The sequence below is a fragment of the Mirounga leonina genome, unplaced genomic scaffold (assembly GCF_011800145.1).
Source record: "Mirounga leonina isolate KUSES-001 unplaced genomic scaffold, KU_Mleo_1.0 Mir_101609, whole genome shotgun sequence".
In the NCBI taxonomy this organism is placed as follows: domain Eukaryota; kingdom Metazoa; phylum Chordata; class Mammalia; order Carnivora; family Phocidae; genus Mirounga; species Mirounga leonina.
The window spans coordinates 9098726-9170814 of NW_023270164.1; the positions used below are offsets into that span (position 1 = coordinate 9098726).

Sequence of the window (72089 nt, forward strand, 5' to 3'; positions counted from 1 at the left end):
CACAGAAGAGGAAGCTCAAAGGCCAAAGGATATATGAAAAGACACCCGATATGACTGTTCATCAGAGAAGTACAAATTAAAACAGTAAGGGAATGCAATTTTACCACCATTGGACAACCAACAAAAATTAAAAATTCAGATACTACTGAGTTTTGGTGAAAAGGTAGAATAACAGAAAATCTCACATCCTGCTGATGGGAGTATAACTTGGTACAGGCATTTCGGAGAGCCATGTGATAATATCTAGTAAAATTAAAGATGTATACACCCTTTGACCCAGCAGTTCTACTTATGGGAATATATTCTAGAGGAAATCTTATACAGCTGTGAGTACCATGCAGCATTATTTGTAATATTGCCAAGTGGCAGACAACCTAAAATGTCCATCGGCAGGAGAATGAAGTTAATTAAGTTCTCATTTTTTTTTCAGTCCTCCATATGCTGCTTTAATCTTGACTGCCAACCCGTCTGCTAATCTATGAGGGAACCACACCAACTGAAAATCCACTATTTATTTCAGTGGTTCTAAGAGTTACCCAGAATTCTCCCAATTGTTGTCATCCACAGAAAAATGTTTTTCCTGACTGTGATCTTCAAAGAAGGCCTCGGAGCCAGCAGGGATCAAAAGTGCCCAATATATCTGGAAATGCACTTCCGCCCAAGGATGAAATGACTTTCTAAAGTGAGCTGGAAATTGCTGAGCCAAAAGAGAATATGGGTAATCCAAGGGAGGCAAATGAATGCTTCTAAGCTACTACAAAGGGGATATTCTTTTGAAAGGCGCTCCCCCAGACCAGGTGAGAATTAATTTCTTTTAATGAGGAAAGCATAAGCGAAGCTTAGTGTCTAAAAGTCAATCTGTGGATTCCCTCCAAACATACTACCCCTGGGTGTCATGTTCTGTGATTTAGGATACATCCAGCTTTTTAAATTACCTTCAAACTTGCCATCTTCATTCTGGTGTTATTTATACCTTCCTGTCTCAGATGGCAAATGTCTGAATAAGATCCTGGCTAGTAGAAGCATTAGATACCTTCCAGAAGTATTTATGTATGGATTTAACAAAATAAAATAGAGAAAGGATCTTTGTGTCTTTATCTGTCCATGGCAAACCCTGACTTTTAAAGGGTTTTTTTTTTAATATCCATTCTGGACCAAATGTATATTTCTTTATTTACATTGGATGTCTATCAGGGAGTACGCATTAGAAACAAGCATACATTGTATTATTCATAATTGTATGTCTTGAATACTACCTAACACCTTTCACTGCAGTAACTGACTAAACAGAACTAGCCAAGAGACATTTTTCCATTTTGCTGATAAATGGTTACAATGGAGTGATATTTTTAGATTCAAATAATGTATTTTCCTAAAAGATTCCAATTGCAGAATTATGTATGAGACTCTACAAAATATATGTGAGTTTGATTAACAGTTTTATGAATAACCTTATCACATAATTACCCAGATTTATCACCTTAAGTTAAATGAAAATTCTTTGTGGCAGAAGTTTTGTATGAATATGAAAGTGTTGATTTTTGTTCTCATTTGCTCAGTTTAAACTGTGCCACACTGTGACTTGCAAAGCCATTTTCTCTTTGTGCTAATTATCCAAAAGTGAGTTCAAAGTGCTCTTCCATTTACCTAAGTGTGCAAAACCAAAAACTTAATTGTGACGTCAAAGTGCTAAGCTAAGGCTCTAGATTTCTCCATTTGCAACCCTAATGACACTTAACATGATGACTCTTTTATCAGACTAAAGAAGACTCCACTGCTTAAAGCAATTACGGAGCTCAAGGCGATAGAGTGTGTCATTAGAATAAACTGATGAGAGATTAAAATAATATATAAGATCCTATCTTAGTCTGTTCAGGCTGCTGTGACAGACTACCATAGACTGGGGGGCTTATAAGCAAAGGACATTTATTTCTCATAGTTCTGGAGGCTGGGAAGTCCAAGATCAAGTGGTAAAAATCCACTTCCCAGTTCACAGGCGGCCATCTTCTTGCCAGTCTTCACGTGGTAGAAAACGCCAGGAAGCTCTCTGGGGCCTCCTTTATGAGGGCACTAATCCCATTCTTGACAATTCCCCTCTGATGACCTCACCACTTCCTAAAAGCTGCACCTCCTAGTACCATCACCTTGGGGATTAGGTTTCAACATGTGAATTTGGAGAGGACACAAACATTCAGTCTACAGCAGACCCTTTACACAATATTCGGGGGAAAATGGGTAACAGCATAGCCTCATATATCAGTACAAGAATGGGTGGGGTTGCCCGTCATAGCCCCACTTCCTGGGCCAGAGCCTTGTCCCAGTGAATCTGAGCCCTCCTTTTCCCCATCATGTGGCCACGATGTTGGCAGTCCCTTCCCTTTTGGCAGCCTTCATGCAGGGTTTATACGAATTTCTGTTCTCTGAAGAGAATTCAGCTGGGCCAAAGCATTCAGAAGCAACTTTGATTTTCTGAAGTAGATGTAGGAAGGGATTACATCACGCCTGGCAGAACAAATTCAATTCCTCTATTTTTCTCTCCCATGCCCCACTTGCTCTTCTGGCCACAAAATTGCCTCTTCTTGACAACCCCCCCCACCCCAACACACACATCCGGGCTCTGCCACCTCTTCTTCTTCTCCCACCCCTGCTCCAGGTACTTACCTTGTCTTCAGTGTCTCAGCTGATTCTATCTTATATAACACAGTTTAGCCCTCTGGCAAGTCCAAATCTGTCCCCTGTCACCTGTTGAGCAAACAAAGGATTCTCCATTTATGGGACCCACCCTCCTCCTTAGGGTCCAGTCAGGGATTATAATTAACAACAAATACAAAAAGGTTTTGTGTTCTTTTGCTTCTACTGACCTGCCCTGGCTGCCTCACAAGATTCAAAGATAATACAAGTAAAAGAGAAAAAATTTTTTAAAGTAGGCTCCACACCCAGCATGGAGCCCAGCGCAGGGCTTGAACTCACGACCCTGAGATCAAGACCTGAGCTGAGGATCAAGTGTCAGACACTTAACTGACTAAGCCACCCAGGTGCCCTGTAAAAAAATTTCTTTAACCATAAAGATCTATACACTTTTTTTAGTGATTATTTATTCCAACCTCTTCATTTTACAGATACGACTGAAGCCCAGAGATGTTAAATAACTTGCCCAGTTAGTGGTAAAGATTGACTTTGAACCTGGTCTGTAGCCCACTGTCCTATCATTCCTTCCATTAATCTGAACTGCCGTAGGTAATTTGTAGATTTCTGGAGGTTCTGTTTCCCCACACTCCATTAATTTGGGATTAAATGTGACCTTTTTCTTAGGGCCCTCCACCACACTCATGCACATACATGCAATCATTCACACAGATCTCATGGTTGAAGAAATGGGAGGGAAGACACTATTTACTCTTTTACTAATTCACTTATGCAACAGATATTTATTGACTACCTATTAGGTTCCAGGCACCATTCTAAACTTTGAGGATATAGCAGTAAACAAAATAGATGGAAAACCCATGCCCTCATGGACTTTGCATTCTCGTGGGAAAAAAATAGGATAAACAAATACATAAAATATTTAACACAGAAGGCAGAGGAAAATGCTACAGTGAAAAACAAACCAGGAAAGGGGCATAAGGAGTGTGATGGGGGAGAGAGAGAAAGTTGAAATTTGAAATAGAATGATCAGAGGGGCACCTGGGTGGCTCAGTGGGTTAAGGGTCTGCCTTCGGCTCAGGTCGTGATCTCAGGGTCCTGGGATGAAGTCCCACATCGGGCTCCTTGCTCAGCAGGGAGTCTGCTACTCCTTCTCCCTCTGCCCCTCCTCCCGCCCCCCACTTGTGCACTCACTCTCTCTCTCTCTAATAAATAAATAAAATCTTTTAAATAAAGAAATAAATAAATAGAATGATCAGAAAAGTCTTCCCGGAGGAGATGACATTTGAGCAAAGACCTAAAAGAGATGAAGTGTCAAATGACTACTGGGAGAAGAGTATTCCTGGCAGAAAAACCAGCCGGTAAAAAACGAGAAGCCAGCCTGGCCCATTCAAGGAGCAGCAAGGAGCCAGAGTGATGAGAACAGAATGAGCCAGGGGAAGATCAGCAGAGTAGGGCAGAGTAGAGGAAGAATGACAGGAATATCATTCTGTAGGCCCTTATGGGCCACAGTAAAAAATCTGGCTTTTAATCTGAATGACAGGACCGGCTATGGGAGGGGTTGCCTGAGGACGGACTGCCATTTCCCCATCACTCCTACTGTCTTCTCCCTCCAACACCCCCCTGACTCAGATTCAAGATGAGGGTGTCAAGTCAGTAGGTCCTAGTGGGAAGCTCAGGAACCCCTTCTTCTTTCACTGGGATACTGCCCTTTAAATCTGGCTTTCTTGGTGGGGGAAAAAAAAAGAATTAGAGAATGTTTGAGAATCTAGGGGAAGTGTTTTTCAAGATCTCTGTGGGTTGCCTCAAAATCACTTTGCAGAACAGGAAGTGAAGAAAAGTAGGAAATAGGTTAGGAGAGAGAGCTGACCCAGGGGGCTTTGAGGAAGTTAAGAAACAGAGGGCTATCACACAGGGAGAGGAAGAAGGAGAGCTAGAACGCAAGTAGAGGCTCCTTACCCAGTGCTCCCAGTGCCATTGTTTACTGTTTATATAGCAGTACGTAAAATATTTAGAAAATCCAAAATAGATAAGTGGGACTACATCAAACTAAAAAGTTTCTGTGTCACCAGGGAAACCATGAACAAAATGAAAAGCAACCTACCAAATGGGAGAAAATATTTGCAAATCATATATCTGACAGAGGGTTAATATCCAAAATATACAAAGAACTCATACAACGCAATAGTGAAAAAAACAAAAATAAAAACAAAAAACCCCAAACAATCCAACTGAAAAATGAGCAGAGGAACTGAATAGACATTTTTCCAAAGAAGACATACAGACGACCCAATAGGTGCATGAAAGGTGCTCAACATGATTAGTCACCAGGGAGAGGCAAATCAAAACCACAATGAAATATCACCTCACACCTGTCAGAATGGCTGCCATTGGAAAGATAAGAAATAACAAGTATTGGCGAGGCTGTGTAGAAAAGGGAACCCTCATGCACTGTTGGTGGGAAAGTAAATTAGTGCAGCCTCTGTGGCAAAGAGTCTGGAGGTTCCTTCAAAAATTAAAGGTAGAGCTATTATATGATCCAGCAATTCCTCTTCTGGGTATATATCTGAAGGAAATAAAATTGGAAGAGATATCCACACCCCAATGCTCATTGCAGCATTATTTACAATAGCCAAGACCTAGAAACAACCTAAGTGTCCAGCGATGGACAAATGGATAAAGACAATGTGGTATATATGGATACAACAGGAGAGAATTCAGCCATAAAGAAACAAGGAAGTCTCTCTATTTGTGACAACATGGATAAAACTTGAGGACATTATGCTAAGTGCAATAAGTCAGAGAAAGTCAAATACTGTCTGATCTCACTGATACATGAAATCTAAAAAAAACCAAACTTACAGATGCAGAGAACAGATTGAGGATTGCCAGAAGCATGGGAGTCAGGGGTGGGGGAAATGGGTGCAGGTGGTCCGAAGGTACAAACTTCCAATTAAGATAAATAAGTTCTAGGGATGTAATATACAGCATGGTGACTATAGTTAAAGATATTGTATATTTGAGAGTTATTAAGAGAGTAAATCTTAGAAGTTCTCATCATAACAAAAAATATAACTATATGAGGTGATGGATGCTAACTGAATTTATTGTGGTGATCATTTCACAATATATACAAAGATCAAATTATGTGGCACACCTGAAACTAAAACATATTATATGTCACTTATATCTCAATTAAACAGGGAAAATTAAAATTTTCAGTTTATGGAAAGGAAGAAGAAGAGAAAGAAAGGAAGAGAGAAAGAAAGAAAGAAAGAAAGAAAGAAAGAAAGAAAGAAAGAAAGAAAGAAAAAGAAAGGAAGGAGAGAGAAAGAAAGAAAAGAAAGAAAAAGAAAGAAAGAAAGAAAGAAGGAAAGAAAAAGGAAGGAAAGAAGGAAGGAGAGAGAAAGAAAGAAAAGAAAGAAAGGAAGGAAGGGAGGAAGGAAGGAGACAGAAAGAGAGAAAGAAAAGAAGGAGAAAAAAGAAAGAAAGAAATGAGAAAGAGAGGGAAAACTCATGCCGTTGTGGACTTTACATCCTAATGGGGAAAAGATATGCTAAACAAATACTTAGACTATTTAGCAAGCCTACAAGACAAGAAGATTCTGAAAGGGGAAATAAAGGCAGCCCTCCTCAGTAGGAAAGATGTGGCTCTGAAGAGGAAGCTGTTTATGTTGTCACACACACATTTTTTCGAATAGGAATTAGCAAAAACAGAGACGAGTCTGGAGAGGTGTTGAGTGGTGACTGGGAGAGCAGGTCCCTTGCCCTTCTCAGCACTGCCTGATTCCTCAAGTGCTCACAGGAAACTCCTTGAGTTCTGGACATTGTACCTGTTCCATAATTTTCTCCGGACTATGGGCAGGACTTATTCAATGAGATGCGCCCTGAGCACCTCTCTTGATGGAAGCTGAGGTGATTTCTCTCCAGGGGAGGACCACGCTGGCTGGTCCAGGGTAGCCTCCATCTAAACAGAGTTGATATTGGAGCCTGGGACTCTGGTGCATCCTTCCCTTGTATCCTTCCTAACATATTGAACTTCGAGAAATCCCTCTTGCATTGAGGCTCCTGTGTCCCACACATGCCCTTATTTCCTTCCCAAGTCCTAGACGTCAGAAAACAGAGTCAGAGGGAGAAGCTGTCGCTTGGGGCCGGAGGAGCTGAGTTTCTTTTTCTTTCTTTAAGATTTTATTTATTCATTTGAGAGAGAGAGAGAGAGTGCAAGTGCAGGAGAAGAGGGAGAGGCAGAGGTGGGAGGGAGTAGCAAACTCCCTGCCAAGCAGGGAGCCCGATGTGGGGCTCGATCCCAGGACCCCAGGATCATGACCTGAGCCGAAGGCAGACGCTTAACGACTGAGCCACCCAGGCGCCCCGACAAAGGTCACGTTATTATCACTAACAGTAGCAGTAGCCAGAGTATCATCATTTATCCCAGTTTCCTGAGCTCCAGTTCCCAAAAGGTGATGCAGTGAAGATCATGTGAAGGCCAACACACACAGTGGGTTGTATTCCGGGAGAGGAACTCCAGCCTTAAGGAACCCAAATCTCTTCTAAAGGGCAGTAAGCCTGCCTGAACTTTGTTCCGGAAAGAGACATGATCTTTATCATACAGGACAGCAAACAAATCGGCCCTCCGCTTTGGAGGCAGATACTATCTCTATCTTCTGAAGTGGTTTGCTACACAAACACCCTTGAACACACAGTCTGGAACAAAAGCTCTCTGTTTTTGTGAGCAGTATCTCTGCTCATAAGACCTGCAGACATACAAGAGACCCATGGAGTATTGTCTCCCGACAATGTTAGCTGGTTTAAGCTGAAATAGGCATTGTTGCCCCCATTCTTCAGATGAGGAAAAGTGAGGCCCCGAAGCTAATTTGTCTAGGAGGTTAGGAGGCAAGGTGGGTGTGAGCCCAAAGCCTGGGTCACATCCGTAAGTACACAGAGCAGGTAACAGGCACTCCCTGTGTTACACACAGAAGGTACAAACACGGGAAAGGCGCGACCCTGCCTCTGAAGGACTGACAATCGGGGAGACAGAACGTGCCCTCGACGTGCCTGAGAAGTACATGGGGACCTGGGCGGGGGGCCCAGGGTCCTAACCAACTCCAACAGGGAGGGTCTTTCCTCACTTCTCTGTCTCTGTCTCTGTGTCTTTCTGTCTCTCTCCTGGGCAAGCACACACACAAGTGAACAGAAAAAATTTCTTAGAAATTGTTCTCTCTTTGATGCTTGCTACTGCCTATCTGCTAGAAGTCATGTAAAATAAATGAAATAGTAAGGGTAAACACTGTCTTTTTCCAGGGACGTGTTTGCTCCTGGCTGTTTTTCTTTTTTTTTTTTTTAAATATTGCATACTTACAACATAGTCTTATTTCTGGTAAATGTAATCATTCCGGGTTGCTGTGAGGTACACATCCCCATATTCTATATCTTTCCATAAAAAATGCCCTGATTCTAGGGACTCCTCCACCTCAGCCAGCCACAGAATCTCTGGTAGGAGCTCAGGCTGAAATGTAGCTCGTCACTTTTGGGGTTTTAAAACCCAAGAACTGGGGCGCCTGGGTGGCTCAGTTGGTTAAGCGACTGCCTTCGGCTCAGGTCATGATCCTGGAGTCCCGGGATCGAGTCCCGCATCGGGCTCCCTGCTCGGCGGGGAGTCTGCTTCTCCCTCTGACCCTCCCCCCTCTCATGTGCTCTCTCTCTCTCATTCTCTCTGTCTCAAATAAATAAATAAAATCTTTTTTAAAAAATAAATAAATAAAAAAATAAAACCCAAGAACTAAACCAGTGTGGCTGAGGCGAGGCAGCCATGGAAGGGGAAAGATGGCGACCCAGAAGACAGCTCTGAAATGGGGAGCCAGTCCCAGGAAGCTTTCCATGCCAGAACAGATTTTGCTCTGAACAAACAGACAACTAACTAGTGACCATTTAGGAGCTGGGGATAATGACTTGATAAAACTAATGTGTCAGGAAGCCAGCCATGCCTGCAAACATACAGGCGATGGACTACAGCGGATGTGACCCAGACACGGTGCTTTTCCGCCCTCACTGCACATGAGAATCGCCGAGGGAGCTTTTTAAAAATACCAATGCCCCAGCCTCACCACAGACTGTTTAAATCTAAATCTCTGGGAGGGTGGCCCAGACACTAATACTTTTTTAGAGCTCCCCAGGAGAATGACGGACTGCTAACAGGGATGGGATTTCTTTGGGGGGGGGGGGTGATGGAAATATTCTGGAATTAGATATGGGTGATGGTTGAGTAATTTTGTGAATACACTAAAAACCAGTGTGTTGTACACCTTAAGGGGTGGATTTTATGCTATGTGACTTATATCTTGCAAGCAAGAAAGCAAGGAAGAAAGCAAGAAAGCAAGCAAGCAAGAAAGAAAGAAAGGAAGAAAGAAAAAGAGGGGGCAGAGGGAGGGAGGGAGAGAGAAAGGAAGGGGAGAGGAGGGGGGCGGAGAATAAGATAGAAGGAGAAAGAGAGAAAGAAGACTCCCCAGCAGATCCCAACATGCAGCCAGAGTGGAGAGCCATTAGTCTAGAGAAAAGGAGACTTCTACTATGACTCAGACCCGGAGTACAGGGGCTGCGGTGGGGTGTGGCAGTGGGACAAGTCCCAGGGTAAGGGGGAGCTGGGAGGAACAGCATAGAGGAAAACTGGCCAGCAGTCGAGTTGGGTTGGTTACAGAAGGTGAGGAAAAGAGAAAAGAAGGTAAAGACATAAGCCAATGTTTTGAGCCTTGGTGACTGAAGAGACACAGATTCGGTACGGGGAAGGGGAAGAAGCCAGAGGTGAGTTCCATCTGGACGTGTAGAATTCATGCTGTTGCGAAGAATTCAGATGTTCAGCAAGCAAGTGGAGATTGAAGTAAGAGCCCTACACCGTGAACCATGAGATGGGAAGCAGAATATACAGCGATGAGGACTGGGTGGCCCCTCAGAAGCTATATCTTATCCTGTCTGCCCCTAATAGCTGTGTGAGTTTAAACAAGCCACGTAACCTCTGTGCATCTGTTTCCATATATGTGAAATGTGGTTAATGATACCTGCCCTACCTACCTCACAAATTTGTATGAACAAAACAAACGTTCAAGAGCTTTGAAAACTATAAAGTGTTGGACAAGTGTAAGGTGTAGGACATACATAGGCACGTGATTTTCAACAGAGGCACAAAAGCAATCCAACAGGGGAAAAAAGTACTGTCAATAAATTGTGATAGAGCAACTGGATATCCATATGAAAAGAAATTAACCCTGACCCCCCTACCTCACACCATACAAAGGTGAGATGTGAACTTTTTCACATGTTCTCACCTGTGGAAACATCAAACACTCTTTAATAAATGAATGTAGTCATTCATCATTAAATATTATTATTGTTGTGCTTTGATTTTGCTGAGCTAAGTCAACTATAAACCACTGGCTCCATAAATCACTGCAATTACTATCATTCTCTATTATAAAGAGGCTCATTCAAACGATGTCTTACATTGTCACCAAGGATCTTAAACATTGATTCCTTTACCTGACTCATCAGGTTAACCAAGTATGAAATAGCAGATCAAAGGGTTAGCTATTTCTTATCAAGCAGGTAAGATTAGTTTTCTGTACCTTAGCTAGGTGGGGCAGGGGTAGGGGTAAGGGGAAGAGAAATTTTCTTACAGGTGGAGCCACTAAAGTGGATTACATTAACTGTGGATTAACATCTTGACAGAGGGCGCCTGGGTGGCTCAGTCGGTTAAGCGACTGCCTTCGGCTCAGGTCATGACCCTGGAGTCCCGGGATCGAGTCCCGCATCGGGCTCCCTGCTTGGCGGGGAGTCTGCTTCTCCCTCTGACCCTCCCCCCTCTCATGTACTCTCTCTTTCATTCTCGCTCTCTCAAATAAATAAATAAATCTTTAAAAAAAAAAAAAAAAACATCTTGACAGAACCAGAGAAGAAAAATCTGCCAGTGGTTTGGCTGCAGTTGACACTGTTCTGAAGCCCAGCTTTAGAAATGCACTGGGATTTTGAGGAGAGCAGCCATCAGCCCCTGTGAGGTCTATAGCTCCTTATCAGGAACAGAAAGAAGTATCTTTCCCTATTACTTCTCCAGGATGGCAGCCAGGCCTCTAGGTGGGCTTCCAAGACTGCACTTGTCCACCCCAGAGAGTTCTAGAAATTCCCTACATACCAGAGACTAGTGAGAGTGGATCATCAGAGTCACCGCTTTAGCCATTCTCCTCACTTCTGGGTAAGATTCCTCTCTCAGAGAGGGCAAGGTAGGAGAAGGGGCAGAAAAAGGAAGACTCAACTCAACAAGTAACTTGTTAGGCTGTCAGAGAAAGTGGATTGCTAACCAATGGCAAACACTAAACACTTGCGTTATGTAAGGTTTTCACTGTTACATTTTTATATCCTCACTGCACAGGCGGTAGGGAATCCATCCCACGAAATTTGGTCTTTACTTACTACGGTAGTTTCCTAGGGCTGCCATAACAAAGTACTGCAAATTGGGTGGCTTCGAACAGCCCGTATTTATCACCTCACAGTTCTGGAGATTAGAAGCCTAAAACCGACGTGTCACTAGGGCCCTGCTCCCCGTGGAACCTATAGTGAATCCTCCCTCGCCTCTTCCTAGTCAGGTTCCCTGCTCAGCGGGGAGCCTGCTTCTCCCTCTGCCCCTCCCCCCCCCACATTTGTGCTCTCTCTCTCTCTCAAATAGATAAATGAATTCTTTTTAAAAAATTAAAAATATAAATAAGGTCACATTCTGAAGTACTGAGAGTTGGGACTTCCAAAATATTTTTTTTTTCCTATTTTGAGGGGAAAGTGCTGGGGGGGGGGGGCAGGGGCGCGAGCGTGGGGAGGGGAAAGAATTCAGTCTGTAACACAATCAAAGAACATCGATTCATGTCAGGAATTGCACATAGGATCCACGATATATTTCCCTGCCTGGAAGGAGAAACCAAAACTCAAAATATTGTAAGCTGTTGTAAGATCCCCAATTTCCTAAATTCTGGTTTTTACAGAAATAATTGAAAGGCAGACTGGATATCCCATCCAGGTTGATGGCAGGGAGCATGCAGATGAAAAAGCTGACAGAGTGACATGAAAAATTAAAGGTAGCCTATTAGCAAAATAGAAAATGAAGCAATAGGTGGTATTGTCTGGTTTAAAGCAGTGCACCATGTGGGCAATGCCGTAATCAAAACCGTTTACTTCATTTATGGAGAGAACAGCATCCGAGCACCTCCGAGAGCCAATCACAAAATCCTAACATTGTCGTAAATCCACATAATCTGATTCAACATAAAATAAGATGTGGAGTTCATTTAGCCAGCACTACATTCAGCTGCCATCCCTAGAAACGGACAGATGTTGCTGGAGAAGGACTATTTATTTAGGCTCTTTGCTAATGTGAAAATTTAATCTTCAACCAATAAAATGTACCCCAATTAAATTCTTTGGGGACCGTGCAACTGAATAAAACCCAACTGGATCCCATATCAAATACTCTGTGGATAATTGAATTTTTGAAAATCTAATCATAATATAAACCAAGAGTCAGCAAGCTCTATTTGTAATGGGCCAGATAGCAAATGTTTTAGGCTTTGCAGGCCAGATGCTCTCTGGTAACTCTTCAGCTCTGCTGTTGTTGCACAAAAGCGGCCACAGACAATATGTAAACAAATGGGTGGTGTGGCTTTGTTCCAATGAAACTTTATTTACAAAACCAGACTGCAGGACAGAAAGAAGACCACGTGAAAACACAGATAGAAGACAGCCGTCTATAAGCCAAGGAGAGAGGCCTCAGAAGGAACCAAACCTGCTGACACTTGATCTTGGATTTCTAGCCTCCAGAACCGTAAGAAAATAAATTTTTGTCGTGTAAAACACACACACACACATACACACACACACACAACCAGACAGCAGGTCAGATTTGTTCCATGGGTTGTAGTTTACTCACCCCTGGTTTAAACATACTAGAAGGACCCTTATTACATAAACGAAATTTGTAAGGAGTTATTTATTACATTAAAAAGTCCTTTTGGGATGCCTGGGTGGCTCAGTCGGTTAAGTGTCTGCCTTTGGCTCAAGTCATGATCCCGGGGTCCCATGTGGAGCTCCTTGCTCAAGGGGGAGCCTGCTTCTCCCTCTACCTGCCGTTTCCCTTACTTGTACTCTCTCTCTCTCAATCTCTCTCTTTCTCTGACAAATAAATAAATAAAATCTTTAAAAAAATAAAAAATTAAAGTCCTTTTTCCCCCTTTTCCCTACCTCACGCACTTTTTTTCCTTTTTAAATAAATTGAGTGTAGATGATTGGATTTGCTCCAGACAAGGTAAGCCCATACTGAATGTCATTTCCACTGGAAGGAATCTTGAGCAGTGATTTTCTTAGTCTCCTAATATGAAATAAGCCTGTGTCTAAATTGCCTCAGAAAGATGAGAATGTGATGATCCACTAAGAGCTACAAGAAAGACCCATAATTGCCTTAATAGTCCATGCTCTCAACTTAAAATTGTTTTCCTTGCTATCTAACCCCAATTTCTTGCTGCTACTTAAAACCATTTCTTTTTGACTTATCTTCACCAAGAGAGAATGAACATTCAGCCTGTCACTCCCTGTAATGTTACCCACCTCTGGATGATAATTCATAAAGTCTGCCAGGGATAATTAAGGTTTGCTTGGCCATAGGTAGCCTGTCCCCTCGGGCAGCTCCTTAAAGCCACAGGCATTTTCACAGAGCATAGCATCTATAATCTCTTTTTTTTTTTTTTAAAGATTTTATTTATTTATTTGAGAGAGAGAGAATGAGAAACAGAGAGCATGAGAGGGGGGAGGGTCAGAGGGAGAAGCAGACTCCCTGCCGAGCAGGGAGCCCGATGCGGGACTTGATCCTGGGACTCCAGGATCATGACCTGAGCCGAAGGCAGTCGCTTAACCAACTGAGCCACCCAGGCGCCCAGCATCTATAATCTCTTATGCCTCTTTTAGAGAGCCCGTATCCCCATCCTCCCTTCCTCCCTGCAACACTCCTACCAGGTACAGCAAGTATTAAAAACAACAACAACAACAACAAACACCCCAAAAAACAAAAAATGGAAAAGAGGGAGAAAGACTAAACGGTCATTGGACTGGTTAAAGTATAGATTTAAAATAGTCCATTATTTAGCCAACACATTTGGCTTCTTCTGTAGCACTCATGTGGGGAGCCTTGAAAATACAATTGACCTCTGAGAGAGAGCCGGCAGAATCCACGCAGAAATGCGATAGGCCACCTGTGGGAGGAATGTGACACGATTGTCACAGATGGGACTCTTCCGACCTGGCAGACATAGTTTTCGTGGGAAGCTTCAGGGCCCCTCATTGCAGGGGCATTTTCCACAGCCCAGGAGGGGAGTCCCAGCTACGTGTTCATATAGTCAGATATTTCTATAAAATTTGCAAGTCCGGGTCTTAGTTCGGGCTGCTGAGCAAAATAGCATAGACTGGGTGGCATAGACAAACATTTATTTCTCACAGTTCTGGAGGCTGGGAAGCCCACGATCATGGTGCTGGCAGATTCGGGTTGATGGGAGCCCACTGCCTGGTTTGCAGACAGCTGTCTTCTCTTCTGCTCACGTGGCAGACAGCAGAGAGAGGGAGCTCTTTGAGTTTTGGGTTTGTTTTTTTTTTTTAAAGATTTTATTTATTTGACAGAGAGAGACACAGAGAGAGAGGGAACACAAGCAGGGGGAGTGGGAGAAGGAGAAGCAGGCTTCCCGCGGAGCAGGGAGCCCGATGAGGGGCTCCATCCCAGGACGCTGGGATCATGACCTGAGCCAAAGGCAGAAGCTTAACGACTGAGCCACCCAGGCGCCCCGAGTTTTGGGTTTTTTAAAAGATTTTATTTACTTATTTATTTATTTGAGAGAGAGAGTGAGCGAGAGAGAGAGAACACAAGTGGGGGGGTGGCAGGCAGAGGGAGAAGCAGACTCCCCACTGAGCAGGGAGCCCAATGTGGGGCTCGATCCCAGGACCCTGGTATCATGACCTGAGCTGAAGGCAGATGCTTAACTGTCTGAGCCACCCAGGCGCCCCTGGTTTTTTTTTTTTTTTAAATAAGGGCACTAATCCCATCATGAGAGCTCCAGTCTCATAACCAACTCACATCCCACAGGCCCCACCTCCTAATACCATCACATTGGAGGTCAGGATTTCAAAATATGAATTTGGCGGAGACATGAACAACCCACAGCAGTCAGAGAGTATCATTACAAACAACTAAGACCACTGTCCTTTTCCACTCCAATGCACTCCCCATCACCCTTCCCCTCCTCTAGGGTGGTGGTGGAGTGGCTGTGGACGTTCCTAATAAATATATATTCACTTCAGATTGGATTTACTTCTAAATAAATATCCTCACTTAAATCTAATTTTCTTTTTCTTTTTTTAATTTTCTTTTTCTTAATAAGAGCCTCTGTTCACCCCCAAACACACACACACACACACACACACAAACACTACCCCCCCCACACACACACACACCAAGACTTGTCTCTGTATCCTGGTTACAATCTCAGAAAGGAAAAAGACCGAATGTATTCATCAATCCCTGGAGTCCCTTTTAGGAACCTGGCACGGTTTTAGGTGGTAGGGTAACAGTGAGCAGTGAAAACTCCCTATTCTTCTGAAGCTTACATTCTGGCTAGACAGGGACTGATGGAAAAGATCAAGTAGTGATAAATATCCTGGTGGAAACAAAACTGGGTGGGGAGTGACTGGAGTGTAATGGTCCAGGAAGTCCTGTTAATAGCAGTTACAATTAAGCTGAAAGTACTCCACGTAGAGGCACTAGTGAGCACAAAGGTGCCACTTGAGAATGAACTTAATGTATCTCAGGAACAACAACAACAAAAAGGAGATGAAATCTATTGAATTGCACCTGTTTGGAAAAAGCGTGACCCCAAAAGAGTCAGGTTCCAGACTAGAAAAGGAAGCCCAGGAACCCAGAAGCGGGCCGTGTTTTTTCCAACACTGACTAAGAAGAAACACACACAGCTGGGATAAACAAGCCATTGGGATTAGTCACCACACCTCTCCTGATCCCGTCCTTACCCCCTCTTTTTATAACAAGTCCCTCATCCCCCCAAATTCCTTCAATGAGAAGATAGTTACTCTGGCTAAGAGACATGAGTCTTACGGCAAATGAAGCAGGTTGTCCCCCCACCAGGCTGAAAAATTAAGACATTGGCATTCTGTCTCTTTTCAAACATGGGTCAGCTCCCTCAGAGTACAATCAACACTGCGACCACTAACAAAGTTCAGGTTCTGGATCCTCAAGGCTGAAACCAACCTGGGCAGCCTGATCTGGGCAGCCAGTCAAGCCCTCAAGAGACAATCCTTCATTTTGATGTCGCCACCCTCAAACTATGGCACTTTAGGAGGAAGGGAATATGTGGAGAACAGGATGGACCCTAAATGATTTTTGAATTAGAGCACCACAACCATGCCACCTCCAGGCAGATTTCCCGCAAAGAGATTAGTAAGTTCCCCAAATGTATTCATACTGCTTTGTTGATAAAAGAGAATCTTGAACTCTGTACAAGAAAATAAGTTTTCGGGATGCCTGGGTGGCTCAGTTGGTGAAGCGTCTGCCTTCGGCTCAGGTCATGATGGGATTGAGCCCTGCATCGGGCTCCCTGCTCATGGACAGCGTGCTTCTCCCTCTCCCTCTGCCCCTCCTCCCTGCTTGTACTCTCTCTCTTTGTGTCAAATAAATAAATAAATAAATAAATAAATAAATAAAATCTTTAAAAAAAAGAAAGGAAGTTTGCTAGTTGGTTATCATTGAAGCAAAATCCCCTCTGCTATAGTCCTAAAGACATTCTCTTTCCAATGTTCTACCCCTTGATCAACACTACAACCCTCTCTTCTGATCGCGACTACCATGTGCCAGGTACTGAGCACTTATTATTTACAGTTCTCCCACCTGCCTTGCCAAGTAAACATTACTGCTTACAGAGAGGAGGAAACTGAGTCTTACAGAGGTTGAGAACTTGCCCATAATGACAAAGACATTAGGTAGGCGGTAGAGCCAAAATTAGAATGTACTTTTCAAAGAACTCTGCCTCTCTCAAAATTGCCAGCATTTTCTAGACTCCCTTGAATCCAGAGTAAATAGTGGGATTTCAGTCCTACCATTTATACCTAAAAAAAAAAAAAATTTAAGACCGTATCTACAGTAGATGTTAAACACCCAGGAATTCACGTCTGACTGGCTTGGCAAAGGGGCAAAAGCGCCACATAGAAATTTCTTACTTTGAAAAAATCTTGAAAATTATTACCACTCCACAGCTTCAAGGGAGGAGGTCTCATTTAGATGGAAGATTCTTGGTTTCTCTCAATATCATGGAACATCTCGGATGCCGCTAACATTCTCTACCTTGACTGGTTTCACAGATGTAAACTTATATAAAAATTCATTGAGTTGTATACTTAAGACTTGTGCTCTTTACTGTATATACGTTATACCTCACTTGAAATAAAAACAGTGTGTAAAGAAACTTCTGTTTGAATAAAATGGAGTATGGAGAGTCTCTAAGTGGATGCTTGGAGAGGCATATAATGTGTCTGGAATGATGCACAAAAATCCAGTGACAATGGTTGTTTGGGCACGGCGGGAAGATGCAGGGTGGATAGAGACCCATTTGCACTGTAGATCCTCCTGCATCCGGTAAATTCTTACTATATAAGAATTTTTATTCTATTAAAAATTATTTAAAATTCTATTTTTTAAATTAGTAAATAAATACTTTCCAGGAAAAAGAAACACACAAACCCACCAAGTTCCAAGAAATGTACCAAAATCAATCTGGCGAGGCAGTCTGCATTTACAATGCTTGGAGGGAGCGCAGTTTGAAGGTGGAGATTTTCAAATACAGTATTCTGTTTTTCCAGCATGAGGAGAAATGAGGATTTGCATTCCTTCTCTCCACAGTGGTTGTTATGACGTCCAGCTAATGATGGGGGATGAGGGTGAGGTTGGTGGGTACATGGAAAAGGAACATCTAACTTGTTCAGAAGCAAACATGCATTGATAATTACCATGAATGAATAATTGCTACTGGGTAGGATTTTTACATTTTTGCTTTTGTCTTTCAACCCTTTGTTTTCCTTCCATTTTTGTTCTTCTCGAGTATGTGTTTATCATAGAAAGTAGACATGAGGAATTCAGAGCAAACTCTATTCAGATGACCTAAACTGAGATGCCATTGGGGTTAAGGAGACAATGACGTACATGCAAACTACAAAAACAGATCAATCCATGTGTCTCATTTAGACCCCTGTTCCTATACCACTTGTCCCTTTCCTCCCTAATCCCTCAGATGGCTTGTTCATTCTGGAGGGGGTGTTTGTGTGTCTGGAAAGCGTTGAGTTCTTTTTTTTTTTTTAAGATTTTATTTATTTATTCATGAGAGATAGAGAGAGAGAGAGAGAGGCAGAGGGAGAAGCAGGCTCCCCGTGGAGCCGGGAGCCCGATGCGGGACTCGATCCCAGGACCCTGGGATCATGACCTGAGCTGAAGGCAGACGCTTAACCGACTGAGCCACCCAGGCGTCCCAAGCGTTGAGTTCTTTGTCCCTTGTTATCTGCAGATTTCAGACCACTTTGCAAGAAAAATGCATGATTATTCTAAACTAAATGAGAAAAATGAGTTACAGAAAAAATGAAATGATGAGCACAAGATACTTCAGTAAAATAATTGCACAAGCAGAACAAGGACAGCTAAAACAAACGAAAACTTACCTCAAGACCTCGTTTACTCTTAGTTCTACTGAGCTCTCTCTTACAGTATATTGAAAGAATTTTATATTCTGGTTTGTTTCTGGGTAACAGAAACAAGTTACCCAGAATAGAGATAAGTTTACCATTTCCTAACACAGGGTTTCTCAACCTCAGCGCTACTGACATGTTGGGCTGGATGATTCTTTGTTGTGGGGGGTCACCCCGTGTATGTGAGGATATTTAGCAGCATCCCTGGCCTCTACCCACTAGATGCCAGTAACACACGCTGGTCACAACAACCAAAAATGTCTCGAGACATTGCCAAACAGCCCCTGTAGGGCAAAATGACCCTGGGTTGAGAGCCACTGTCCTAAAGGCAGATAGCTAGAGATATTTATTCCAGGAAATAACACTGGCATCTCTTATTTCCAGAAAACGGGCATGTGTATGCCCAGAGACTCCATCCTTAAAAAAATAATTTTATAAGCTTTTAAGAGGAAGTGTACTGGTATCTGTCATTTATTTTGAAATATGTTAACAAAATATGATGGATAGACATGTGATAAAAGAAGCATAACAAAATCTTAATTATAGAATCTAGATAATAAGTATCTGAGTGTCCATCCTAACATTGTCTCAACTTTTCTGTACGTACAAAACATTTTCATAAGAAAATATTGGGGGGAAAGATTTCGTGCATATTTGACTATCACAGTTAGAAAATCAAGAGGCTCATTTCACATTATTATCTTCAATAGAGATACAAGGAACATATCTCACTGTCAGTACTGACAGGGATATTCTTTTTCCTCCAAAACCATGTTGTTACAGCTAAGTAATCTAATCACATGAACAACCTACCCAATAGTCATGGGAAGTTCAAAATAGTGAGAATTGACTCAGCTGAAAGAGGACTCAGATTCACTAATTGTCCCATTTTGTAACTGAAGAATCTACATCCAGGAGAGAGTATTCCCTGTATTTTTAAAGAACTGCTTTACACAGGAGTCTTTTTTCTAATCTTTGAGTTTCAAGGATTCTGTCATTATTAGGAACATTTATTCAAAAGTCTTAAACACTAGTTTCCCCTCAGGAGTTTCACCACCAATAAAGTGGGAGATATTGAAAGATTCAAGTTAAATCAGATACATCTCCTTCTGAAAAACGCTTCTTACCCTTACTTATGGTAACAGGTGCCTTTAAGCATTTCCTTAGACCACAACTCAGCCAATGTTTATTGAAACTATCGTATGTCGGGAACCATGGGCATAATACTGATCCTAAGAGCATTGTGATTTGTAGAGATGTATGCCAACATGAAATGTGCACTTATTGTGTCATCCTAAGACTCTTGGAATCAGATGCCTCCACAGGTACGGGCTAGGGTCTTTGAGTTTAGTATTGTACTTTTTTAAAAAGCAGACACAGAATGAAAGATGCTCAAAATCATAAGTCATCAGAGAAATGCAAATTAAAACCACCGTAAGGTACTACTATACCCCCACTAGAATGCCTAAAATTCAAACAGCTGATAATTTGAGGTGTTGGCAAGGATGGAACACAACTGGAACACTCATGCATTGCTGACGGGTTGCACAGTAGGGTAGCGACTTTGGAAAACAGTGCAGCAGTTTCATACAGAGTCAAACGTAACCTACTATAGGACGCAGAAATTCTCCTCCTTGATGTTTTTTCAAGATAAATGAAAATATGTCTAAGGGTGCCTGGGTGGCTCAGTTGGTTAAGCGTCTGCCTTCGGCTCAGGTCATGATCCCGGGGTCCTGGGATCGAGCCCCACATCGGGCTCCCTGCTCAGCAGGAAGCCAGCTTCTCCCTCTCCCAGCCCCCTGCTTGTGTTCCTGCTCTCATTCTCTCTCTGTGTCAAATAAATAAATAAAATCTTAAAAAAAAAAAGATAAATGAAAATATGTCTAAACAAAGAACTGTACAGAAATGCATCATTTAACACATCAGCCAAAAGCCTGAAATATTCCATATCAACAGGCAAACAGATAAACTGGAGGTATATTCATACAATAGAATACTACTGGCCAACAACAATGAACAAACTACTAAACACACAACATTGATTCATCTCAAAAACATGATGTTGAAAAGATTCACATTTTGAGAACCACTGTTTTACTCCAATACTTATAAATTAGTCAATCCCACATAGCTACTAGGTTCTCATGATAGACTATCTCACTGATGCAACAGAAGTGCCACTTCATTCTACTATGGTCAGCTGCTGCAACTTCCCAACCCTTTTCAGAAATTTCCCTAAAGTGCACCAGAGTTCTGCTTTCTTCCCTGTTAAACCCAGAAAATCCTGAAAAACAGAATTTTCATTGATTTAGGATCTTGTAGTTCCTCCAGTTCTTTATCCAAAAATACCATTTTTTATTTTATAACATGGCCCATGTAGACAGCAGATTTACAGATTTATCCGAATATTTTGTGGTTGCTTTTTATTTCTACTCCTGCAGTTTCCCATCTCTAACAGTTCTTTAAGATCTGGTTCCCCTCCCCCCCCCCCCCCCCCCCCCCCTTTGGTCAGTTTATCCTCAAATTAAGAGCTCTTCTTTCTTCGATTTTTTTTTTTTTTGCCACTTCTCAATCAACAAATGAACGATACTACAGGGTTTTTGCTTATTTGGTTGTTTTCAGTTTTGTTTAATATGTGTCTCTAGCTATAAAAATTCTGTTTCTACAGTTTTACATGCCTTGATTCTTCTAAATCTCTTCAGACTCTCCAGGAAACTTGCTACTCATGTGCCATTCTCCTGATATTTTACTGAATATTCATTCAATATTCTCACACAAAATATGTTTTCAAGCAACCTTAACTCAGGATGAGAGACTGCAAATTAAATTACTACCCCCAGGCAGCTAAGCACTGACTTTACTAGCCAGCTGATCCCATTCATTCTTGTTCAGTCACTTTCTCTTAAAAAAAGAATCTACTACCAGAGTGAGTCTGTCTCAGCTTCACCCAAACTCCCAATCAGTTCTTGCTTTATAGAAAACAAAATTACCTTTACTCCTCTCAATCAAAAAACAAGCAGGTGGGGTGCCTGGGTGGCTCAGTCAGTTAAGTGTCTGCCTTCAGCTCAGGTCATGATCCCAGGGTCCTGGGATCGAGTCCCACATCGGGCTCCCTGCTCAGCAGGGAGTCTGCTTCTCCCTCTCCCTCGGCCGGCCTTCTCTTTCTCTCTGACAAATAAATAAATGAAAATTAAAAACAGGGGCGCCTGGGTGGCTCAGTTGGTTAAGCGACTGCCCTCGGCTCAGGTCATGATCCTGGAGTCCCGGGATCGAGTCCCGCATCGGGCTCCCTGCTCGGCGGGGAGTCTGCTTCTCCCTCTGACCCTCCTCCCTCTCATGCTCTCTGTCTCTGATTCTCTCTCTCTCAAATAAATAAATAAAATCTTAAAAAAAAAAAAAAAGAAAATTAAAAACACACACACACAAAAACAAGCAGGTAACAATCTGTTTCTCTGATTGCCATCAACCAGAAACTCTCTGTGTAGGAGAGGAAAAAAGTTTTCCTTGACCCCCACTCAGGGTCCCTGGCTAGGTCTGAAAATTAAACTGACAAAGATAGATTAACAGGAGAAAAGCATACAGTTTTGTTTAACCTAAATTTTACATGACAAGGAGGAAATGAAGACCCAAAGAAACAGTTAGACCTGAATATTTTTATGTTAGGTTTGACAAAGAGTGGAGAGTCATGGAGATATATGATAGGTCAAAGGGTATGACGTAAGTATAGTAAACTGGAAACTTGCTAAGTTTGTTAAGCCTATTTGTTAGGCTTCTTCTCAGTTGCCTTTGTCTTTGGAGATAAGGATGCCCCTTTCCTCTAGGTATGGGGTGGGTACCTCTTGCATGAGAGTCTTCTCACCTGCCGGGGGTGGGGGGAGTTTCAGAGTGATCTTCCTGCTTCTCCTGTGTTCTCAAACTCCTTCAACTTAAAATATTCAATACACTAAGGTGTCACATTTTAGGATAGCATGTCCTGAACCAAATCACCAGTCTTCGTTAAAAATAAAGGCATTCAGGGGCGCCTGGGTGGCTCAGTTGGTTAAGCGACTGCCTTCGGCTCAGGTCATGATCCTGGAGTCCCTGGATCGAGTCCCGCATCGGGCTCCCTGCTAAGCAGGGAACCTGCTTCTCCCTCTGACCCTCCCCCCTCTCATGTGCTCTCTCTCTCTCGTTCTGTCTCAAATAAATAAATAAAATCTTTAAAAATAAATAAATAAATAAACAAACAAACAAACAAACAAATAAATAAATAAATAAAGGCATTCAGCGGCTCCCGGGTGGTGCAGTCTGTTGGGCGTCCGACTCTTGGTTTCAGCTCAGGTCACGATCTCAGGGTCGTGAGATTGAGCCCCATGTCGGGGTTTGCGCTCGGTGCAGAGTCTGCTTGAGAGTCTTTATTCCTCTCTCTCTGCCCCTCCCACTTGTGCTCTCTGTCTCTCAGATAAATAAATAAATCTTTTAAAAAAATAATAAAAGTAAAGGCATTCATTCAAAAAGATGAATAAAGTTTTCCCAATGTTGGCTATAATACATTATTTTACTTCCTCAATTTGAATGGCAAATGTGAGGCTATATTTCAGCTCTACAGCTTACATTAGTTTAATTTTGTAAAAATAGAGTAGACATTCATATGAATCAAAAACCAAAATAAAAGTGTGGATATTGAGAAGTCGTACTCCCAGTGTGATTCCTTTAATCCCATTTCCTCCCCCCATACCAAGTAGATAACCACTTTGACTTATTTCATATCTATCTTCTCCTTTTCCTAAGTAAATACACCCAAACCAATATGAGTATATTTCATATAGCCCTACTTCTTTCTTTCAGTAAAGGTAGCATTCACTATTCTTTACCTTGCTTTTCCCATTTAATAATAAAGACTTCCGATTTTTAACCTCAGTACCTAAAGCATTTTTTTGGCTAAATAGTATTCTACTGTGTGAGTATACAGATCTTCCTCAACTTACAATGGAGTTACATCCCAATAAACATAAGTTGAAAACACTGTAAGTAAAAAAATGCATTTAATACACCTAACCTACTAAGCATCATAGCTTCGGCTGGCCTACCTTTGACATGCTCAGAACACTTACATTAGCCTTCAACTGGACGTAGTTGTCCAATGCAAAGCCCATTTTATCTCGTATAATTTACTGAATCGTGTACTGAAAGTGAAAAACAGAATGGTTGTCAGTGTGTAGGCTATTCTCCCTCATGATCACATGGCTGACTGGTATAATAAATAACCTTATACATATGTCAAGAAAATTTCACTGTGATTATCTTATCTCCGGGAAATAATATATGAATTTGTTTTCATTATTCTCTTCTCCATTTCTAAATTCACAATGAACATATGTTATTTTTATAAGGAAAAAAGAAATGTTACTATTTTCATCAGACATACTTTTGAAGCATCTCACTCTTTTTGCAAACAAGAGTTTGTAGTTAGACTTCTTAGAGATGCTGAAAGTTGGCAGCCTATTCCATATCCTGGTGTGTAGAGCAAATTTAAAACAGCGGATCCAGTCAGCTAAGAGTGGTGTTATGGGAGTTCACTAAGTCTCAAACAGCACATCCCTAGGCCCATAACTTTCCCCGTAAAAACCAAAAATAACTATCACCACTAAGCACAATGAAAAGACCACTCTCTACAATGAAGGACAAAGGAAACTCCAAAATTGTTTGCCTTTCTCTCGTGCCACTTTATGACATTTTGTGTGCTTATTAGCTCCCCTCACCTTAGTATACCTTCTGATTGCCCGTGACACAAAATCATCCTTAAACTAGTTAACATCCTCCTCCTCCGAACCCCAGAAACAGTTTATTTAGGCTCATCACTTGCTCCTTTTTTTTTTTTAATTGTTTTTGGACGTTTGCTAAACAAACCGAAAGCTGTGCTGGGGACGAAAACAAACTGAAACACACATGTCACCCCAAAGCCGGCCTTGACATTGCTAAATCATTTCTTTTTGTTCTGTTTTTAAATATTACTTTACACTTAATAACTACCCTTTGTTTTACAATGTATAGATTTAAATGGATTGTGACCAGTAATAGACTTCATTTTCCTACATTACAAAAAACATAGTAAGATTCCTTGGGCTTAACAACCAAAAGAAACAGAAAGGATGTTGTTTTATTTCTAAATTATCTGATACATTATAAATATTCAAAAATTCCTAATTCGAGAAGGCTTTTTCTTGGATGCTTCCACATCCTTAACCTTTCACTTGTTTCCTGTTATGAAAATTCTTTAATTACACTGAAATACCGACCCACTCTATATGTACTGCAAACCAACAATGTTAGAGGAGGTTCTTAAAAAAGAGAAAAGTTCAGGTAAGGATTTCGGTGAAATTAGAACTACTATTCACCAAGTAAAAGAATGATAAAGAAGGGGCACCTGGGTGGCTCAGTCGGTTGTCTGCCTTCAGCTCAGGTCATGATCCCAGAGTCCTGGGATCCAGCCCCATGTCAGTCTCCCTGCTCAGCAGGGAGCCTGCTTCTCCCTCTGCCCCTCCCCCTGCTCATGTTTGCTTTCTCTCTCTCTCAAATAAATAAATAAAATCTTTAGCAAAACAACAAACAAAAAGAATGATACACTTATTTTATGATAAAAATGGATGAGAGAATACTATTCAGCTATAAAAAGGAATGAAAATTGGATCAGAGAATACTATTCAGCCATAAAAAGGAATGAAATTTTGATATATGCTATAACATGGATAGATTTTGAAAACATTTTGCTTCATAAAATAAGCCAGAAATAGAAGGACAAATATTGTGTGATTCCAGTTATATGAGGTACCTAGAATAAGCAAATTCATAGAGACGGAAAGGAGAACACAGGTTACCAGGGGCTGGAGAAGTGGAGAAGGGGAAGTTTTTATCCAATGGGTACAGAATTTATGTTGGGGATGATGAACAGGTTTTGGGCATAGATAGTGGTGGTGCATACACAACATTGTGAATATTTTTAATGCCTCCAAACTACACTTACAAATGATTAAGATGATAATACTATGTTATACTTATGTTGCCACAATAAAACAATCCATTTTAAAAAAGGGGGCAAGGAAAAAAATGGCAGACTTCTGGTCCAATGGGAAAGACTGAACATGCATGTAACACTCCATCCCATATCACCCAAATTCGATTGATATGACAGAAATTATACTTTTTTAAAAAAAGATTTTCATTTATTTATTTTAGAGAGAGAGAAAGAGAGAGCATGAGTAGGGGGAGGGGCAGAGGGAGAGGGAGAGAGAAGCAGATTCCCCGCTGAGCTCGGAGCCTGATGCAGGGCTCAATCTCATGACTCTGAGATCATGATCTGAGCTGAAATCAAGAGTCAGATGCCTAACCGACTGAGTCACCCAGGCGCCCCAGAAATTATACTTTTTTAAAACAATACCAATGCTAGGCATAAACTTGACAAGAAAGGTTTAAAACTTACATGAAGAAAATTACAAAACTCTTCTAAAAGACCAAAGGTAGACTTGACACAACAGAAAATACCTTATTTTGGGATAGGCAGACCTAACATCATAAAGGATATTGATTAATTCTAAGTTAGTATATATATTTAATACAATCACAATAAAAACATCATCAGATTTTTGTTCCCTGGGGTTGATTATAAAGCACTTCAGGGAGCACAAGCAAGCAAGGATAGCCAAGAAACACCTGAAAAAGATAAACAATGATGGGCGCTTGCCCTGTCAGATATTAAAAAATTATATAACCCAAAGCAGGAGGTAAGTATCTAAGAGTTCATACTGATATAGATAAGTGATTGAATAGGTAAATGGGGAAAAGACAGATGTCTTGAGCATTAGTTCATCTAATGTCTATACTTGACTTCAAAGGAGTAGAGCCTAACTCCCCACTCCTTAAATGTGGGCTGCACATAGTGACTTCCTTCCAAAGAGGGCAATATGGAAAACAAGGAGGAAAAAGAGTACCTTCACAGTGAAACAATCTGACAAACACTACCTCAGCCAAGTGATCAAGGTCAACATCAACAGTGATAAGTCATGTTGATAATATGTACCCTCGGCACAATGTGATGTGATGAAAATGGCACTTTACGTCTGTGGCCTTCCTCCCAAAGGCTCATAACGCCAGTCGAATCTTGAGAAAAACATCAAATGCCTTCCAGTAGAGGAGCATTCTGCAAGAAACCTGAGTGGTGCTCCTCAAAACTGTCAAGATCACCAAAAAAAGCGAAGTCTGAGAAACTGTCACACCAAGAGGAGCCTAAGGAGACACGATGACTAAATCTAATGTGGTATCCTAGCATGGAAAAACGACGACATTAGGTCAAAACTAAGAAGAGCTGAATGAAGTATGCACTTTAGTTAGTAATAATGTATCGGCATTGGTTCATTCATTTTGATAAACGTGCCATACTAATGTAGGTTGTTAATAACAGGGGAAATGGTGTAGGGTATATTGCAGTTCTCCATACAATCTTCTCAAATTATTTTTGTAGATCTAAAACTCTCCTAAAAAAAATAGTCTGTTATGCATGAAACATTTTTGTAGATGTCACCCTGTGGCCTTTGCTATAGGTTAACTGGAGAACACGCCTAGGAATGGAATTGCTGGGTCATAGAACACAGCTTTGCTAGATATTGTCAAATTGATCTTAAAATCCTTGTAACAATTTTCATCTCCACTATCACTGTATGAAAAATCGAATTCCATCCTCCTTTCCCAGTGCATCCTCATCGATTTTTATTAAATTATACTTTTTTAAAAAAAGATTTTCATTTATTTATTTTAGAGAGAGAGAAAGAGAGAGCATGAGTAGGGGGAGGGGCAGAGGGAGAGGGAGAGAGAAGAAGATTCCCCGCTGAGCTCGGAGCCTGATGCAGGGCTCAATCTCATGACTCTGAGATCATGATCTGAGTTGAAATCAAGAGTCAGATGCCTAACCGACTGAGTCACCTATGGTGACTTTTCAGACTTTCTTAAATTTTTGCAAAACTGCTGGGTAGAAATGATGTGGATAGTTGTTTTAACTTGCATTTCTGTGATTTGTGTTCTTTTACTTCAACCAGGTTCCTATGTACTGAGTTGCCTGTTGTCTTTTACATTTTAATTTGTAGGGTTTTTTTTATTTTTTTAGTTTTTATAAAGATTTTATTTATTTATTTGACAGAGAGAGACACAGCGAGAGAGGGAACACAAACAGGGGAAGTGGGAGAGGGAGAAGCAGGCTCCCTGCTGAGCAGGGAGTCCGCTGTGCAGCTCCATCCCAGGACCCTGGTGTCATGACCTGAGCCGAAGGCAGACGCTTAACGACTGAGCCACCCAGGCGCCCCGTAGTTCTTTATATATTTTGTAGTTCTTTATATATCTTAGTAGTTCTTTATATATTTTAGTTCTTTAGTAGTTTGTAGTTCTTTATGTATTTGTAGTTCTTTACATATTTTAGAATATTTGTATGTTATGTTACTGTCAAATGTGTTTTCACACCCTTGATTTTAAACATTTTTAATGATGTCTTGTATACCACCAGAATTTTTAATGACACCACTTTTTTTTTTTTAAGATTTTATTTATTTATTTGACAGAACAAGAGAGCAGGAGAGCACAAACAGGGGAAGCAGCAGAGGGAGAGGGAGAAGCAGGCCCCCCGCCGAGCAGGGAACCTGCTGCAGGACTCGATCCCAGGACCCTGAGATCATGACCTCAGCCAAAGGCAGTCGCTTTACCAACTGAGCCACCCAGGTGCCCCGACACTACTTTTAAATGTTGTCAACTTTATCATTTTTTCCTTTATGTATATACATTCCACTGCTGCTTTGAAAAATCCATCCTATTGAAATAACAAAGCATTCTCCTCTATTTCCATCTAAAAAAAAATAATGCTTGTTGTTGTTTTTTCAAATATTTTATTTCTAAATAATTAAGACTTTATTTTTTAAGTAATCTCTACACCCAACATGGGGCTCAAACTCACAACCCCAAGATCAAGAATTGCTCACTCTACCAACTGAGCCAGCCAGGTGCCCCAATAGCGCCTCTTCTTTCAAAAAAAACTTATTATAAAGCCTTAGAAACTTAAAGGGGGGCATTGGCACATGAGCAGAATATCCAGAAGTGGGTCCACCTGCATATGGAAATTTGGTATGTGATAAAGGTAGCATCTCAATACAGTGAAGGAAAGATGGACCTTTAATAAATAGTATTGGGGTAACTTCTTAGCTACACAGAAAAAATAAACCAGGATCTGATAAATTCCAAATACAGCTGAGATTTAAAGGTAAAAAAATTAAACCGTACATGCCCAGAAGAAATCATATGTAAATTCTTCTGTATTAGGGAGTGCAAAACACTTTCCTAACTAGGGATCAAAATCCAGAAACTAGGGAAAAAATATCACTAAATCTAACCATAAAATTTTAAAAACAGAAACAAAGACAAAAACAAAACCTCCATGCCAAAAAACACCATAAACCATGGAAAAAGACAAATGGCAAATTGGGAAAAAATATTTGCAACTTGTATCACAGATAAGGATTTACTTTCCTTTAAGTATTTGTTTAAAAATAGAGAAATAACAGGCCATCTGTCCCATAGGAAAATGGGAAAGAGAAATGAGCACACATTTCAAGAAGAAATGCAAATGGTCCTTACATGAAAAAATGTTCAGCCTGTTTGGTAATAAAAGATGCAAATTGGGGTGCCTGGGTGGCTCAGTCGGTTAAGCGCCTGCCTTCAGCTCAGATCATGATCCTGCGATTGAGCCCCGCATCAGGCTCCCTGCTTAGTGCAGAGCCTGCTTCTCCCTCTGCCTCTGCCCCCTATTCCTGCTTGCTCTCTCTCCCTCTCTCTAGTGCTCTCTCTCTCTCTCTCAAATAAATAAAATCTTTAAAAAAATATATGCAAATTATGTTTCACAAAGATGCCATTTCTCATCCAGCAGGACAATATACACACTGGCTAGAACCTCCAGCAGGAAGTTCAACAGAAGCGGTTAAAATCAACTTCCAGTCTCATTCCTGATCTCAGTATTTCATCCATGTTTACTTTTTGTAGATACCCTTTATCAGATTGAGGAAGTTCCCCTCTCAGTTTGTTGAGACTCAGTATTTTTTATGATAAATAATTGTTTAATTTCATTAAATACTTTTTCTGCATCTGGTGAAATGTGGGTTTTTTTCCCCCCTTTATTCTGTTAATGAGGTGAGATACATTGATTTTCAGATGTTAAACTGATCTTGCATTTCTGAAATGAATCTCACTTGGTCATGATATACTGTCCTTTTTTACATATTGCTGGATTTGATTTGCAATATTTTTTCTAGGATTTTGGAGTCTATGATCGTGGGAGATAGCAGCTTTTAATTTTCCTCTTGCTAATGTCCTTGTCACGTTTTGGTATTAAAGTTATGATGCCCTCATAAAATAAGTTTGGCAGTGTTTCTGCTGTTCCTATTTCTTGGAAAAGTTTGAGTAAAAAGGCGTTATTATTTTTTTAATTTTTAATATATATTTTTTAAGTAATCCCTACACCCAACGTGGAGCTCAGACTCAAAATCCTGAGATCAACAGTCGCATGGAGCCAGCCAGGGGCACCCTCCCTTTTTTTTTTTTTTTAATTTATTAAACGGTGTTATTTCTTTAAATGTTGAAAGAATTCACCATCGAAGCCATCTGGGCCTGAAGTTTTCATTATGGGACGCTTTAAACTGCAGGTTCAATTTCTTTAATAGATATAAAAATCTTCAGGTTTTATTCAGATTCTCTTTATCTTCTTGAATAAATTTTGGTAAATTGCATTTTTTTAAAACTTCATCCATTTCATGTACATTTTCACATACTGCTTTTCATGTAACTAACTCTATCTAAAAGTAACCAAAGAGCTGATGAGGAAATGCTCTTTTTTCCTAAAAGAATTCCAGTTTATAAATTATTTGTTCAAAAATAAATTATCAATTTAGAACCTTACTATTTTGTAACCCCAAATGAAATCATGGGTCTAGGCAGTCATTATTAATGGCTGCTCAAAATATTAAGCGATAAGCTGATGGGAAGTTTTATAATGGTTGATTTAGGCTGACACTACTTGAACCCACTGATCAATTTTAATGCTCCCCAAAGAGAAATAACCAGAAATTATGTGTCACCTCTTGTGATACGACACAAAGTACACACCACCACCTATGAAATGTTGTTGGCCCTCCCCACAACCAAATCAAACCTGAATCTAATTATGTCTGCTTACGTAACTATCAGTTGACAGGTAACACAGGGGCCAAAAGAACATGTTAAATGACACAGCAAGAAGGCAATCAGCAACAATCAAAATATAGGAAGTTCTAGGAAAATGACATGGTTTCTTTAACAAATAAATTATTATTATTTTTTTAAGATTTTATTTATTTATTTGAGAGAGAGAGAATGAGAGAGAGTGAACACATGAGAGGGGGGAGGGTCAGAGGGAGAAGCAGATTCCCTGCCGAGCAGGGAGCCCGATGTGGGACTCGATCCAGGGACTCCAGGATCATGACCTGAGCCGAAGGCATTCGCTTAACCAACTGAGCCACCCAGGTGCCCAACAAATAAATTATTAAAAAAAAAAAAGGAACTGGAGACTATAAATTAAGAGAATTAACAAATTTAACAGCAACCAGATACAACGTGTGGACCCTGTTTACTGATTTGAAAAAACCAATTGTGGGGCTCCTGGGTGGCTCAGTTGGTTGGGCGACTGCCTTCAGCTCGGGTCATGATCCTGGAGTCCCGGGATCGGGTCCTGCATCGGGCTCCCTGCTCAGTGGGGAGTCTGCTTCTCCCTCTCCCGCTCCCCCCTCTCGTGCTCACTCTCTCTCTCTCTCAAATAAATAAAATCTTAAAAAAAAAAAAAAAGAAAAAAACAATTGTAATAAAAAGAAAAAAAAAACTTAAGACCATTGGGGAAATTTGAATACTGAGAGGATATTTCATACTATTATGGGATTATTGTTAATTTTTTTGGTGTGATAACAGTAATAGTTTTCTTTAAAAGGTCTTTATCTTTCAGAGATACGTAAGAAGTATTTACTGGTGAAATGATATATCTGGGGTATATTTCAAAATAATTGCGGGGGAGGGGGTGGTTATAGGTAGTGAGAGAGTGTAGCTGAAATAAGATTGGCAATGTGTTGATAATTGTGGAAGCTGAGTGATGGATACATGGAATTTTGTTATATTGTTCCCTCTACTCTTATATATATTTAGTCATTTCCACAATAAAGTTTTTAAGAACCCAACAGTGCTGGAAAACAAATATGCCATTCACAGACCAAAAATATGAAATTTGAAACATTTGAAAGCAGATGGGATCAGAAGAGAAGTCAGAGGACAGGAAACCGCAGATTAAGTCATCAGAAGGGTTCTTGCCAAAGCAGCCTCGAGAAAAGGGGGTGGGGAAGTATGCCCTCCCACAGTTATATATTTTCACAACTTACTGGCAAGAGTTGGAACAATTAGGGTCCTTTCTCTCCACCTGGCCCTTTTTTCCCCCTCACCTGAATAGAACTGCTGATCGGGAAAGTCCAAGAATGTTCTCTAAAGAAACTGGCCCTAATGAGGTGAAAAACCTGAGAAAGTACAATTGGCACTGTGCCAAAGGCAGGGACCAGAAAACAGAGATCAGGCTCCATCCCTCTAGCTGTCCAATAAGTTCTCCATGGAACTGCACTTGCCAACTACTCCCTGCGCCCCGCCTACCTATAAGAAAAGCTTCCTACAACTACAACCCATCTTTTTTTTTTAATATTTTATTTATTTGACAGAGACAGAGAGAGAGCAAGTGGGGGAGGGGCAAAAAGCATAAAATAAACCTCCATGAGTCCTTACTGATATAAATGATTGAGTCAATTAATAAACAGGGGAGAAAACACTTAATCTCCTATGCAGAATTTAAAATAATTTATGTAGATACATCACTCTAAAGGAAGGGTGGCATAATTCCTCTCTTTTTAAGTGTGGGGCTGAACAGAGAGACTGCCTTTCCAACAGTGCAGGAATGGAAAGAGTTAACTTGACAGTGGAGAAACCTGACCAACAGCCAGGTGATCCAGGGCCACCATCAGCAGTGGTTAGGTCATGTTGATAGTATGAACCCTTGACGTGACATGATGAAAATGGCACTCCACCTCTGTGATCTTCTTCCTCAAAACCCTAACTCCAGTCCAATCATGAAAACACATCAGAAGAAGTTCAATACCGAAGCATTCTACAGTATACCTGACCATCAAAAATAAGGTAAGTCTGAAAAGCTGTCACGCCAAGAGAAGCTTAAGGAAAACATGACAACTAAATGTCACGTGAAGAGGGTCCGGGGGGCGGGGGGAGGAAGGGGATATTAGGTAAAAACTAAATCTGAATAAAGATAGACATTAGCTAGTAATAATGTATCAGCATTGGTTCATTAATTGCAACAAACGTACCACAATAACGTAAGATGTTAATAATAGGGAAAACCGTAGAGGTCTGGGGGAGACATATGGGAACTCTGTACTATCTGCTCAATTTTTCTGTAAATCTAAAATTATTCTAAAAAATAGTCTATTTAAAAAGTACAATTTGTGGGGCGCCTGGGTGGCTCAGATGGTTAAGCGTCTGCCTTTGGCTCAGGTCATGATCCCAGCGTCCTGGGATCGAGCCCTGCATCGGGCTCCCAGCTCAGCAGGGAGCCTGCTTCTCCCTCTCCCTCTGCCTCTTCCCCTGCTCATGCTCTCTCTCTCTGTCTCAAATGAATACATAAAATCTATAAAAAATAAATAAAAATTTTAAGAATAAAAATAAAATAAAAAGTACAATTTGCTTAAGCAAAAGACAGGAATCTTCAGACTGAAAGAACCTAAAGAATTGCTGAATATAAGGAGAGAGAAACATTGTGTTTCATTTCCACGATTCTGATTCCCTCTATCTCACATTTACTGAGCCCTTATTTTGGGGCTCTCAATCTCACAGTCTAGGGAGGGGGTTTAGACCCCTCCTACTGGCCTTGGTTTTTAAATGTTAGCTATGTGTATCTTCTCTGCAAGGGCAGCACACAGCAAAAGGACCCTAACGTGGATTTTTCAGTTTTTTTAAACTCACATTTAGAGACAAATTTATGAAATTTCAGAACTCCAAGAAAAAAATCCACAAAGCTTTGAAAGAAAAAACATACGAAAAAGGTTACTCAGAAAGGTTCCAAAGCCAGCTGACATCATGCAACATCAGATAGTAGAATACAGTGGAGCAGTGTCTTCTGAATTCGAAGGGAAAAATATCGTCAATCTTAAAGTGTATGAGAACAGAAGATATTTTAAGCACCCAAGAACTCGGAAAGTGTACCTCCCACACCTGTAACAATTACTCAAGAATATAGTTCAGCCAAAAATATAAGTAATCCAAGAAAGAACACATGAGATATAAGAGACAGTAGGTGCTGAGCCTGTTCCAGATTGGGGTGTGGGCAGGAGGATTTGAAGAAAAATGAAGAGGCTTGATTACAGCTCGAGGCTTGGGGAGACTTCTCTACTGAATGGTGACGTTTTATAAACGTTTCCTTTTCTGTGGCTCCGATCGCACTGCTTGACTCTACATAGAATATTTATATAAAATCACATGGTGAATTCTGTTCCTTTTTCCGTTTTAAGTATGATTACGATATACTCAGATTTACTTTTACCATCTTATTTTATGCTTCCTATCTACTTTGTTTTCTCCATGCTTCTTCTTTTCCTGCCTTTAGACTGGATTGCTTATTGGTGTGTTGGGAATGTGATTTGTTCACAACTAATAATTCATTTAGGGATGGCTCTTCTTTAAGATTTTATTTATTTATTTGAGAGAGACAGTGCAAGAGAGCAAGCACGAGTTGGGGGGGGTGGCGGGGGGAGAGGAAGAAGCAGGCTCCCCGCTCTACGCAGGGCTCGATCCCAGGACCCCGGGATCATGACCTGAGCCAAAGGCAGACGCTTAACGACTGAGCCACCCAGGCGCCCCTAGGGATTGCTCTTAAAATTGTAATATACATGCACAAAGTGTGAGCTTCATCAATAGGTTTTGGAACAATACAAGAACTTGACATTACAAATCCAAATATTTTAGTTCTACATTCGTTTTATTGCCCTTCCACCCCCAAGTAGGCATGACTGTTGGTTTACACGTGCAACGTTGGCTTAGATTTACCCAGCATTAGTATTAGCTGCTGATGGCTTGACGGTTGCACCATTCTCCTGAGAATTGCTCTCAGTAAGACAGTGCAGCTGGGAGGTTACCCATCCCAACCCCTAAGGGCAGACTGCAACCAGTGACCTGACTGATAATGGGGATACAAAAAGCCAGCTCCCTTGTTACAGTGGAGGACAACTCAGTGGACCAGTATTAGTTTTCTACTGCTGCTGTAACAAATGATCATGAACACAGTGGCTTGAAACAACACAAATTTATTATCCTACAGGTGTGGAAGTAAAAAGTCCAACATGGGTCTCACTGAACTAAAATCAAGGTGTTGGCAGGGCTGTGTTCCTTGGTGGAGACAATAGGGGAGAATGTGTGTTCTTGCCTTTCCCAGTTTCAGGAGGCCACCAGTATTCCATGGCTCATGGCCCCCTTCCTCCATCTTCAAAGCCACAACACAGCACCTATGTGATCATTCTTTCATAGGCACATCTCTTTCTCAGACTCTTTGCCTCCCTCTTCTTATCTTAAGGACTCGTGATTACACTGGGCCCAGGATACTCCGGAATAATCTCTTTGAGATAGGTTGATATGCAACTCTGATCACATCTGCAACCTTCATCCTCCTTTGCCACAAAACCTAATGTACTCACAGGTTCAGGGGGATTTGGACGTGAATATTTTTGGGAGGCCATTATTCTGCCACAGTGCCCTTCAAGCTCCAGAGCCCTTGGCAGGTTCAGGCTAAGGTAGTTTCCAGCCGAACCCATACAAAGGGACCTATAGGAGGTTGTGTCCTCATTCAACAGTAAACAATATTCATCATAACAATGTATAAAACTTTATAGACATGTAATAAATTGTTCCTACAAGGATGCAAAAAGGAAGGTGTTCTAGAACTAAATCCACATCTACCATAATAGGAAGTCCGAGTCAAGTCATTTATCATTAATACAAAGTCTAAGAATTGTGGTTGTAGTAAATACCAAGAGAAACAACCAATATAGTTGAAACTTCTCTGGGGAAAGAGCCACGAAGTTGGCAAAAGGTAGAGCAGAGAAGTGCTCCCTTTTTTAGAAGCCTGATTTGTAGCCAAATACTATATGAGGTCTCGAACTATGTACATTATTTTGACAAAAACAACTTAAAAAATAAATTCAGTGAATGAAGCAAAAAAAAAGTTCAAAAGAAAGAGCCCCTTAAAATAGCAAGAACCTAAAAAAAAAAAAAGCAATAACCTATTGAATTCCTATTCCTAGATCTAAAACAAACCTTTTACTAACTACAAATTAACACGTACTTACCGTAAAGACTTAAGATGATGTAAAAATGTTGAAAATACGTGAAAATCCTATGCATACACCAAACTCTCAAAGATGGCTTCTATGAGCATCCATGTGCATATTATGCTCACAGGTAGAGTTTTTCCAAAAAAGTGGGATCACACTGTTTGCAACGATTATGTCACTAACGTGTGGATCTGTCCAGAACAATTTATACAGCTCTGCAAGTCCTCTTAATTGTACAGAATTCTGTCATTTGAATGTACCATTAAAAGTAATAACTTGACAAAACTCAGGAGACCTGAGGGTAGCAGGGAAGAGAGAAGTTCATTTTCCTCATCTTTAATTACAGGGAGTTAGCAAATATTATCTAAGGTGGGAAATAAGGATAGGAAAAAAGTATGATATTTAAAGTAATAAAGGCATTTACTAGAAACACAAAATATATTAGCCATTAAAAAAGGAAAGTGGATGTGCACAGAATTCCTTAAGTTTTAGAGTGGACAATCCAATATATACTAACCAAACTTGGACAATAAAGATAATATACGTATAAATACATTAAAATGTAAATAAAAAGAACTTTTAATAATGGTTGTCTCATAAAAGGGGATGAGGGTGGGCACTTATATCTTTCTGTCATCATAAATGTACCTACTATTATAAAAAGATATTCATTTTCATAATATGTAACTGAAAATAGCTATTTAGAAAGCAGTATATAAACTATGCTCAATTTTTATACAAAATACATATAATGTGTTCATGCACAGGTAGAGAAGACTCCAAAGGCTATGTACCAAGATACTGACAACAGTTAACTCTAAGTACATATTATAAACATTCTATATATTTTTTATGCAGACATTTTTCTATAATGAGCATATTTCGTTTATATTTATTGGAAATAAGAAAACACATTAAAAAATCATCTTTTTTTGTGAAGGGGAAAGATGGGGAGCTCTATAAGAATAAAAAATAAAGATGAGTCCAAATGTCCTTAAATATCTTCTAAAGCCTAGGCCACAAAATACCTATATTCCATACACTCAAGTTTAAATAAATCTTGCAAACAGTCGTTATGCCCTCGAACATAAAAATCCCCATTTTATTTATTTTTATTTATTTAAAATCCCCATTTTAGACAAAGGCAGGCTATATAGGTCTTTCATTCCAACTAAGCCCCACCAAGTCATTTCTGATGGAGCCTCTGATTTACGGGACTACTACCCAGAAAAAGTTTCCCATAGGCTGCCACCAACTCTGCCACAGTAATTTCATACTCACTCACCCATTCACATTAACTGAATACCGGTCTTGAGCAAAGCATTACACAGCGTGCGTCACGAGTTAGAGACTGATTAACACAAATGACTGCCTCATGTAGCGTATAACCTTGTGGGGAAATGGCACAGACGTGAGGCAGAATAAGGGTCACTAACACAGAAACGACAGTATGGAGAGCATGGGTATTATTTCGCATTTGTATATAAATATTTTCAAACAAATCAACAGATACTTGGAAATGTATAGGTAAAAATGAAGGACTGTATCTTGCAGTTCTCATTCATGTGTGGACTCTAAAAAGAAGTTATCCCTAATACTTATTTGCCACGAATCATATGTCAGGTTCTCCTGTATTTTTTTTTTTAAGATTTTATTTATTTGACAGAGAGAGACACAGCGAGAGAGGGAACACAAGCAGGGGGAGTGGGAGAGGGAGAAGCAGGCTTCCCGTGGAGCAGGGAGCCCGATGCGGGGCTCGATCCCAGGACCCTGGGATCATGACCTGAGCCGAAGGCAGACGCCTAACGACTGAGCCACCCAGGTGCCCCCTGGGTTCTCCTATATTAGTATAGAACTTTTATAGAGGACGATTTTAGTCCCTATTTGAGGGCAGACTTTTTGTGCCCCCACTTTCCTAGTGCATCAAACATAGAGCAGACACTGTAAATATTTCCAAAATGAACAAACTGAGCTGGCTACTAGAGCTCCCCACAGTAGCCTGCCTCACTGTAGCAGGTGAAAGCATCATGCGGACATGGCACACAGAAGTGTGACCAAGGTTCCACCTCATGTCGCGTATTTTTCCCTCTAATTCCACAGGAATGGAAGGCTTGGCAAGGCCAAAACAGAAAAAAGCTCAAAAAAGATAAAACAAGTACTTATAAGCAAAATCACTTTGTATTAAGAAAGTCGGAGTTTTATTTAACATTGTACCTGAGTCACCGATGACAGTAAAGGAAGAAACGGGAAGATCAATTCCCACGCTCAATTCTAAGGAGTCGTGATAATGAAAGCACACAGACTGTAACCAATCTTGAAGTATGAAATGCCTCATTGTTTACAATACACGAAATATACTACGGGGGCTTCCTATTGAAAGGAGATGGCCTGAATCCCTGCAGTCTTTCCAATCTGAAGACCCCAGTAAGTGTTGTTCTGCCCTTTTTCCAATTCCAACATAGAATTCTATGAACAAAATGAATCACACAGAGAGCTTTTCGGGGCAAAGGGCCTCTGAGAGAGCGTGATGTGGCCCGGAGAAACAAGTCAACTGGCCTAGCCTTCAACACAATGCTACCAAAACCTGAAAGCCTTAGCACTTACATCTCAGATTAGATCAGAGAGACAATTCTGTTTAAGGTACAATTTCATAATGACAGAAAATCACTGTCTTTCAGATAGTAAATTCATACCATACTACTAAGTATTTCAAAGTAATTTTTACCTCTTTGTGAAGAAGGGGCCAAAATAATAAATAGGATTTTTAGAAATGAGAAAGGAGGTTCACTCAAGGTTAATAAAATGAATCAGTGACCCAACTACATGTACCCTCAAAATAATTAGCTCTGCCCAGGCTGCCAGGATAAATACATTAATTAAAGAAGCTTATATACAAGAAAATTTTGCAACTACAAATATCAAAAAAAAAAAGAGAGAGAGAGAGCTTTAGACATGAGTATTTCCTTAGAAGAGCCTTCCTTGAAACTGTTTACTATACTTATCATAAAAGCAAAGTAAGAATTGCAGAAAACCCACCACCTAAAAACTGATATTAAATCTGTTTAATATCTTTAATAATTCTATTACTTCTAAGTCCTTCCACAAAAGGGCATTACAGTTCTTCAGTTTATTGCAAACATATCTTTAAAAAAAAAAAAAAGCCAACCGCAATGTTGAAGCTATAATACAAATTTTTAATTACCAGCACTACACTATAAAGCAAAATGAAGAACATCTTATTTAAATAAAACAAGGATAATATTTCACTGGGGAATATATCCAACACATTTTTTTTCTCTATATGTCTACATCCAATGGTGGTATTTTATAGGCTAAGTTCAAAACAAATGCATATTTTAAAAAAATAAATGAAACGCATGTTTTGCTCAGGAATACTATTGTACACATACCATATAGGTTGTTTTTACAGCAAATACTAGTTTGCCAAACTTCAATGGCAAAACACTGAGCTGTGAGTTTGGTACTGTCCACCTAGTTGTTTCTTGCTGCCCTGGAGAATCTGGCGGTGAGTATTGTCGAGAAACCTTGTTGCCACCATTTCTCTTCTTATAGGTGACTCCACTGTGATAGAACATTCATATCCTTAAGATGCAAGGCCTAGCAAAAAGCCTCCCACAAATCCACTGGATATCACAATGTTCTGTTTGATAAATTCTGTTGCCTGAAACATAAGTTTAAACAAAAATACTCTTAATTGTGCTACAACATGGACAAACCTTGAAAATGCTACACTAAGTGAAATCAGACAGACAGAAAAGGGAAAACATTGTAGATTCCACTGACGTGAAGAGTGAAATTCATCGAGACAGAAAGTAGGACAGAGGCTACCAAGGGCTGGGGAGAGGGGTCAATTGTGGGAATGTGTGCTTAACGGTTAGAGTTTCTGTTTGGGATGATGAAAAAGTTCTAAATGTGGATAGTGGTAATGGTTGCATGAAAGTGTGAATTCAGTACCTAATGCTACTAAATTGTGCATTTTAAAATAATTAAAATGGTTAATTTTATGTTATGTGTATTTTGCCACAGTAAGAAAAAGAAAAAAATGATGCAAATTAAAGAAAAACATTCTTACTTATTGAATCTGGTGCTAAGTAACATTTTCACAGCTGTTTTCCCCAATTCAATAAATATTTGGCAAAGATTCTCGTACACCTACTACTGCAGGTGCCAACCACCACACAAGATGCCAAGGCTGTCCATTATAATCTGAAGGAGCACAGAGCCCCAGCCAGATCCAGTAAGCTTCTTAGCTACTGAGATAATGGGTATATCAATGGCAAAAAATCTCACAGGTAACAAGAAGCTGTAGGGCAGACATAAATGGTCCATTTAGCAAGTTATTAGCACAGATTCCACAGCAGGCACAATGATATTTGTTCACAGTCTACTTGGCCAGCAAGAAAAAATGTACGGGATCAAATAAATATCACGTCAATAAAATGCTCATCCCAAATAAAACCATGAAAAAGCAATCAGACAAAGCCAGACTGTGGGATATTCTGCCTACATGCTTCAAAAATGTCAGTATCATGAAAGCCCGGGGGGTGGGGGTGGGGGACAAAAACAAAAACAAAACACAGTTGACGGGACTGCTAAACATTAAAGGAGCCTTCAGAGACATGATGATAACCAATTGCAATATATAATTCTTTTTTTTTTAAAGATTTTATTTTTAAGCATTTTTTAAAAGATTTTTAAGTACGCTCTACATCCAATGTGGGGCTTGAACTCACAACCCCCAAGATCAAGAGTCACATGCTCTACTGACTGAGCCAGTCAGACACCCCAATATATAATTCCTGATTGGGGGAAAAAATGTATAAAAAATATTTTGTGGAAAAATTTTAATATGGACTGTATATTAGGACATATTATTGCATCATGTTAATTGGGGGGATTCATAAGGGTAACTGTAGTTGTACAGGAGAATATCTGTACTCTTAGAAGATACATGCTGAAGTATTTAAGAGTGAAAAGTAAGGATGTCTTAAATGATTAGGGAAAAAAAAGTATAATCACCTGTACACACACAGAGGTAAGGCAAATGTAAAATGAGTAGGTAAATAGGTGAAGGGTATTTGGGTATTCACTGTATTTGTCCTTCAACGTTTCAACTGGTCTGAAATTTTTCAAAATTAAAAGTTGTGGGTATTAAAAGAACATAATAAAACAAAGGCAAGGAGTTTTCAGTTCAATTCTAAACAGAGGATAAGAAAAATATACATAAAAACATTAATAAAACTAATATATTAATAAAATATACACATTTTCAAAATATCCCACCTCATGAAAAAAATAGGTAGTTTTACACCTTGTCTACACATGTACACATTTGTAAAATGCAGAGGAAACCTTCTGGAAGAATAATGTTATCAGCTTTTACATGCAGATCAAAGTAGGTGGGAAACTGGCAGGGGAAACTATGTTAACTACTAAAAAAAAAAAAAGATTGATTTTTTTTTTTTTAAAGTAATCTCTACACCCAATGTGGAGCTCAAACTCACAGCCCCAAGATCAAGAGTTGCATGCTCTTCTGATTGAGCTCGCTCTCCCACTCCAATGATTGATTTAAATAGTGGCTTGATCCCAAATTTTATTTAACACTCTAAACATGACCCAAAACATTCACTTTTTAGAAGAAGATAATCACTAGTCACATTTTCTGTAAAGTGAAACCCATAAGGAAAAAAAAAGGAGCCAGGGGCGCCTAGCTGGCTCAGTTGGTACAGCATGTGACTCTTGATCTCAGGGTCATGAGCTCGAGCCCCACAATGGACACAGATTACTCATTAAAAAAAAAAGAAGAAAGAAAGAAAGAAAAGAAAAAAGAAAAAGAAAAAGAAGGAGCCAAAAATGTACACTGTCTTACTTCTTCAATTATATTGTTGATTTCAGGTGCTGCCTTATTTGCTCGTTTCTTAATCTGTCTTTTGGCTTTGTTTACATCTTTTTCAACTCTCTTCCAGTCAATCTGCACATAGCCACTGTGACTGGCAATCTGCAAACATATAATAAAAATGGTTAATTCTAAACCAACTAGGTTGTTGACAAATCTATTACCGAGGAATATATGGACATTTAGATTTCAAGAAATCTATGAAGCTTATAGGTAAGATATCACCATTTCTTCATTTAAAAAATACCGAGTGCCTACTCTGTGCCAGGCATTATTCTAGGCCCCCAAACTATAGCCAATGACAAGGGAGACATCAGTCCCCACCCTCAGAGAGCTCTGTATCCATAAGGGAAAAAAGATATTAAGCATAATTAATTACTTAGATGTGATGAACACTATGTTAAGAAACGTATAGTACATGATGAGAAAAGATTCCAAAAACTACTATAACTGTACCATAATTCTATCAGAGCTTTCGGAATTTGGGGATTAGCTAAAAAGACAGAGATGATCCAAGTTATACAGCTAATTAAAAAGTACCCTTTAATTAAACAGATGTTTAATTACAAGGGATCAGAAGCCAATCAGTTATTAGGTCACTAAAGAAATCTAAAGTAGCCTGATAAAGGCTCTTTACTAACTCTGGCTCTTTACTTAAATTAAGAATGCATTCTGGCAATCGCTTTTGAAAGTGGAATACGAAAGAAATATGCTCTACACAAGGTTCATGCCATAAGTCCTTTCAATAAAACTAGCTAAATGCTGATTAACTACAAGAAAACCCCACATATGGTATTATTGAGACGCTACAAATTCTGAACAGGAACAACAGCATGGTGTGTAAGCCAGTACCATAAATTAGTCTCTCCAAATAATAAAATAAAAAAGTAAAGAATCACACTAGTAGTAAACAATTAAGCCATGTACACCATTATAAATCACTTCTAATACACTTATGCTTTCTTTGTAATTTTGTAAGGCACCCCTTGACTTTGAACCACAAATAAAACACTTCAAATAATAAAAGTATCTGATTTTATAGAAGTAGGTCGACTGAAGTTCCATTTTCACTGTGAATACAGACTCCACAGAGGAATGGATTTATCTGCATTCCTTCATTTATTCACCTATTATCACTTCAAACTCCAGCCTTAGCAAAACAGAGTGGTGATCAAATCAAATGGCAAGTGAAAGCTTTTCCTGGCAGTCCCTGACACAGTAATTTGGGTCACAGGCATGGAGGTGATGGTGAAACTTAGGGACCCTCCCGTACATCACAGTTAAAATACAAGGGCTCCAGATTTAACAAAAGCAAGCAGATTTCAAGGGGAGTTGAAACTTGCAGGAAAGGAACAATGTAAGGTGAGCTGCCCATTTTTCTGGTTTTATCCTGAGGGCAGGATGCACTTGCAGGGTAGCTAAAACTTAAATAGAAAACATGCTATCTTTCTGGCCCAAAGAACCAGATGACAGAGTCTACGACAATAACAGCTACCAGAAATGAGAGAGCTAGATAAGGGGAGCCCCAAATTCTATGTGTAAACTCTACCCAAGTCCTGAAGCACACATTCATGGGGCAGAGCCACACATTCTGGCCAAGGCTAAAAGAACTGAACTGAGATTTGAGCTGCTACCCACCACAGGTGAAACAGAGCTTACAATTTGAGTCTAACCAAGTTAACTGCCTGCTAAAACCAACATATCAACACTTTTCAGAGGAATAAAATAGAATCCAGAGTTTCCACAACTTAACATTCCCAATGCCCAGGATAAAATCCAAACTTATTTGATATAGGATAAAACAGGAAAATGTGGCCTAGTCTCAAAAGAAAATCAATAGATGCCAACCTTAAGAGGACCCGGTTATTGGAATCATCAGGCCTTTAAACCTGCTATTAGAACTATGCTCAATAAGGTAAAGGAAACTATGCTTGTAATCAATGAAACACTAAGTAACCTCACCCGAGATACAGAAAATTAAAAAAGAACCAAATGAAAATTCTAGCATTGGAAAATACAGTATCTAAAAGAAAATTCTTAGAAAGGCTTAATGGCAGAAGGTAGATGACAGAAAAAAGAGTCGGTGAACTTGAAGCTAGATGCTAGAAATTCTACAATTTGAAAAAAAGATTGAAAAGATAAATGAACAAAACCTCAGGACATTATCAAAAAGCCTAACATGCATGTAATCAGAGTCATGTTCAGAAAGAGAAGAGAGAAAGAATAGGAGGAAACAAATCTTTAAAGAAATAATGGTCAAAACCTTCCTAAACATGGTTAAACACACAAATTTACAGATTCAGGCTCAGTAAACTCCAGGTAATGATCTAACATGATTATGAAATAACAATACTCAGATGACACGGCGGGGCGGGGGGGTGGTTTGAGGGGAGGGGGAGGCACAGAGGAACATAAAGCATGCAAGTATGTGAGACAGGGGAGGGGGGCAGGCAAGGAAAGTTCAATAAATGAGTTCAAGTCTCACATTCCGTAACAGGAAGCCAATAGTTAATACCTCAAACTGAATAAGAAATATTCAATTAACTTGTTTAGGAAAAAGGAAAGAAATACCTTAAGAATCAGCTAAGAGTTCATGTAGTTGCCTCAAGGGAGGGAAAAATGGGGAAGGTGGGTAGTGAGGGAGGCAGAGGATTCCTCTAATCTGTAACAAGCCTTGTACATGTATTTGACCCTTTGAATTAGGGGCATATACAATTCCAAAAAAAATTAAATTTAAAAGACTTGGAAAACAGTGTGGAGGTTCCTCAAAAATTTAAAAATAGAGCTACCCTATGACCCAGCAATTGCACTCCTGGGTATTTACCCCAAAAACACAGATGTAGTGAAAAGAAGGGCCATATGCACCCCAATGTTCATAGCAGCAATGTCCGCAATAGCCAAACTGTGGAAAGAGCCGAGATGCCCTTCAACAGATGAATGGAGAAAGAAGATGTGGTCCATATATACAATGGAATATTACTCAGCCATCAGAAAGGATGAATACCCAACTTTTACATCAACATGGATGGGACTGGAGGAGATTATGCTAAGCGAAATGAGTCAAGCAGAGAAAGTCAATTATCATATGGTTTCACTTATTTGTGGAACATAAGGAATAGCATGGAGGACATTAAGAGAAGGAAGGGAAAAATGGGGGGGGGGGAATTGGAGGGAGAGATGAACCATGAGAGACTATGGACTCTGAGAAACAAACAGGGTTTTAGAGGGGAGGGGGGAGGGGGGATTGGTTAGCCCGGTGATGGGTATTAAGGAGGGCACGTACTGCATGGAGCACTGGGTGTTATACGAAAACAATGGATCGTGGATCACCACATCAAAAACCAATGATGTATTGTATGGTGACTAACATAACATAATAAAATTAAAAAAAGAACACTTAAAAAAAAAGACTTACATACCACTGTCTATTTTAAGATGGCAGTGTGCTAAATATCTACTGGAAAACACTTAACACCGAGTTACTAGAAAAGTTTTAAGTTCTAAATAAATAAATTTGTATCTTTAAATGTAAGTAAAGGTGACACAAATATGGAAGTGGGCCTAAAGAACAATGGGCAATCAGCCTGAAAACCACGTGTTACTCTTATCTCCTCTTTCAGTTTCCTTCTAAGTTTTCAAGGTGTGTCATATTTGGGGGAAAGGCTGGTTTGATGCAGACAGGTCCCATATTCTTCTGCTTAGTGACTTCAAAGAATATGTAGACTAGGCATAGAGAAGTAAAAGGTGGCAATGGCAAAACGTGGATTTGATTGGTGTGTATCGAGTGGACCGAAACAGACTTCTGCAAAACTGACAGAGTGGACTGAAATTAATTCTTTTTATTCTATGAACATTTTCAGAAACTCTGCTTCAATCCAGTACCCTTTCCCACTAAAGAGAAATGACAACTGAGTTTTCAGAATAGCTATAGAATTAAGTATGTTCTTGATTCTATATAAACACAAGTCAAAATCCACTTAAATAAAATTGTCTTCTGTACAAAAGCTGGCATGTTCATCCAAAGGCCTAAATTTAGATATTAACCATATTCCTTTTTACCTCTTGGCACAAGGAACAGGCAATTACTCCTAATAATGCCACCGATAAAAAGAAAATACATATTTTTAAAAAACTGTTTAGTCAACAACTCAAAATCTGTGCTTAACGCGTAAAAATCCAGTCCCTTTGTACTTCAGGCAATGACACGGGTTATTATATGATCAATGGCTTTGGTGTTGAAGTCAGATTTTGGTTGCTATGAACATCAATCATTTTAAAAATCTGGTAGGACTGACAGTTCTCTGTATCTTTAAAATTATTGCTAACATTCATTCCCAGAGATTTTCAATTTGGGGACTTACTATATTTGATCTTCAGGGAATGATATTTTTGGAAAAATATATGCCAAACAGACACGAATGCCAGACAATATCTTGATAAACATCCTCTAACCGTGAAGCATTTTTAAACCTTATACTTACAGGAACATGAAGAAAACTAAAATTTCAAATCCCCCTGCCTCAGAAATAGGATTATGGATGATTTTTTTTAAACCCAATTTTCCACTTTCTATGTTATTATGGTTCCCTAGTTTTTAAAATCACGTTAGAAATTACTAACAGCAATTTCCTCTGAGAAGGAAAACTGCATGGCTAGGAAATGGGGAAAAGAAAGAGACCTTTTGAATTTTATGTACTCTGTGTGAATTTTAAATATATGTTTAAAATGGTCAGGATGCGGGCGCCTGGGTGGCTCAGTTGGTTGAGCGACTGCCTTCGGCCCAGGTCATGATCCTGGAGTCCCGGGATCGAGTCCCGCATCGGGCTCCCTGCTCGGCAGGGAGTCTGCTTCTCCCTCTGACCCTCCTGCCTCTCATGCTCTCTGTCTCTCATTCTCTCTCTCTCAAATAAATAAATTAAAAAAAAAAAAATCTTTAAAATGGTCAGGATGAGAAGGTTGTATTATGGATGACATGTTTATTTTGCTGAAGAGATGTTTTAAGGGAAATTTGGTTATGTAATAAAAAAAATGAGGCACCTCAAACTTTAATAGTTGTCTTTTTAACTGGGATCTTTTTAGCTGGGATCAAACTATGCTTATAGAATATAGAAGTATTTAAAATTGTTGTCTTTCATGACAGATATCAGCTTTCAAAACTCACTTTAGTTTTTCCATAAACTGATACTTAAAAGAAAAATTCCATCTTCTATTAAAATGGACAGGACTGAAATGGCTAAACTTGACTTTCTCAGTTCCCAGGGGCTACATATGTTAAGCAGAGACAAGGACCTAAGGCTCCGACATACCTGAAGAAGAAGAAAGCCACCACCTACTGCAGTTGCTGCAAGCTTTCCAACTTTCTGGAACAAAAATCCCGCACACCTTTAATGAAAGGAATGACAAAAGATGAGAACAACCAATGATGTACTAAACTTTCTCCCTCTTCTCCTTTTCATTGCTTTCCTAATAAAATCTTAGTATCTTCCCATTTCTTTCGATCATATCCTTTATCCATTCAGAAACCCTCAGTGTTTCCCTTGTTCTACAGACAAGTCAAAAGTGCACAATCTAAGGGCGCCTGGGTGGCTCAGTCGGTTAAGTGTCTGCCTTTGGTTCAGGTCATGATCCCAGGGCCCTAGGATGGAGCCCGTTGGGCTCCCTGCTCAGCGGGGAGCCTGCTTCTCCCTCTCCCTCTGCAGTTTCCCTCCGCTTGTGCTCTCTGGTTCTCACTCTATCAAATAAATAAATAAAATCTTAAAAAAAAAAGTGCACAATCTAGCGTGCCTGACTGGCTCAGTCGGTAGAGCATGCGACTCTTGATCTTATCAGCATTGTAAATTCAAGCCCCACACTGGGCCTAGAGCTTACTTAAAAAAAAAAAAAAAGTGCAAAATCTAAATTGTGATATGCTTCAAAATGAGGGATGGACAGAAGAGGAAGGGAATTTATAGGAAAAAAAGATTGGCTACTGAAACAATGTTGAGTACTCAGGGCCTCATTACACTCTTCCTTCTATATTTGTCTAAGTTGAATTTCCCCATAACAACAGTGATTTTTTTTGTTTTGTTTTAAAGATTTTATTTGAGAGAGAGAGAGCATGAGCTGGGCAGGGGGCGGGGGATGGGGGGAAGAGCAGAGGGAGAAGAAGACTCCCTCCTGAGCAGGGAGCCCAACATGGGGCTCAGTCCCAGGACCCTGAGACCATGACCTGAGCAGAAGGCAGATGGTTAACTGACTGAGCCACCCAGGCGCCCCTGTTGTTTTTTTTAATGCAGTCAAGATATTCCATACACCTGGCCAACCCCCACTCTACCCAAACCTTCTGCTCCAATCCTATTAGTTTCCAAATAGGTCATCAAGCTATTAATCTCCTTGCTTCTAGGGGTTTCTACCTACTTTTGCCCATCTAAAGCTTTTCATCCTTTGAGGTCCAGCTGAAGTTCCACCTTCACGACTACACTTAAGCCCACATTTCTCATGGCTTCCTTACCTACATCTCTATCTATCTATCTCTCTATTAAACCCATTTTGTTTCACCTATTCTGTAAGAATGTCAGTCCATACTTCTTTTGGGATTCTCTCCTTCGGTGAGCTCATATTCCCTTCAGTATTCCAGATCCATACTGTGCAAAAGAATCTCGGATTTCTAACTCTAGCCTTCTGTACTGGATTGAACAGTGCCCACCCTCCCACCCCCAATTCATGTCCTTCCCAGAACCTCAGAGTGTGACCTTATTTGGAATAAGGGTCACTGAGGATGTAATTAGTTAGAATGAGGCCACACTGTAATAGGGTGGGCCTTAAATCCAATATGACTTAATCCAACATGTCACAGAGACACTCAGAGGGAAGATAGCCATGTGACGGCACAGGCAGAGCTTGGAGTGATAGGTTTACAAGCCAAGGAATGCCAGGGATTGCTGACAAGTACCAGAAGCAAGGAGCAGATATTCCCTCTGAGCCTCCGAGAAGGAACAAACCCAGCAGATACCTTTCAGACTGCTGGCCTCCAGACCTATGAGAATAAATTCCTTTTGTTTTAAGCCACCTAGTTGTGGTACTTTGTTACAATAGCCCTAGGCAACAAGTACACCTTCATAAATGGAAAATTTACATTTCCATGGGCTTCTCTAGCACACAGAATGACATATTCAAAATGTCCCAAAGCAAAAATCATCTTTCCAACCAAATCAACTGTTGCTAAGGTCCCAATCTGTTAAGTGAGAGCACCATTCTCTAGGTTTGCCTTCTCATGTTTATCTCAGACTCCACCTCCTTCATCACCTTCGGGGTCCAACTGATTGCCTGATTCTACATACTCGATTTCTGGAATATTATCTGACTCGGTCTTCTTTCCACTCTCAAGGGCATCATTATTACCTTGCTTCCAAACCACACTAAGGGCCCTCTAGCTAGTCTTCACACCTCCCATCTCTCCTCGCAATCATCCATCCTGGTATTTCTTATTATCATCAAAAACCTATAACTACCTACAGTCGCATATAACCTCCTTAGCCTCCCATGCGTGGCCTGAATTGGTCTGAAATGTTAACTGGTTAGGTTAATGCCCATTCCGCCTTAACATACGCCACAATAGTACATCAGTTTTATACCTTAAGAAAATTGCAAAAGTTTACTACACTGAATCTAATGTCATTGCAACAAACCACCTAACATTAGAGTGCTATTACTTAGCTCCTGGGCCGACACCTGGCTATAATCCAAACACGTATTACTGTAAAGACCGTGTCCCTCAGTAGGGGAGTCGGCAACAAAGGCTCTGATAAGGGAGCAGAGGAGGCCAGCAGCAGCCAAGTCACAAGTATATCCCAGGGACCGTGTCTCACAAGCATGTCTATCCTTTGCTTGATGGCACGAGCCACTAAAATAAAGCTACTAACTCCCCCCGCTCTGTCTCTAGGCTTTCCAAGCAAACTTCCGCCAATTATGGGGCTTCTCACCGAGTCTGGCCTACAAGGGGAAAGCACCCAATGACGTAATAATTCTATTGTTCGATCATTTTTTTGGTCTCTTTTAAGATGGGGCTTTAGGCCCAGGCTCACATTAACCAGTCACCCATGGCACCAAATTGTGAGCTTATCTGAGCAGAGCACCAGACTCTCTATTACGGAGGGTGAAGGTACAAGCTATCTGTGGAGGATCAACTGAATAACCAGGGCCCTGACCAGGCATCTCACTTCTAATTGCAGGGCTTTTCATAAGCAGCATTAACAAGTTACACATCATGAAGAAATACTGCACCTCTGCATCACAGAATCTTCACAATGCAGGTTTCTACCATAAAATGGCATTTACAAAAAGGCATAAAGGAGTGAGCCATTGTTCCAAGGTACATGTAAAACACAAATCAAAAAATTTAACACTTACCAAGTATGTAAATAACGTAAGATAAGTTTAACCTAGAATCTAAGAAAAAAATGATTACTCACAAGCTCAGCACCCCCACTAAAGTCAAAAATTCTCTACGGCTGTGAACATTTTCAAAATAAAGGGTCACACTTGTTTGACCCTTGTTATTTGGCTAATCTTTTATTCCAAGAATAACAACTTGATCTATAGCAGCAATTATGTAATCATGTAGCCTAAAACATTAACTGGTTAGTTAGGTTAATGCTTATTAACTGTTCCTCCTTAATGCATTCCACAATATTATTACAGAGTAAGCAATCAGTCCTTTAATTCCAACGAAGACCCAGTTTAATTCCAACTCTTCTTCGAAGTATAATAATCCAAATTAGTCCACAAAAATCAACAGAACCATCGGATTCATAATTTTCACTGAGAATTTTACACAGCTCTCTACAGGGCTGACAATCCTGGAGACCAGGTCTACTCAAAGCCTCAAAGGCTTTTCCAGTTGTTAGCTTTGAACAAGTAAAGATTATTTACATATAATTAACCCTTTTATGTTTCTTCCTTTTTACCCACTATCACTGAATCAGATACAGTACATTTGCTCAGTGTGAGAAGGTGTAAAATATAGAAAGTATCAAAGGAAGGGAGGGGAGGAACAGTGGAACAAGGGGTGGGCACGGGGAAGCAGATCACCAAAACCACTGAGTCCCCAGAGAGTGTGGATCACACCCATCATATCACAGAGAAAAGCCTCAAGGTAGAGCTCTTCGGGGATTAACAGTGTAAAGCCACTGAATGTGCACAGTAACTGGCCTGTTTACAAAAGGGCAGCAGTCAGGATGCCAATGAAATTTAATGAAAAAGATGTTGTTCTCACCAGCCAGTCACTCCACCCATTACAATCTGGGTGGCTACCGAGTATTTTTCAACCATAGGTCCGGAACTGTGGCCAAACACTCGATTCCACCAATGGTGTCTTCTTGCATACTCAGTTAAATCCAACACTTCGTAAGACTCGTCATCGCTTTCATACTCTTCAAAATACAAAATGGAAAACATAAATTTAGAGTCAACCCAAAGTCAGAAACGTCCTGTACATTTTTCATCTGTTATTAACTCACTGCTAGCTTTGGCCCACAGCTAAAAATGCCCAGATGGAAACATTAGTTGGTTAAAAACCCAATCCCTGAGACTAGGGCCTCAAGAGTAAAGGGGCCTGGCATCTCCCTTCCAAAGGCCCAGGGACCGGCCTGGGGCCGGAGCCAGAGCCACGTCAGAGTTACACAGAGGTGAGGGGTCGCCTCCCCAAATGGCAGTAAGGCCAGATCAGAGTTTCACAGCAGGAAGGGTCACCCCCAAATCTCAGTAGGGTCCGGGCCAGAGCTAGACCATTTTCATCAGTGGGAGAAAGCGGGGGAGGGTGGGGTCCTCCCCTGACAGAACCGGTTAGAGGCCTGGCAACATGAAATTACTTCACTAATTCACCTAAAAGGCTAAAAAAGCACGTTTGAAGATGGAAATGACGAGCCAGAGGTGAAAGTGAGGCAGGAGGCGGGGCTGTGTTGGGGACGGGGGTCGCTCTCCGCCAGAGTTTAGCCCGGAGGGGAGGGAGTCTAGTTTCAAAGGGGTGCCTCCAAAACACAGAGCTCCAGGACCCCTGGGGCCGGGGGAAGAAGAGGCGCCCCCGGGAGCAAGGTCGAGAGCTGTGAGCCGCGTCTTGGATACTACTTCGGGCCCCGGCCGCTCACCTTGGGGAGGGGGGTTCCGGGTCGCCATGATACCGCCGGCGGCCAGCTCTGAAGGTGGTCCCCGCCCGCCCTCCTCTCCCCACTACTTTAAGAGACCTTCTAGGCCCAGGTGAAAGTCTATGGTCTCTTTTTTCCTCCTCCCCTTGCAGGCGCGTTGTCCCGTCCCCGCCCCTCCTCTCAGCGCAGGGTCTTCCGCGCAAGCGCAAGGCTCAGGGCTGGGGGGGTGTGGGGGAGGGAGGGGAGCCGCCGCGCGGGGGCTTGTGGGAGTTGTAGTCCGTTGCCCTGCGCAACCCTTGCTTCCCACCCCACCCCCACCCCCCTAGAATTCCAGCAACTAAATTTTGTAATTTTGTTTTAAAGAGCCTCAAGGCTGGAGGAGAGGCGGCGTCACGTGATGGTATAAAGCGAAAACCAGCTTGGCATTCTCAACACTATACCAGGATGCAAGCGCCTGAGAAAAAAGGCTTTTAAAAACGAGATAAGAGAAACCCTGTTTCAAACCGCACTTTTGTAAGGAGGCAAGGGCACGCCAACAGATGGAAAATTTTTCCAACGTGCTGCTGCTGGGAACTGGAACCTGTTTATCCGCTCCCTCTCCACATGTTTCCTGCCAGGAACCCAAGGGAAGTAGAGGAAGGCCTAGGGACTGACCTGACACGATATTCAAGAGGACATAATTTTTCAGCTTCATTTTTATTTAAATCTCACAGAGGAACGAGGTCAAACTCTTCGCCCAGAAGCCCCACCGGATTCTGTAGAATGAAAACTGTGTTTGATTACCAAGCAGCTAACTCAGGTTCACATAAACCGGTCCCTAAACCTGTTTTGAACTTGTATTACACCTGTATGTGCTATACAATTTAAAAAGCCCTCTCTGAACTCGTTTTAATGGAAAACAAGGAATTCTGGTATAGGATGTGTAGGGGCCCAGGGCAGGCTGCCCCAAATGTACTGCAATGGCATATTGATTATTTTGAATTGAAGCTACCGGGGAAACAAGGGGTGCAAGGACACCCAGAACTTCCTCTGTCTCCCTGAAAGCAGGAAATAAATTTCCCGTGTGAAAAATACCCTCCCTGTACTAAGAAGTAAAAAGACATCCTTATCAGCAGAGATAGGAACTTTAAAACCAAGAAAGCTGGAGAAACAAAACTTGTTATTTTTTTTTCCTAATCTACTACCTCAGCCCAAATTCTGCTTAGAATTCCTTATTAACTAAAGCTCCCTTACTAACTAAAGCTTTAGCCTGTCAATTCTTCACAAATTATTGTCTCTATCTAAAATGTATCAAAACTGCCTGCCTTGGTCATTTCTTTAGTGTCTCAGTTTCATTATTGGACCTCCATGCACATGTAATAAAACTTTTTTTTCTTTCTCCTGTTCACCTGTCTCATGAATTTAATTCCTAAACCAGCCAGAAGCAGCCTAGGCGGAGAGAAGGAAATTTCTCCCTCCAGAACAGTTGCATTACTTAAAATATTGGCTTGCATAATTGCACTTAGCTTTTCAAATCCTGGTGCTTTAAATGCAAGGGTTCATTCTCTAAAGTTCCTCAGCCCGTGGCTCCCAAAATTCAATTGCAAGACTGGCTGGAGATGTTAGCCTTCAAAGACAGTTACTTTTTTTTTTTTTAAGATTTTATTTATTTATTTGAGATAGAGAGCACAAGCTGGGAGCAGGATCAGAGGGAGAGGGAGAAGCCGACTCCCCGCTGAGCAGGGAGCCGGATGCGGGACTTGATCCCAGGACTCTGGGATTATGACCTGAGCCGATGGCAGATACTTAACCTACTGAGCCACCCAGGTGCCCTTAAAGACAGTTACTTTGTGTAAGATGCCACTTTTCAGAAACAAAACAACTTGAAGACTTTCTTTCTTCCTCTCTTCAGATGTCCTCTCTGAAATATTTTTCCAAAAGTTAAAAGATCTGAGTTCGTATGCTCTCTCTCCGTTGCCCACCCCTCTCTTAATGAGTGCTAACAAATAGAGACATAGCAAATGAGGGGCCACTGAAAGAAGAGAATGGAGAAAAGAGAAAGGAGAATTACAAATTGGAAGAGCAAAATGGAGCATTGACTGGGCCAGTGACGCCCCAGTGACACTTTCACATAGTTCTAGAAATATCTGCCAACTACAGAAAGAAGCCACTTTCCGGTTAAGGCAATGTGGTATTTAGAATCAAATGGTTATGGGGGCACCTGGGTGGCACAGTCGGTTAGGCATCCGACTCTCGGTTTCTGCTCAAGTTGTGATCTCAGGGTGGTGAGATCGAGCCCCGAGTTGGGCCCTAGCGCTGAACGTGGAGTCTGCTTGGGATTCCCTCTCCCTCTCTCTTTGCCCCTCCCACCCCTCAAAATAAATCTTTAAAAAAAAAAAAAAAGAAAGAAAGAAATAGTTATGGAGAAATTAGGGGGAAAATGGAACACTGCCCTTAAGATGCCAAAGAGTAGACTTTTGTATTCAAAATGTGTCCAAAATATGTCCAAGAGTAAATTAAAAGCCAATCATTTCTCCAAAGGCCTTGGGGGCTGAGAAGGAGCTTTTGAATGCTCTTCCCTTCCTTCTTGCAGTGACATATCCCCTTGCCATTACCTTAAGAAAGTTGCTTGCAGAATATCTTTTTCTAGTGTGAGTTTTTTCTTCCCACCAGTGAAAAAGCTGTCATTTTGTTGGCTCAGTGACAAATGGTCTAATGTGTGAGTTGTATACACAGACTCTAAAAAGCACTATGGGGGCGCCTGGGTGGCTCAGTTGTTAAGCATCTGCCTTCAGCTCAGGTCATGATCCCAGGGTCCTGGGATCGAGCCCCACATCGGGCTCCCTGCTCCGCGGGAAGCCTGCTTCTCCCTCTCCCACTCCCCCTGCGTTGTGTTCCCTCTCTCGCTGTATCTCTCTCTGTCAAATAAATAAAATCTTTAAAATAAATAAATAAATAAAAATAAAAATAAAAAAATAAAAAGCACTATGATCTAATCTCCCCCATTGGCCCCAACTGTCACTCCCTACTAGATATTTGCATTTTGAATGATCTACAAATTTGGCTAGTCTAAAACACACTATTTTTGAAGCTACCCAAAAGGAACATCTACAACAAATTCAGAATCACTCTCCTTTTCCCTTCTCTTTTCTCCCACCGGTAAACTGTCATTTATCCTATACTTACATCACCCACGCTGTGGCATCCATTCTCTCCTTGATGTTCTCCAAAGCCATTCTTTGGATCACTGCAAAGGCCTCTCAACTGGTTTCTTCCTGTGTTTTCTCGCCTCTCCCAATCCCACTCCAATCCAATCTGTCCTTCTAAAACCTGCAGCTGACTCTATGTGTTCTCTACTTCTATACTCACAACAATTGCCCATAATAAGATAAAGCCTAAACTTCTCAAGGCATACTGCAGGTGTGGGCAAACTTTTTCGGCAAAGGGCCGGACAGTAAATATTTTAGGCTTTGTCACATATTCTTTTTAACTTTTTAAGCAATCCTTTAAAAATGGAAAAATCAAGGGCGCCTGACTGGCTCAGTCAGTGGAGCATGTGACTCTTGATGTCAGGGTCGTGAGTCAGAACCCCACGTCAGGCCCAGAGCTTCCTTAAAAAAAATATTGAAGTAAAATTAAAATGTAAAAATCTTTCTCATCTCATAGCCTCCACAAAAACAGAACTTGGGATAAATTTGACCTGAGGTCATAGTTTGCTGACCTCTGGCCTACAGGACCCTTCACATTTTGGACCCAAGTTCGCTCTCTGCTTGCTCCAACTTTCCTCCTCTTCGAAGTCCACTGACCTTGTTTTCTGAATACACGTTGCTTTTTCCGACCTTCCTGACTTGATCCATGCTCTTTCTCTCCGAAAGCAATGTCTCCCTTTTCTGCCAGGCACATACAGACATACATTAAGATACATCTAAAAAGCAGGATGCCTGGGCAGTTCAGTTCGTGAAGGCTTTGCTTTTGGCTCAGGTCATGACCCCAGAATCCTGGAATTGAGCCCCGGTCCCCAGGTCGGGCTCCCTGCTCAGCGGGGGTGAGGGGGGTGTGGGGGGGTGGTGTCTGCCTTCTCCCTCTCCCTCTGCCTCTGGCTTTTAAGGTTTAACCTTGAAAGCTCAACAGATGGTATTTGTAGGTACAGCAGCCTTCCTGTGTGGGACTCAATTGAAGAACTTTGCAACTCTCTCTACTCAAGCTTTCTCAGCATCTGGAATTGAACACCTTTACCTCTTTACCTCTTTACCTCTTCTTCCCGTTCAGTGGCAACACTAACCCATTACAGATGACCCTTGAACATCACAGTTTTGAGCCACATGGGTCCACTTATACACAGTTATTTTTTCTGGTAAATACAGTGCAGTAGTGTAAATGTATTTTCTCTTCCTTATGGTTTTCTTAATAATATTGTCTCTTCTCTAGCTTCCTTTATATTAAGAATACAGTATATAGTACATATAATATATAAAATACGTGTTAATCAAGTATTTATGTTATCGGTAAGGCTTCTGGTCAAGAGTAGGCTATTAGTTTTGGGGGAGTCAAGTTATACACAGATTTTCGACTGTGTTGGGGGTTGGTATCCCAAACCCCCATGTTGTTCAAAGGTCAACTGTAGTTCCATGTCTCTTAACCTTTCTGATCATTTTACTTCCAAACTATTACTGGTGGTTTAAGCCACTAGGACCTGATCAGTGCCACCCTCACCCTTACCCACCTTCATAGATGTCCATACCTTGAAACTCCAGAAGGGTTTTTTGCAGGGTGGGTGGGAGACTTGTAGCCATTAACACCCAGAAGACACCTGGGCCAATATGCAAATAAACCTAACCCTCAGAAGATTATATCAGCATTCCAAGAGGGAGAAACCTTGTGCAAAATTTATTTTGTAAATGGTATTTTTTTCACCTTAATCCCAACACCTTAATGGAACCCATTCTCCCCACATTTGCGAGACTTAAAATGCTCTGACATGACCTTTCAGAGGCCTGAGATAACCAGTTGCTGATGAGCAAAGTGTGGTGAAGTTGATACCATATACATAAGCTTGTCAGAATATAAACAGGTACAAATTTTAGTAATGTGTGTTCACGGTCTTAAAGATGCCCATGTACTTTGCCTCAATAAACCCACCTAAAAATCAGTGCCAAAGATTGCATAAAGAGCTCATATGCTTCAAGATATTCATTACATGGTTGTTGTTTTGTTTTTCATAATGAAAAGGAATAGAAACAATAGGGGAAAATGGAAAGTGTCCAACAGTAAATGAATAATTATGGAAATTAAGGAATGTTATGTTTAAAAAGACTAATAACAGGAACATGCTTAAGTGAAAAAAAAATTGTATGCCAATTTGTATTTATGGTTTTATTGCAAGTGATTTATTCAATTTCTGCTAAAAATGCATAGGCTTGATAAACTGGAATGGATTACACTGCAGAATTGATTCTGGCCCTTTGGCATTTCTCCCCATGTTAGGCTGAACTAGTTTATAAGGCATTGGTAGAAGAGTACTAGGTGGAAGAAGAAGCAGATAGCCAGGAAAGCTCTAAAGCAGAAGAGTAATGAGAAACTAGCCTGACCACGTACGCAAATATAATTTTTTAAAAAGGTACTAATTAAAACAGTGTGATACTGGAGTATGAACAGACAGACAAATGGACCAGAATACAAAGTCCAGAAATAAAAACAATACATACCAGATTGAGAAATATGATAAAGGTGGATTCTCAAATCAGCTAAATATGAACTTTATTAAAGAACTGTTGTTGGGGGGGGCGCCTGCGTGGCTCAGTCGGTTAAGCATCTGCCTTCGACTCAGGTCATGATCCCAGGGTCCTGGGATCAAGCACATTGGGTTCCCTGCTCAGCAGGGAGCCGGCTTCTCCCTCTCCCTCTGCCTACTGCTCTGCCTACTTGTGCGCTCTCTCTCTGTGTCAAATAAATAAACAAAATCTTAAAAAAACACACACACACAAACAACTGTTGTTGGAACAACTAAGGTTGATATCTGACATCTGAAAAAAGATAAGGCTGGAAGCGTCCCTTAGAACACGTACTGAGATGAACTCCAAATGGCTCTAATACCTAGATGTAGAAATTGAAATAATAAAAACAATTGTAGAAAACATGAGAAAATTCATTTTTAACTTAGCAGCAGTGATGGGCTTTTATGAATGACTCAAAAGATTGATAAATGTGACTGCATAAAAATGAAAACTTAAATATAAAAAAATAAGCAAAGTCAAACGAAAAACTGAGGGTAACATTTGCAGTTCTTGTTGAAGGGGAAGGACTAATCTCCCTAATATATAAAATCTCCTTAAAAAGATAGATTAAAGAAGACCAAATAAATAAAAATCTTTAAAAAAAAGAAAGGGGGGGGGCGGCTAGGTGGCTCAGCCGTTAAGCATCTGCCTTCAGCTCGGGTCATGATCCCAGGGTCCTGGGATCGAGCCCCGCATCGGGCTCCTTGCTCAGCGGAAAGCCTGCTTCTCCCTCTGCCACTCCCCCTGCTTGTGTTCCCTCTCTCACTGTCTCTCTCTCTCTGTCAAATAAATAAAATCTTTTAAAAATAAATAAATAAATAAAATAAAGAAGACCAACCACCCTGACAAAACAGCAATAGACATATAGGCGATTCACAGAAAAAAGAAATACAAATGGCCCTTAAACACATGAACACCCCTCAACCTCGATCCTAATAATTGAACATAGTAATTCTCACTTCATAGATTAACTAAAATCAATTAAGTGTGACAAAACACTTGATATGTTCACGTGATACCTTCATGTGAATGTACAAGTGATACCTTCATGTGAATGTACAAGGTTATTCACTGTAGCACTGTCTGGAATAAGCAAAATATTGGAAACAACCCAAGTGTCCAGTGTTCGGGGACGTTTAAGGAACTATAGTATATCCATACAATCACAGCTGTACTGACTAAGTAAATACAAAAATAAGAATGAGGAAGTTCTCTATGTCCTGATTTGGAAAGTGCCTTAGAATATGTTGTTAAAAGGGGGCAGCTGGGTGGCTCAGTGGGTTAAGCGACGGACTCCTGATTTTGGCTCAGGTCATGATTCAGGATTGTAAGATGGAGCCCCAGGTTGGATCAAACCTGGCGTCGGGCTCCGTGCTCTGTTCGTCCCTCTCCCTCTGCTCCTCCCCCTGCTTTCTCTCTCTCTCAAATAAATAAATTGGTCAATCCCAGGACCCCGGCATCATGACCTGAGCTGAAAGCAGACACTTAACTGACTGAGCCACCCAGGCATCCCAAGAATATGCTGTTAAAAGGAAAAAAGCAAGATGCAACACAACGTGGTACCTTTTTCTAAAGAGCTTTATTGAAATATAATTTGCATACCATACAATGTGCCCGTTTAAAGTGCACAATTCAATCATGTTTAGTACATTACATTATTAATTTTTAGAAATTGTGGTAAATATATCAACATAAAATTTGCCATCTTAAACACTTCGAGATTACGATTCAGTGACATTAATTGCATTCACCAGGTTGTGCCACCATTACCATGTATTCCCAAAACTTTCATCACCCCAAACAGAAAATCTGTAATCGTCAAGAAATAACGCCTCATTCTTCCTCTGCCCAGTCCCTGAATAACCTCTTTTCTACTCTCTATGAATTTGTCTATTCCAGGTACTCTGTAAGTGGAGTCAGAGAATATTTGACCTTTTGTGCACTTACTGCTAAGTGCAGCATAATGTTTTCAAGGTTTATCCCCGTGGTAGCATGTATCAGAACTCCATTTCTTTGTGTAGCTAAATAATATTTCATTGCGTGGATATATGTTTTGTTCATCCATTCATCAGTGGATGGATACTTGGGCTGTTTCCACCTTTTGGCTACTATGAACTATGCTGTTGTGAACACTGGTGTACAAGTTCTGTTCAAGTCCCTGCTCAGAATGCCACCTTTTGCATAACAACCTTCAGTTACATACATATGTATGTCCGCTTGTAGCTTGTTATCTGTATACAGAGACACTGGGAAAATACATATGAAACTGTAGGGGAGGAAAAAGTCATTTTCTCTCTATTCTTCCAGGTTAAGAATAACCTGGCTAAGAGTCCCAGTAATAAAAAACAGATTAACAGGAGAAAAACAAACAGAAGTTTAATAAGATATATACCTCCTGTATACATGAGAGAGACCCAGGAAAATAGTAATACTCCCCAAAATGACCCAAACCATCACCTTAAATACATCTTCAGTTAAAAACAAACTAAAGATGTTGGGGAGTAGGGAGGTCAGGTAAAGGAGGTGACCAGGAAAAACAGGGTAAGGTTGTTAAGCAGATTTAAGTTAGTGCCTTTTCCATTGGGTTTCTTGTGATTTAGTCATCCTTTTCTCCCTGCTACAGAGAGGAAGTCACCCTTACAAATGAATATTTCCCTTGTATGTGTAAATTCCCCTGACGAAAGGGTAAAATCCACTCTGTTTTCAGAGATTCTCCTGTGTTTACACCCTCTCAAAAATAATCAGCTCAAAATAATCCTTAGGCCAAGAGTGTATCTTGGGGTAGCATATTCTGTCCCCCTTCATTCCCACCTCTGAAACTTCCCCATGAAGTTTCACAGTCCAGAATTTGAGTTGACACATCATTCCATAGCTCAGTGAACCAGTTTCCTTCCTAGTCCTAAGAATAAGTCAAAGAGTTGTGTCTCGTTTCAGGAGAGGCAATGATGCAAGAGGGGCTCCCAAAGTTAGGCCTCTATGGTGCAAGCAATCGGGTATTTAATAAGAAGCATTTTTGTGAAAACAAAAGAAAAACAAAGATTAATGGTTAGAACCAGCTATAAACTCAGTTTTTGAGTCCAGAGGGCAGTCAGTCAAGATTACTAGATGTTGGACTCACGGCGTCTTCAGATGGAGTGAGGGCAGGTGGTAGCATCCCGACAAATTTTCCTGATTTCCAGTTTGAATGTGTCTGGGGATGTCATTATGGGTTCTGGTGAATTTTATGAGTAGCCTACATAGTAACAGGCATGAAGATTGTCTAAACATGAGCTATTGTGGTGCTTTCTCTAAAATCTATATTCTCATTTCTCAAGGTCCCCCAAATATCCTGAGGTTCCTGGGCCTTCTAGGAAGTAAGCTTCCTTACTCACCTGGTAAGACTACTGGCAACCCGGGAAGCAAGGCACCAGGCTGTTTTATCAAGAAACTTTATTGGCTCTATAAAATCAACCTTAGGGGCACCTGGCGGGTTCAGTCGGTCGAGCATGTGACTTGATCTCGGGGTCGGGAGTTTGAGTCCCATGTTGGATGTGGAGATTACTTAAAAATAAAATCTGTGGGGGCGCCTCGGTGGTTCAGTCCGTTAAGCATCTGCCTTCGGCTCAAGTCATGATCCCAGGGTCCTGGATCGAGCCCCGTGTGGGGTGCCCTGCTCAGCAGGGAACCTGCTTCTCTCTCTGCCCCTCACCCCTCTCCTGCTCTCTCTCTCTCTCTCAAAAACAAAAAAATAAAATCTTTAAAAATAAAATAAAATCTGTGAGGGGCACCTGGGTGGCTCAGACAGATGAGCGTCTGACTCTTGATTTCAGCTCAGATCATGACCTCAGGGCAGTGGGATAGAGCCACACATCAGACTCTCCTTCTCCCTCTTCCCTCTGCCCTCCCCCCATGTTCTCTCTCTCTCTGTCAAATAAATAAATAAATAAAAAATTATTTATTATAATATATATTATTATATATGTTATTATATATATTATATATTTATATTATATATTATTATACATTATATATTTATGATATATTATATATTTATATTTATATTTAATATTTTAATAATATAATTTAATAAATAAGTATATTTATAATATATATTATAAATATATTATATATATTATAAATATACATGTTATATATAATATATAATTAATAAATAAGTAAAGACATATTTATTTATTTGACAGAGAGAGACACAGCGAGAGAGGGAACACAAGCAGGGGGAGTGGGAGAGGGAGAAGCAGGCTTCCCGCTGAGCAGGGAGCCCGATGTGGGGCTCGATCTCAGGACCCTGAGGTCATGACCTGAGCCAAAGGCAGACGCTTAACGACTGAGCCACCCAGGTGCCCCTCAAATAAATAAATCTTTAAAAAAAATTTTTTTAATTAAAAAAATAAATAAAATGGGTGGAAAAAAAAAAGTGAACCTTGGTGCCTTAAAGCTATCTGGTCATATTTGAGTCTATGCATATCATTCTCAATTTCCAATCAAAGCCTTGGTAATGTAACTGATGTTTCCAATTGTGTCCTGTTACAAGGAGAACATGTTCTTATTGAACTTATGCAAATAAGAATACTCAATAAGAATTTCATAATTCTGGAAGAATAAGGTAGGGAGAAAAAGATAAATATTTCAATTCTGTTGGCAAAGTTATAACTTACCAAATTGCTATAAGTTATAGATAGCTTAGGAGAGATCTCCTTAAATCTGAAAAAAACCAAACCTCAAATAATCACTCATGTTTCCAACAAAAAGTCAAAAAAATTATAATCATCCTCATCAGTCATTCAGCTCCATGTAATTGAATCTTGTTGATCTTGACATTTTCTTAGCAATTTTATGAATTCATCAGTTTCTCCATTAGAGTTCTGTGAATTCTCACCCAGGTCAATAGTGTGATCTGAAAGTTATCAGAAACCTATACTTGTCAGAGTTCTTTCCAAGGAATCTCTTTGAAGATGAAGTACTTTTACAAAAGCATCAGAGTTAAACAATAACTATCTGTAAATGACAAAGAGACTTAAAAATGGCTATGGTGAAAGAGCTGATGAGAGTTCATTATAATGCAATTGACAAGGAAATCTGGCCATTTCTCTGACATACAACATATTAAAATAGTAACTAGAATTGCAACATGATATTATACAAGGACACATTAGATTTTTAGGTCTTTCATACAATTTCTGGAAAACTTGCATTAATAACATTACATTATTTGACAATGCTTATATAATTTAACATAACAAATCAGCTTAATTAGTTTAATATCTCTCTTTTTATAAGGCAGAGCACAAACCCTTTTGACATATTCCAGGAACCCTCTGGAAAATCCCAAAGTCAAGGTCAAAAGACTTCTCTTAGAATTTGATTTAGGGAAGTTTGTCAAAACCATCAAAAGGTTTGGCCAGGGCGCCTGGGTGGCTCAGTTGGTTAAGCGACTGCTTTCGGCTCAGGTCATGATCCTGGAGTCCCTGGATCGAGTCCCGCATCGGGCTCCCTGCTCTGCAGGGAGTCTGCTTCTCCCTCTGACCCTCCCCCCTCTCATGTGCTCTCTCTCTCTCTCATTCTGTCTCAAATAAATAAATAAAATCTTTAAAAAAAAAAAAAAGGTTTGGCCATTTGACTGAATAGAATCACAGAGCATTATGAAACAATACTTAATTATCTACTTAACCAAAGTGACAATAAAAAACAAAAACAGGTTACATAGTTTGAACAAAACTTAGTTCTTTTAATATTCAGAAGACTGTTTTCTTAAGTAATCAAAGACCCGAAGATAAAGGCAACATGAAGTACAGGAAATTATTTTGGTAAGACAGAAAAATCTTTGCTTTCTTGGCAGATTACCTAAAAGGTAAAGAAAAACCTTTCACAATCTCTTATTGAGAGCAGACCCATAGTCCAAGAAAACTTGACTACACAAGGTTCTCTCTCTCTCCCAATTCCCAAATTTCTATATCCATTTACTTTGTCCTTTATTCTTCCCTTTCCCATTCTATAACAGCCAGTTGTTCTACTTTAGGACAAAATTATTTTCTTTTCTCTTAACAAAACCGCATCTCCATTCCTTATACCTTTCTTACCAAAACACATCTACTTTCCTTACACACACAGTTGTTTCCTTTATTTATTTATTTATTTATTTTAAAAAGATTTTATTTATTTGACAGAGAGAGACACAGCGAGAGAGGGAACACAAGCAGGGGGAGTGGGAGAGGGAGAAGCAGGCTTCCCACAGAGCAGGGAAGCCCGATGTGGGGCTCGATCCCAAGACCCTGGGACCATGACCTGAGCCGAAGGCAGATGCTTAACAGCTGAGCCACCCAGGCGCCCTGCACAGTTGTTTCCTTTATTATTTCTAGTAGGTTTAATTACATACATTAATTAGAATTCTTAACCCTTTGAAACTGTAATTTTTAGTGAAAACTGAGAAGTAAGTGCTTGTGAACCATCTGTTACACCAGCATTCTGTAAATTGGCAAATTTACAAATAGTTTCATAATTTCTAGAAGCATATCCTTCCTCAGTGAATTTTTCAATGTGTCACAAGACATGTTTACCGATGGACCCAAATATCTTCAGTTCCTCTGTAATAAGAAACCAAACGTAGCTAAACCTGTGTTCAATAATTAAGGCTTCAATATTTTATCTTCTTTGAGGGGCGCCTGGGTGGTTTAGTTGGTTAAGCATCCTACTTTTGGTTTCAGCTCAGGTCATGATCTCAGGGTCATGGGTTGGGCTCTGCACTCAGCACAGAGTCTGCTTGTCCCTCTCCCCCCAACCTCTCTTTCTCCCTCTGCCACTCCCCCTGCTCATACACTCTCTCGTTCTCTCTCAAATAAATAAATTAATTAATTTAAAAAAATCTTTGAAGAAAAAAATATTTTACCTTATTTGAAAATGATCTAGATATCCAGTGAATATTCATCATTTCACTTAGCTTATATAACCTTAAGGTTTCAAGTTACCAAAAAGATTTTAGAAGCTATTTTTAAGTAGACATACCATAAGACATAATTATTGTTGAAAAGTTGATCTATAAACTTTTATCCTACTTATATCTATTTAATTTACTTGTTCTTAACAATTATATTTAGGTTACTCAGGAAAATTTCATGAGACATTGAACAGCTAACCATCACCTCAAGTGTTTTTTTTTTTTTTTCTTGCTAACAAATTCTCTAACAGGGAGAACTTGAACATAACCTACTTGATTAGTAAATCCAGGTAGAATATAAGTTGTATGTCTACATTATATTAAATGCTGATAACTCTGAAGACACACTTATTTTAATTAAACCAATAAGCTTAAACTAGCTTTTACTTACTGAAGACTAACCTTGATCACATGAATTTGAAAAATATTTGAGTTAGTTTCTATATTTTTGAGAGTTTTAGGAGTACTTAATTTATATAAGTGGTTCTTTTTCTTTAAGCCAATTTAATAGCGCTCTTTACAATTAATTTTGGCAATACCATCCAGAGGGAGAAAAATCACACATTTATATCATACATAAATATACAGATGGATGCAAACAGAGATCTTATAGTTTCATTTTAAAATGTTAGCCATGAGACAGGTATGATAATGCAACACTCACTCGTTTATAAAAGAACAGATGGGGAAAAAAAAATATTTGGATCCAAATTGTGTTTCTGGCAGATGGAATAAGTTAAGGTTACCTGCTTAGGTGACTTAAGTTTTTTACTAATATTTATTAGTAAAAGAAGATTTTAAGGATTTTCATCCCCTAGTTTCCAAGTAGACTTTTTTTTTTTTTTTTTTTTTTTTGTCCTTCTGGTAAGAATTACTTCCCTGAAGTTTGCATTTCAAAGAGATGACTCTGGGTTCCTAGAGAAGACCAGATAGAACCCTTGTATCTCCAAGGCACAGAGAAAGGATGCAAGTTTCTCCAAGAAGGACTTTTTCTTACTAAATCCAGATTTTTTAGAATATCTACAAGCCTTCTAAAATGAATAGGGGAGGCTTGGGGATTGGTAAAAAGATAGATGAGTTTCGAACAGCTTCTAGAGTTGCCTTCCTGTTCTTGTAAAGACTCAGTTTGTAAGGAAAGGATATTGTTTTTAATTCCTCAAAGAATTGGGTTGCAACCTGAATGGCATGAAGGGGCTGATCCAAGTATATTATCTTCAATTTGCTTCTTTGCATTAATGAGAAGATTTCCAACTAAGATGGGAATCAAAAGATTACTATCTTAGGGTAGAAGTCCTGAAAAGAAATTCCTATCAAACCCTGAATATCAGCTTCCAATATGGCCAACTTACGACCAGAGCTACTTTTTAAAGAATCCTCTCAAATATTTTATTTTGTATTTCTTTTTAAGATTTAATTTACATATTTGACAGAGAGAGACAGCGAGAGAGGGAACACAAGCAGGGGGAGTGGAAGAGGGAGAAGCAGGCTCCCCGCTGGGCAGGGAGCCTGATGTGGGCTTGATCCCAAGACCCTGGGACCACGACCTGAGCCGAAGGCAGACGCTTAACGACTGAGCCACCCAGGTGCCCTGAATCCTCTCAAATATTTTATCAGATTTCACCAACAGTAGATATCTTTGGAGGTATTAAACAACTTTTTTTTTTTCTTTTAAACCAAAGGCATACCTATCAAATGACTCAAAACCAAAACCAATAAGCCTTTTATGGTTTACCCATGGATGCAAGAGGGGTCTTCAAAGAGGGTGCAAAAGATACTACCCTCTCAAGATCTAGGGCCACTCCCAAAGCTAACCAAAATAAATATTCAGATAACTCCCCTGAGAGCTGGCAACAGTTGGTAAGATGCTAGCTGCAAATAGGGCACAATCCACATTTCTTGTCTGGCCGTATTTTTGGTGTCCCCAACCTCACAGTTGAGCCACCTGCACACAAAGCATCCATGTCCTGGGCAGGCAGAAAGCCAAGTTAAGTTCTCAGAACAGATGACAAGATAAACAGGAAAGCAATAACTATCCTTGGGAGGGAAAGGATCAATAACCACTGGGTACCTCCAAGCCAAACTTTGATGAGAGTCACGATCCTAAGAACTAAGTCTTAGAAATGTTTTTCACTTATGAATCTGAATTTGGAAAGGGAGGGACAATGTGAAAATTTTCTCTTCCTCTTTGGATTGAGTACTACAGACAGAGAGCTGACTTTGGTAAGAATTCTTAACCTTCACTGGCTTCTGCCAGTTTTCCAGGATCCCATTCTGTAGGCTCTAAAGCAGGTAGGGTATCTTAGCAGGACCCTCTGGATCGCCAAAACTGTAGTCGGGGAGGAATAATTTTTCTCAAGCCTTCTAGGTTCTTGAGTGAGACCCCCTATAATAAAATGATGCAGGCTGACTGCGTCCAAGGACCCAGAGGGCTTCTCACAGGACCAGTCAAGAGGGTCCTTGGCTTCATGCAGGATGGAAATCAAACATGAACTGAGAGGAAGTGAGAACAGAGTTTATTGAAGACATAGAGAGAGAGTATAGATATAGTATAGAGAGATATAGTATAGAGAGGACAGGAGAGGAGAGAGAAGAGGAGAGGAAAGGAGGAGAGAAGAGGAGGAGTCTCATCTTTGCTTGGGGTCTGGGGTTTTTATTGAGGATGATGGTCTGGCAAATGTGTCTTCTCAGCAATCCAGGAACAAAGATGAGTGTTTAGGTGTCTCCCATAAGTCATTTATGCCCTAGAACCAGGGGTCTTGATGAGTCAGTGGTCTTGGAAAAGGTTCATAACAACCCCGCCCAATCATTCCTTAGATGTTATCTATTGTGCTGGAAAACTCCAAAGAAATCATTAGATCCTCGACCTTTACAAGGAGGACATAGATTATCTGTTCTATTAGGCATGTGTAAGGCAGGAGTGTGGGTCATAGCAAGAATAGAGGCAGGAAAAGGAAAAAATAAGGCAGTTTTTCATGGGGTCCCTCTAGTTTCCCTGTTTCAAAAAGACAAATTAAAAAGAGAAAAAAACAAGCAGAAGTTTAATAACATGTATACAGGATGAGACCCAGGAAAGCAATAAAGACTCCCTCAAATGGCCCAAGTCATCACTTTACTGTCCTCAGCTAAAGACAAAAGAAAGATGTGGGCTGGGGAAGCCAGTTATGGAGGATTATCAGGAAGAACACAGTAAACAAGGGTAAGTTTGTTATGTAGATTTAAGTTAGGTTCCCCTCCCCCTCGGAGTTTCTTGTGATTTAAGATTCATCTTTCTCTTGCTGGTCCAGAGAGGGGGGAAGACATTCTTACAAATGGTGATTTCCTTTATAAATGTAAATTTCCCTTATGAAAGGGTAAATTCTACTCTGTTTTCAGAGATTCTCCTGTGTGTGCAGCTTCTCAAAAATAATCAGCTCAAAATAATCCTTATGCAAAAGAGACATATTTTGGGGTGGCATATTTTGTTGCCTTCAACACTAATAAAAGTGGCTGAGGGTGAGGAAGGAACCGAGTAGGTAGTAGATACGTAGATTAAGACTTCTTATTCGGCACACCTTTTTATATTGTTTTTAATTTTGACCATCTTAAATGTATTACCTAAGCAAAACATCCAAACCTTGTGACATTCTTTTTTTTTAATTAATTATTTATTTTTAAAGATTTTATTTATTTATTTATTTGAGAGAGAGACAGAGCATGAGCTGGGGCGGGGGGGGGGGGGTAGGGGTAGAGGGAGAGGGAGAAGCAGACTCCCCGCTGAGCAAGGAGCCTGACATGGGACTCCATCCCAGGACCCTGAGATCATGACCTGAGCCAAAGGCAGATGCTCAACCGCTCAACCGACTGAGCCACCCAGGTGCCCTTGTGATATTCTTAAATTACTAACAGCAAGGGACCCATTACCTAAGGTAGAAACCTACATATGGAGAGGGTGAAGGGACAAAGTAGACATGAGTAGCAAGTTACCCAGTCTCTAGTCAATGAGCTATTTTTACAAGTTCAAATTGAGTAAAGAATAATTTAGCAAAAAAAAAGAATAACTACTTAATTTATTCATTCAACAATGTGTATTAAGTTTTTCTTTTATGCAATGGACAGGAATATCAAATGATACTGATTGTTTTTATCTCTGATGAATATATTAAAATAATGATTCTTATAAACAGCACACAGCTTCGTTAATAATATTATTGCACTCTTTTTCAAGTTACAATATTCTGGGATAGAAAATAAAATAATCTCCATAGGAGGAGAACAGTGGTTGAAGAAAGTCGATTGCTCAGGGAAACAAATGAAATACAGAATAAAGCTGAGTTTCCCTGGTTCTGTCAGAAGTAGATAGCATTGCTGGAGAAAACAAATTTCCACTGCTTCATGCCTTCTTCCAAAAAGTAGTGTTCTAATGGCCCAGGGCCAGAAAAAGGAGATTCAGAAGCCATTGTCTTTTATTGTAACCAGAGAGAAATCATTCATTTTTCAAAGAAAGGCACAGAAGGAATAACACAAAGTAATATCACCCAATAATCTGAAAAAAGAGAAAAGGCAGAGCTCAGATCAGTAAACACTCTACTATTAAAAAGTATACAGAAGAGGATGCTTGGGTGGCTCACTCGGTTAAGCGTCTGTCTTCGGCTCTGGTCATGATCCCAGGATGCTGGGATCGAGTCCTGCATCGGGCTCCTTGCTCAGTGGGGAGCCTGCTTCTCCCTCTGCCTCTGCCGCTCTCCCTGCTTGTGCTCTCTCTCCCTCTCTCTGACAAATAAATAAAATCTTTAAAAATAAAAGTATACAGAAGAAACAATTGTTCAAGTGAGTCAGAGATGGTGAAGGAAATAACCCTCAATCAGATACAAATGCTTAAATCATAGATAAAATTCATTGCAGCATCTGGCTAATCAGAGGTAATCCAAAGTTTGTTGGTGGTGCCCAGGAAAACTCCTTCTGTGGCTTTATCTTTTCTGGCTAGTTTTTCTATAACTCAACACACTTCCTCCGGGGACTAAAAGAAAACACGTGGTCACTGCAGTCAGCCCTGAGTATGTCAGAAGATGGGAAGGCTGCCAACAGCCCCATTCCCCAATGTATATCTTCCTGCCCATAAGCAGATTTCAAAATAACATTTCTCACTCCAGACGATCTAGGACATTCTGACAGTTCATGAAATGGTGCAATTGGATCTGTTCTTGGAGGGTGCTTTGAGAGTATATTTCTTGCAAAACTTCTGAGACCCTACCTTCAGTGGAGAAAATTCCAGAACATCAGACCATTAAAAACAAATAAACAAGACCAAATAAACAAGAACAAATAAAAAAGACCAGTCTTTCGAGCAATCTGCTGTGCCATAAACACCTGAAGGTGTCTCCAGGGCCAGGAACTAAATGAGATGTTGCCCCACTCAGGGCAGGCAGCCAATTCACTTTCTCTGGATTCGAACCCTTTTCCAAATTGGGTGTGTGTGTATGTATGTTTCGGCCATTGTCACCTGCACTTGGGAGGACAAATATTAAGAAGGAAGTTTGCCTCAAGACTGATATCACCTCAGGGTCTTCATTCACTTATAAATGAGTCCAGACATTTCACAAATGGAGGTGGGGGGAGAGGGTAGGTGGGAGGAGGGGGGGGTGAGCTTTGCGGGTTTATTCTCACAGTTGAAAAAGTCATTTTGGAGAAAACGCTGATCCCTTAATTCTACAAGGTGCAATTAGTAGAGTTCATTTCCATCATCCCCTATTCAATTATTCTAGCATTGGATGAATTTTAAAAATCATTGCAAGCATTAAAAAAATCTGACTTAGTGCAATTATGTTTTACTTTCATTTAAGAGGGTAGTTAGCAGCTTGGTTTTCTTTTCTTTTTTTTTTTTTTTTTAGAGTAAGCTCTATGCTCAGTGTGGGGGGCTTGAACTCATGACCCCGAGATCAAGAGTCGCATGCCAGTCAGGTGCCCCAAGCAGCTTGTTTTTAACAGATACTCTACTTTTGTGGAGGGGCAGCTTTATAATTCTTTTTTGCATAAAGATACACGTAAGGTGGGGCACCTGGCTGGCTCAGTCAGCAGAGTGTGACTCTTGACCTCAGGGTCGTGAAAGAGCCCTGTAAGGTGGCGTTCTTTTTATTATTGAAAAATGAAAAAGATAAACATACTAATCCACTGATTTTAAAAAGCCATTTTAAAGCAATTTTAAAGTTGTTTTAAAGCCATTCTGAAGCAAATGTATGGCATTTAAATGACTAGGTGAAGTGATTATATGGGATTTTTATCTTATTTATGATTTTTCTCTATTTCCCAAATTTTCTATGACATAACTTAAAAAAATTTTTCTAAGCAAATTTAGATGTGCCTATAATTTAATAGTGATTGCTGCAAAGAACCGCAGTCTCCCAAGTCCACAAGCCTGTATCCTCAGAGGCGAACACTTTCTTTTTTTAAAAATGTAATTTAATTTTTTTTAAAGATTTTAGTTATTTGAGAGGGGGAGAGAGAGAGAGTGAGAGAGAGCATGAGAGCAGAGTAAGGGGCAGAGAAAGAAGCAGACTCCTCACTGAGCAGGGAGCCCGATGCGGGGCTCGATCCCAGGACTTTAGGATCATGACCTGAGCTGAAGGCAGATGCCTAACTGACTGAGCCACTCAGGAGCCCCAGTTTTTTAATTTTGTAGTTTCAGGGCCAAACTATCAATTTCTCTCTCTAAAAGAGGATTTGCCTCGGGGCACCTGGGTGGGCTCAGTCGTTAAGCGTCTGCCTTCAGGTCCTGCTCGGCAGGGAGCCTGCTTCTCCCCCTGCCACTCCCCCTGCTTGTGTTCCCTCTCTCGCTGTGTCTCTCTCTGTCAAATAAATAAATAAATAAATAATCTTAAAAAAAAAATTGAAGAGGATTTACCTCTTTCATACAGGCATGCCTCCCTTCCCAGGATGGCCATTATCGAAATATAGTTACATTGTCATTTTGCCTACATCGATTAGGTATTTACATTATTATGGCTTTGTAAATCCTGCTGACCACTGAGCCATGTTTTACGTGTTATTGGGATACAGAAAAAGGATACTCTTTGTTTTACAATTTGAAGGAAAAAAAAATTTACACTGGCCACTTTGGAAATGTAGGTACCTCATCCACACTGTGTTACTCAAAGGCTGGGAATTCAAGAGAGATTTTTGGCTGGCCATCCAACCAGCACATTGCTGGCACTCAGTAAGCAGCTGTAGAATGATTAAACACCGACCCTCAAGTGACAAGTTCAGTCTGTTCAAGACCTTGATTATTTGACTGAGGTATACTATGTGAACGAGCCATTGGAAGTCATCGAAATAGTCTTTGCTGACATTATCAGTGTATCAAAGACCTTTTCCTGGTAATCACATTCATTGTTTCTCAAACTCATGAGGGCACCTTTCCCTCTCACCGGGGAACATACTTTGGTATAAAAAAGCAGGCTTCGAATTTTCTAT

At 40.3% G+C, this 72089-nt stretch overlaps 1 protein-coding gene across 1 annotated transcript; it reads right to left on the minus strand.

Annotated features, from left to right (window-relative positions):
- Nucleotides 1-38096: 38096 nt before the first annotated feature.
- FUNDC1 (FUN14 domain containing 1) lies at nt 38097-52158 on the minus strand. Its single transcript, XM_035003410.1, has 5 exons — nt 51963-52158; nt 51092-51248; nt 47145-47220; nt 41812-41940; nt 38097-39603 (listed from the first exon to the last, which is right to left on the minus strand). The coding sequence occupies exons 1-5, from the start codon at nt 51988-51990 to the stop codon at nt 39526-39528; spliced, it is 468 nt and encodes a 155-aa protein (XP_034859301.1). The 5' UTR covers nt 51991-52158; the 3' UTR covers nt 38097-39525.
- Between the last annotated feature and the right edge of the window lie 19931 nt (nt 52159-72089).

Bases quoted from the DNA above. Each gene is read 5' to 3' on its own strand.
- FUNDC1 (XM_035003410.1), bottom strand. From the start codon at position 51,990: ATGGCGACCCGGAACCCCCCTCCCCAAG. The intron at 47,221-51,091 runs GTGAGAACAACA...CTTTCATTAAAG, and splicing joins ATGGGTGGAGTGACTGGCTG to GTGTGCGGGATTTTTGTTCC. The intron at 41,941-47,144 runs GTATGTCGGAGC...ATATGTTTGCAG, and splicing joins GTGGCTTTCTTCTTCTTCAG to ATTGCCAGTCACAGTGGCTA.